The sequence below is a fragment of the Rattus norvegicus genome, chromosome 1 (assembly GCF_036323735.1).
Source record: "Rattus norvegicus strain BN/NHsdMcwi chromosome 1, GRCr8, whole genome shotgun sequence".
Lineage (NCBI taxonomy): Eukaryota > Metazoa > Chordata > Mammalia > Rodentia > Muridae > Rattus > Rattus norvegicus.
The window spans coordinates 147,488,426-147,560,164 of record NC_086019.1 but is presented as its reverse complement, the minus strand read 5'-3'; the positions used below and the strand labels follow the sequence as shown (position 1 = coordinate 147,560,164).

General features: G+C 44.4%; 1 protein-coding gene across 1 annotated transcript; it reads left to right on the top strand.

Moving 5' to 3' along the window:
• The first annotated feature begins 25,449 nt into the window (after positions 1–25,449).
• Abhd17c (abhydrolase domain containing 17C, depalmitoylase) lies at positions 25,450–66,410 on the top strand. Its single transcript, NM_001100736.2, has 3 exons — positions 25,450–26,027; positions 61,359–61,538; positions 64,994–66,410. Exons 1-3 carry the CDS (start codon positions 25,465–25,467, stop codon positions 65,211–65,213), a joined length of 963 nt encoding a protein of 320 aa, NP_001094206.1. The 5' UTR covers positions 25,450–25,464; the 3' UTR covers positions 65,214–66,410.
• Positions 66,411–71,739: the final 5,329 nt, after the last annotated feature.

Below are 71,739 nucleotides of genomic sequence, written 5' to 3'. Positions count from 1 at the left end.
TGCTCTATATTAATCAGAGTAGCCATAGGCAGACATGGAACTCAGTGGCAGAGTGCTTGCCTAACACACACACAAATCCCTGGATTCAATCCTCAGCACTGGAAAACAAGCAGACAGAAAAAGAATGAGAACACTCACAGTGCCCTTAATGATAATAGCTGGACGTGGTAACATGCCTGTAATCGCAGTAGTCAGGAAATGGAGGCAGGGAGATTTCAAGTCAGAAGTTAGTGAGCTCTACACCTGCCTGGGGCTACATAGGAAGGCAGCCACAGGCAAACCCAGTTTCAAGTGGGTCAAGGACTAGAATAAACTTCTCAGTGAGGAAACAAACTGAAGGAATAGAGGGAACCACGGGTTATCTGGCCACCTTCTGCAGCCCTGTGTCTTTTCTCTCTCCTCAGAATAGTCTTTGACAACTCATTCAGAGATATTCACTTTCAGCTGACAAATAGCCATTGAGAAAATCAGTAGAGTGTGGCAAGGGTGAATCTAGACTTTTTTATTTACTGGTGTTATAACCTTAGAAATTAGTTGATGTTGCTATGACGATTTATCCACAATTGAAGAAAATCATAGTACTTACTTCATAAAGATGGTTGGGCAAACAAACTAAGTCAGCACCCGTGAAGTACCTGTATTAATATATCATATACCAGCACAGTAATTACTCCAAAGTGTTCATTTCTGGAATCATTACTAGCCCACTGTAGTCATTATATAGGAGGAACTATGATTTGCAAACAGAGCAGAAAGCACGTGTGCAAAGAATTTTCTTGAAACAGATAAACCTGCTGTGGTCTGTGCCTGTCTGATGTCACCTCACAAGTTTAAAGAGAGGACAGTAGTGGACTCATGGCAATCCATCTCTCACCACCATGTTCTTGATCCCGTGCACATGTTTTTTGATTCTGATCCTTACTAACCTCAGTACCGCAGGCAGGGCAGCGCTATGGTCTGGTTCTCCCAACTTGTAACTACAGAGTTAGGATTTGAACCCAAGTTCTTAGTCACTAATTGGCTGACCAAAGGTTGAAAGGGAATATTTATTTTCTTTTGTTCCTGCCCCCACCATCCTTTTTTTTTTTCTTCCTGAGACAGGGTCTCATATAGTTCCAACTGTCCTCAAGCTTACTATGTGACCATGGGTTACCTTGACTCTCCTGCCTCTAACCCCTGAATGTTAGGTAACAAACGTATGACCAGTTTGCATGGTTCAGGGGATGGAACCCCAGGTTTTATGCATGGTAGGCATGCAGTGCTTCAACTCAGTTGCATCCTTAGCCTTAAAGGAATTCTCTGTGACCATTTTATTCTTTACTGGAAATCGGTCAAGTGGTGCTGGAGAGTTAGGTCATCATCCTTCGGTTCTTACCAGCCCAGAAGGCATTTTCTTCCAGGAGGTGTTGCTAGAGCTTATACAGACGGGAAGGCTGGCTTCAGAGTGGGTTTTCCTGCCCTACAAATGCGGATTCCGTTCCATGCCTATCCACTGTCTCCTGCCGAGTTACTTCACGGAAGTAAATCTGTATGAGGCTTATCCATGAGAATAGGGCTTGTATAGATAATGAAATGGGATCCCAGAAACTATAAGAACACACACTGCAGAAATACAAGAATGAGGGTGAAGCAGGTCATATATCCAGGGGCCAATGACAGCATCCATATCATTATTCACTGAAAACCAAGGTCAGGAAGAATGAACTAGACAAAGGCCTGTAGAAGCATGTCTGTGGAAGAATAAGATGCTGTGGCCAGGGGAAGGGATGCCCCTCCTGAAGACCACAGTATGTCATGTAGCTGCAAGACACAAGGAAGATGTCCACAGGTGAGTAGTTCAGGAAGGCAGAAGTAGAAACACCGGAGAAATGAGGCAGCAGAGAACTCTGAGGTCAGGCCTTTAATTAAGGATGTCATCATCAGAGAGGGAAGGAGAGGGAGGGAAAAGACCAGTTGCAAAGCTGTCCCTCCCAGAACACTAAAGTGCATGCTCAGGTTCTTCAGAGAATCAGACAACAGGTCATATGATGTGAGGTAGATGAGTGGAAATGGACTGTAGGGCTCAGCTGAGACATCCCATGACCTGCTGGCTGATAGCCAGTGATGTCATTCAGTCCAGAGGTCTGAACCCAGTCTGGGGCCAAAGTCTGGGGCTAGGAGAGGTTTATGGGGTGAGGTTTCCTGTGGGAGGGGCTTTGTCTTTCTATATTTTTGTTCTATTCAGATCCTCAGAGAATTGAATGATCCCACCCTGCTCACATTTTCTTTACTAATAGAATATATAATACTGGTAGAATACACAGATAACAGACACACACAAGAAAGAGATAGGCACAGAAATAGAGATAGAAAAACAAAGAGACAGAGGCCTTTGAGGGAGGGCCATGGGCTGTCTTGTTTAGTTTTTAAAGGATTTTTAACGATTGTATTTTATTTATTTCATGTGGGTGGGTGTGAGTGTTCATGTACCATGGTGCACACATGAAGGTCAGAGAACAACTCTGGAGAGTTGGTGTTCTCATCCCCCTTCACCACATGGAACCCAGAGATGGAAAGCAGGTTGTTGGACTTGGCCACAAGACAATTCCCTTTGCCCACTGTATCATCCTGACTGCCCTTCTTGGTCATTTGTAGTTTCTGCAGACATTACTACATAGGTCTTGGTAACCTATGTTTTGTTCTTGTGCTAATAGAAAAGTACTTTTTCTTTGGACCGTTGTTAGGTTTGCTTTTCCTTCTCTTTACAGAGAGAACATGAACACAGTCCCCCACTACCAGGAGTTACGCAGTTGAATTTCCTGTATGTGAGAAAATCGAAGAGTTAGAGTATCAGCCTGCAGGAGATAGACCTTACCCTGAGAAAGCTCTCTTCTTGGTCTTGCTGTTTCCCTGGCAGAAGAACATTACTGATTGGCTTGTAAGCCAGGGCCTTGCTCTGTAGCCCACACTGGCTTTGAACAAGGTTTCTCTGTGAAGCCCTGGTTGTCTTGGGACTTTTTCTGCAGACCAACATGACTTCACTATGGAGCCCAAGTGGGACTAAAATTTGCTATGGAGCCCAAGTTGGCCTCAAACTTAGGGCAACCCCTGAATCCTCTCCTTGGTCTCCTGAGTACCAGGCTATTTTGTACTTTTTAAAATAAAGTGCCTTCAATCAGCCTATTTTCTCCCCATTGAGTAAAGAGGGGTGTGTGTGTGTGTGTGTGTGTGTGTGTGTGTGTGTGTGTGTGTGTGGTATTTGTGGAGGTGCCAAAGATTGGTACGGATTATTTTCTTCTATCTCCTTCTACCTTCTCTTTGGAGACAAGGTCTCTTACTGAACCTGGAGCTCGCTATTCCATCTAGGCAGGCTAACTAGCAAGCCCCTACCCCCATCTGCCTGTCTCTGCCCACCCCATGCTGTGGTTACAGAACATACCGCCACTTCTGGCTCCTTTGATGGGTGCCAAGGATCCAAACTCAGATCTTCAAGCTTGCATGGCAAGCTATCTACTCACTGAGCAGTCTGCCTAGCCTCCTCACCCTGGCGTTTTAAGAAGTTCATAATAAGTGATGTGCCCAGTTTGTGAAAATACTGGACTTAAAAAACATACTTTTTATTATAAAAAATGCCTTCAAACACTTACAGAAATAGCATAGTGTAGATAAAATCCCCCGTACCCATCAGCTCATTACCCAGACTTGACAGTTACAGCTCACAGATGAGCAGTCTTTGTCACACCCATCATCTTCCTTCTGTGACTCCTTTTTGGCAGTTAATCTTCAACATCTTATCATTTCATCTGAAAATATTTCAGTATCAGACAATTGAAAAGGTATGCCACGAAGGCATCCACTTTTTCCTTTGTGGTTTCTGCTCTTAGTATTGTGCTCAAAAGAATGTCAAGTGCTGGAGACATGGTATAGCAGTTTAGACACCATACTGCCATTGTCGAGGAGGTAGGTTCCCAGCACCCATGTTAGCTGCTGCTCATGTCAGGCGGCTCTCAGTTGCTCGTAACCCCAACACCAGGAGATCTAACACTTCTGGCCTTTAAAGGTCTTTGGCTCCTGTGCATTTACAGCCCCCAGACATGTAGATTTTGTTTTTGTTTTTAATAGCATGTTGTTGGGTATGGCAGTACACGACTTTAATCCTAGCACTCAAAAGGCAGGGGCAAATGGAGTTCTGTGAGTTCAAGGCCAGTCTGATCTACATAGTGAGTTCTAGAACAACTAGGACAAGGTAGAAAAACCCAATCTCAAAAACAAACAAACAAACAAACAAACAAAGTAGTATATTACAAAAGAAATCCAACCAAAACAATGAATAATCAGATTATAACTAATACTTGCCTAGAATCCTTCTGTCTCTTGTTTTTTTCTGGTGGAGGAAGTTGTCTTCTGATTCTACAAGTTGCCTGAGGGAACCAGGAAATGAAAACCTACTGGATTCCAGACAAGGGCTGGTGCCTGGGCATAAGTAGGGCATTCTAACAATGTGGGCGATTACTGACTTACAGCAGAGGAGACTCAGGTAGGTGTATGTGACTTAGTGCATATCCTAGTCCAAAAGATTGGGCAAACAGAGTACGATCTTCACAGCTGCCAGAAGGGTTAGACAGATCCCCAGGACAAGGGGGTCCCTCATACCCTGCCCTTCAGGTAGAAGATAGAGGGGAGACAGAGCCTCAGGACAAAGAGGTCCCTCATTCCCTCACCTTTGGATGGAAAATATAGAGGACAGATTGTCCTCTGGTTCCATGAATTCACTGGTGCTAAGGAGGCTGCTAATTTTCCCTAGTACTGGTTGCAATGCATTCTGGGAGGACTCTGGCTGTAATATGGAGTAGGCCCAAGGGAGCCTCTCTCTTAGGAGGGCAAAGACCTGCTGGGAGATCGCAGACACCTGTGTATAGTTTGCTTAATCAACTCTTCTTCAGGGCCAAGGTCCCACCTGCATACATCTCCATAAATATACTTATTAAAAAAGTATCAATTATTTTTGTCTACATTTTTTCTAGTTGATTTTGGTTTCATAAATAAAAAATGCTTTAATCAAGGCTGATGATGCAATTGATAAAAGGCTTGATATTCAAGAATGAGAACCTGACATTGGATCTTCCTCCAGGACTTAAAAGAGCTGACCTCACCAAACAGTGTAGCCAATCAGTAAACTAGAGACTAAAAAAATTAAGGTGGAGACAAATAAAGACACTTAGACATTGACCTCTGGTCTCCCTATACACATATATCTAAACTTGCATCTGTACCAGACCCCACATGAATACACGCACGCACGCACGCACGCATGCACGCACGCACCCACGCACGCACGCACGCACGCACCCACGCACGCATGCACTGCTTTAAACTTTGGATCCATCTGTACTAAGAAATTTTAAAATATAATTAGCTGAGTAAGTTACTCTGTTCTCACAGGTTTGAAACACCAACTTCTCTCTGAGAAATGCTTTTTCCATTGCTGGAGTGGTATTTTTTTCTCTACCATTACTGTTCTCTCTCTCTCTCTCTCTCTCTCTCTCTCTCTCTCTCTCTCTCTCTCTCTCTCTCTCTCTCTCTCTCTCTCTTTCTCCCGTGCTGGGATAAGAGGCATGTGCTACCACAATCAGGCATAAGTATTTGTTTAATATTTATTAGTGTAAATTCCCTGAAACAACACTACTCATCAGGCATTATACAGTTGTTTTAATGTTCTACTATCGAAAATTCTGTGTGGAGGGAAGACCTTAAAATTGAGTATTCATTCTACTGTGAAGTTACATTTGCAAGCTCTGCAGACACAAATTATCCCTCTCTGTTACTACTAAGTACAAATTTACTCATTACTTAGTCAAGCACAATCCAACCATGACGGTATATTTTTACAAATTAGAAAACAAGGTGACTAGAAATTACCAGAAATTTAATTCCAATTAATTGACAGATGTGCTTTGAGTTCCCACATTGTGATTAGGACATGATACTTGGCCCTTCTGATGTCACAGGGGAAACAAGGGGGACAGAGGCCCCATCTTCAAGTAGATAAGCAACTCCAAATCCTGTGATCTATTTTCGAGGCACTGGGCCCCTTGTGAAGACTCCTTAGAAAGGGCAGTGGGAGGGTGTACTCATCTGTGAAATGACCTCACTTGTGGGAAGATTCGGGCCCCTATGCTTTGTTTCTTTCGATTCTTATCTCCAAGGTGCTTTCTCATCGTTCTGTAGCTCAGAGAGCTCCCCTCCACCACCCATACTACTTCCCCCTGTTCTGGGTTCCAGTGACCTCATTTACAAAACATTGAATAAAAGGCCTCAGAATTTTAAAAGGTCATAAAAAAGGTAAAGAGGAAAGGGGCTTTGCCTCCAAAAACTTTCCAATAAACGGAAGGTCCTCCCTTAAGTTACTGCCAACACAGAACCCTGGCAGTCTTCTCAAGGTATCCTATGCCCTGTTTGAGAAATGTCAATTGTCGCTTCCTGTTATTTTCATTGTTAGAGGTGGAATTATGTTTGTTTGTCTCTCTTTTGGTTTCATTGCAAGAAAATTATATTCTTGCTTTCTATAAGGTGTAGTTTCTCTCCTTGTGTTGGAGCTTTCCATCTATTATCCTTTGTAGGGCTGGATTTGTAGAAAGATATTGTGTTCTTCCCATTAGATGTATTAAACAGATTCATCCTTAAAAGTCTACTCCATTATTAATTATACTTACATTTTTTTCTATTCAGGAAAAAGTAGAATTTAGCCCTAATTATCCCACAACTGATCAATACAATGCTCGTTTTGTCTGTATTGAAAACCACTTAAGAGCAGTGTACAATCTGTTGTTACGAGTATGTTATGAGTTGTATGCGAGTTAATGCTGCTGTGAGGCACAGGTAACAAAGCAAACACAACATCAAGATACAATCCAAAGCCTTCCAATTTTGTTGTGTAAGGAAGGCCAAAGTTGGAAGTTAATTCAACAACACCATTAGAATGTGAACCTTGGGGCCAGTAAGACGTCTCAGCACGCAAGGGCCCTTGGACCAAGCCTGAGTTTCATCCTGGAAAAGACAAAACAGAAAGCCAACTCCTGACGTCCAGAGTGAACACACACACACACACACACACACACACACACACACACACACACACACACACACAGAGAGAGAGAGAGAGAGAGAGAGAGAGAGAGAGAGAGAGAGAGAGAGAAGGGGAGTTAAACTTTATCTCTCTCAGCTACTGTGTGACAAGGTAAGATCGTACAGAGGTTCCTCCACCTTGTATTCTTATTGAGATCATTTCAGGTTTAAGTAGACGTTGTTCTCCTTGATAGAGAATCCCACCTCTTTTCTATGAACCCAAAGTCAACATACCCTAGATATCTTAGCTTCTTTTAACCTGTCTGCTTGTGCAGATCCTCCCCTGTGCAGCTGCAGAGCAAGGTACCAGGATGTGGTTAGATGTTTGGTGCTACACTGGGCTCTTAAATACCTGAGTATAGTCCCAATCAGTTGGCATAAATACTTTCAATTGGCTATAAACTGTGCTGAGTGGTCATCTCTGGTGGATTCCTTGTAACATTTTGGAAGCCCCAGTGAGATCCCCAGACAGAGACTGGACTCTGACACAGGACTTGGGACTGCCAGGAATGGGGAAGAGAGTACAAGCTGGAGAGGACTCCTAGAGGGTGAGCACTCCGAGAGGTTCCAGGGAGCTGGAAAAATCCTGTGCAACTGTCACTGCTGAGAGTGCTCCAGAGGCGATGCAGTCCCCAAAAGAGAAATCAAAAGTCATCTGCTCTGAACATCTTGTAGGTAAGTTCAGTCCGCAAGAGGCGACATCTGGTTAGGTCTGTCTGACACAGCTACAGATTCTGTGTCCAGGATCAGAGTGAGATGTCACTGGACTTCCCTTATCTGTTCAGGTGTATGAAGTGCATGAATGTGTGCTGGTCACCCCAGTTGCCTTTATTACATGTCTCTCTGCATGACTATTTTCTCCGTGTGTGTGTGTGTGTGTGTGTGTGTGTGTGTGTGTGTGTGTGTCTGTCTGTCTGTCTGTCTGTCTGTCTGTCTTGTAATTCTGTTGTTTGGAAAAACAGATCTAAGCTGCAAGAGGCATAGATGGGCTATCCTAGACAGCAACCATCAATGCCTCTGAGGCAGTACATGGTTTCCTGATTTCCTACAGGCTCACAGGCCATACATACAGGGTTGCCTAGCCTTGCTGTGGTAGCCCTCCTTCCAGTAGCAACTAAAGATGCACCTTGGTTACTGGATACTCATGGCAATGCTGATGGCTGCCCAGCCACACACCCCTTCCTCCCTTGGCTTAAGACCTGTGCCATCTTGTTGGGGGCCTGAATCCTTTTAGCCTGCTCTTGTTACTCAAAGAAAAAATCAAAACCTCTGTCTATTCTCTCAGTTCTACAGGATGACATCGAACTCCTCCCTTCCCTTCTGACTCCCGCTCTGGGGCCCTGATCCTGCTCTCTGTGTGGAAATGGGGACACCTCAGAGTGCATGCAGGAGCTAGAAATAGGTCCCCTAGGCAGCACCTGCACCGATCCTTCTCCCTCTTTCTCTAAGCATCTGTGTTGGACCAGAGAAGGAGAAAGTGATTCCCCAGATAGTTCTGTGAGGGCAGGGGAGTGGAAGTTCAACATTTTAAAACGATTCTTTTGTACATTACATCCCAAGTGCAGTCTCTCTCTCTTCCATGTCTTCCAGTTCCCTGACCCACTTCCCCTCCACTCCCACTGTTAGGAGTCCCACAGGAATACCAAGCTACACAACCACAACAGAAGTTAAACTTCTTTCCTGGTCATAGTTTGTCTCCTTCTCTACCAATGCCTTGGATAATCGGAAGATCCAAACTCCTCCATTTTTGGATATCCTGCAGGCCCTTTCAACCTATGAGAAATTGTTTTAAGGTAAGAGGGCATTAGGAACCCCACCCCATTACTGGGTAGAGTAAAAGTGGTAGGTCAGGTTACTTGAGGACCTGATGAATCATTTGCTCAGTCTCTGGAAAAGCTCTGAGAGAAGTATCAGATACTCACTGCCATACACCCAGACGTCCCCCAAAACCCAGCAGGCTGCTAATTGCTGATCCAGAGATTTGAAGGGATGACTGTGTCTCCACTTTTGGAAATTTGTTCAGCAAGTTTACAACAGCCAAGATTCAGCCAAAGACAGAAAGGGAAAGAAACTTCTGTGGGGGTGATTGCTGCTGTTGGGGAAAACAAATATGAGAAGACATGGGGGAAACAAAGCAGGAGAAGGGGTTCAGGGACTCACCAGCAATTTTTCATAGAGCAGAGTGTAGATCTAATGGAATTTAGACAAAAAGATTCACAAAGTACCCTGTTCCAGTGTGTAGATGGCCTCCTCATAGCTCCAACCACTGAGGAAGAACATGGACAGGCAATAGAAGTCCTTTTAGAGGACCTTGAAGCCCTGGGATACTGAGTCTCAGCCAAGAAGGCTCAGATGTGTATCCCTCTGTTCATATACCTATGCTACAACCTAGAGGAAGGAAAACAGATGCATGGACATGTGGATACATAACAGCCATGTTTCAGTTACCGTGTAATCCCTTTCCCCCATTAAAAACCAAGCACATGAATTTCTAAAGGAGGTTGGATGCTGCCAGGTATAGATGGTGGATTTTGTTGATACAGCCAAGACCCTCTATGCCAGCCCTGGAGATACATACACTTTGAGATGGACTGAAACTGAGCAGAGGGCCTTCAGGCTTTGAAACGTGTCCTGGTGTCTACCCTAGCCCTGGCCCTCTCAGGGCTAAACCATTATTACTAAACCATTCCACTTGTATGTAGATGGGGCCAGAGGCATTGCCCAGAGGTTCTTTATGCAAATCCTGGGTCCCTGGAAAAGACCTATGGCAATCTGTTCAAGCGTCTTGATCTGCTTGCAGCTGGATGGCCAGCATGTATAAAGGCCACAGCTGCCACTGCCCTACTGGTGCAAGAAACTAATTAACTTTACAGCATGAAATGTTCCTGACAGCCCCACATTCTGTTGAAGTCCTCTTAAAGAGAGCACCTGAGAGAGGGATGACTAATTTTCAAGTGACCTGACACCAAGCCCTGCTTCAGGATTGACTTAGTTAGGGTTTTACTGCTGTGAACAGATACCATGACCAAGGCAACTCTTATAAGGACAACATTTAATTAGAGCTGGCCTACAGGTTCAGAGGATTAGTCCATTACTATCAAGGTGGGAGTATGGTAGCATCCAGGCAGGCATGGTGCAGGAGGAGCTGAGAATTCCACATCTTCATCTGGCCCAGAGAGTGGCACTATTAGAAGGTGTGGCCTTGTTGGAGTAGGTGTGTGACTGTGGGCATGGGCTTTAAGACCCTCGTTCTAGCTTCCTGGAACCCAGTATTCTGCTAGCAGCCTCCAGATGAAGATGTGGTGGGAGAAAGACTGGCTACCACCATATACAGATAGCTGATACACTTTCACAATGGTCCATGGGCTCAATATAGGGAAAGAAGATTGCTAACTTCAGCAGGAAAAGAAATAAAAAATAGACATCTTGATTCTATTGGAAGCTATCTGGTTACCCAAAAGGGTGGCCATTGTCCAATGCAGAGGACACCAAAGGGGTGATTCCCCAGAAGCCACGGCAAAAGAGAGGCTGACCTGGTAACCAGAGAAATGGCCCCAGAACCAATGGAGCCTCTCCAAGTCTTGGGAGTTCTGCTGGAGTTTAGTTTATTGGACCACCTGGAGTAGACTGAGGTGTGGTTGGGGATGGAGGGTGGTGCTTGACTGTGAGAAACAAGAACTGGCCAAACAAGATAAGCAAGGATGGTAAAGGTTGCCAGATGTAGACCAACCTTTCTGGGAGTCTAGGGAAGTCAACTGGTTACAGATCTCCACCAAAGCACAGGGACCACAGAACTGCCAAACTCCTCAGGTATTACACTCAAAATTTGGGAAGCCTGATTAATGACACCACTTTTAGAATGTGCTACCTGGGTTCAGGTGAACCCCAAAGGGGGAAGGAAGATCCCACAAGAGATCTGGGCTTTGGGAAATGAGCCTGGGGAACATCCAGAGTTGGACTTTACTGAAATATGACCTAATGGTCTTGGCTATAAATATTTTCTGGTATTTGTAGACATCTCCTCAGGATGAGTGGAGGCCTACCCCACCCAAAAAGGGACCACACCAATAGTTACTAAGAAACTTCTTTAGGAAATAATTTCTAGGTTTGAGCTGCCCCTAGCTCTGGGGTACAACAATGGCCTGGCCTTCACAGCCAAAGTGTTTCAAAATTTGCCAAAAGTATTAAATATTAATTAGAAATTACACTGTGCACATAGGTCACAGAGCTCAGGTCAGGTAGAAAGGATGAATAGATCTCTTTAAAGAAATTATGACCAACTTGATCCTGGAAACTTGAAAAAAATGGGTCAACCTCTTCCCTTTGCTCTTCTCAGGGCCCAATGCACTCCTTACCAGGAGGAGGTTCCTTCTTTTGAAATTGTGTTTGGGACAGCATCACTATCTTGGTCCGTGTTCTATCGGTGAGAAAAGACACCACAACTATAGCAACTCTTATAAAGGGAAGCATTTAATTGGAGCTTGCTTACATTTTCAGAGGTTTAGTCCAGTATCATCATGGTGGAGAACATGGTAGCATGCAAACAGATATGGTGCTGGAGAATTTGAGAGCTCTATGTCCGGATCCACAGGCAGCAGGAAGACAGTAAGCCACCGGGACTGGCTTGGGTTTCTGAAACCTCAAAGCCCACCCCCAGTGACATACTTCCTCCAACAAGGCCATCAATCTTCTAATCCTTCTGAGTAGTGCAACCCTCTGATGAGTAAACATTTAAGATATGACCCTGGGGGGCATTCTTATTCAAACCATCAGAACATCCTAGTCTTCCCCAAATTCTCAGAAAATTCACCAGGCAAAAATGTCTAACCACTCCTTTCTCAAGTCATTGCAGACTTTGCAGAAAGCTCAATAGGCCATTGAAGGGATTCCTGCCATCTCCCGCCTCTGAACCTACCCACCGGTTCCAGCCAGGAACTGGTTTAGATAAAGAGGATCCCTGTCTGGACCCTGAAACCTACCCAGACATCCTCAACACCCCAACTGCTGTCAAAGTAGCTGGTTTCATCCCTTGAAAAAAGGCCAATGAGGATGACAACTGAGGGGTGGTTGCTTGGATCTCAGACCCCTTAAAGATAAGAGTGACCGGAGTTTACCAACCCATGTTACACACATCAGCGTCACACCTGGACATGGAAGTTCAGAAAAAGCAAGGACGGGAAGCTCTGCCTTTCAGATGGATCTCTGCTGTCTTGTACCTCCTTCCAGGGGTAGAACAGTATGGGTCGAGGAGAGAGATGACAGTTGGGAAATCAGGTTTCAACATCCTTAATTTAACTTTTGCAGCCAGGTCCTCTCCTGGACTCTGAGAATTTTTGAATGATAAGGGAACAACAGAGTGGGGAAGTTGCATGTAGTCTATTAAGGCATAACAGGAAATTGGTTATATTTTATAGCTTACCCACCTTGGTTTAGATAACAGCACTTTCTATATTCTTTACCAGTTAATAGACAATTAAGAAAACATTTGGAGAAGTGGAATAGGTGTTTGTGCCCAGGAACATGAACTTGTTTGACCCTGTCAGCAAGATGAAGAATTTGTTCTTGAGATGGCTGGACTCAAACAACTGTTCCCTTACATGTTATCGCTGAGATGTCAGGACTCAGACAGCTGTTTACAACAGAAGCTGTTCAGCTGTAGGGAAGTCCCCAGCTTCTCTTAGAGCCTGGGACTTTGAATTCGGTTTCTCTCTATGATTCAATGGAGTCTGGAAATGAAGTGGTAGTACTTAGAACAAGTTTCTTTTGCTTATTCTCAACAGTATTAGTCTCTGTTTGCCTGGTCCTCATGGCTGACCATCATACTTTAAATATTAGTGGCACCATTGAGTCAAATTCTGATCAGGCTAAGAGTAGGACCCTGGATTCTCAACTGCATGGTCAACTACATCAAACAGAGTGTAAACTCATTATGCTACTGGTCCTCAGGACCAGCTGTGTCCTCCTAGAAAAAGACAAACAATTTGGCTCATGCCCATAGAACTTGAGACTGAGACTGGACGAGAGAGTGCAGAGGCTCTGTCATCTTATATTCTTGGTAAGGCCATTTCAGGTTTAACTTAATTTCCTTAATGGAGAATCCCATGGCAAATTACTCAACTCTATTCCAGGAACCCAAGGTTAAGATTTCTCAGCTAACTTAGCTTCTGTTAAACTGCTTGCTTGTGGAAAAACCTCCCCCTGCAGCTGTGAAGTAATGTGACTTTTAACTTTAAAAGCCTTTGCTCTAAATGGTCAAAGCTACACTTGGTTTCCCAAATACCCAAGCATAGTCCCAGCCAGTGGAATAAAGACATTCAATTGGCTATTAAAAACTGTATTTGAGCAGTCATTTCTGGTGGGTTTCCTTTTACACTACCATATTTCAGTGTGAAATTCCATCTCTTGGTGGCTGTAGTTCTAGAAACAAAGCCTGCCACTCAGGTGAACAAGAAAGGGATGCTCAGTCTGGCTGTGGGCTGGGGATGTGGCTTAGTGATTCTGCCACGGAGAGTAGTGTATAGAAGGTCCTGGGTTCAAACAGCAATGAGGCAGTCTAGGAGTCTTGATTGGGTTCATTTTCTCTGACAGATAAACGATTACAAGCTAAGAAAATATCTCTATTGAGACAGGTAGCAATGGAGAAATCTAGAACACAGCATACAGGAGCTGACAGAATCAACAGTTGAAGAAGGTGCTTGGTGGGGTTGAGTGGTGGGGTTGAGGAAGCAGACACAGAAAGAATCTCTACAAATCAGGGTGGGGGGTGGAGGGGACTTGGAAAGTTGAAACATCTACTCTCATCTAAAGAGCTGGGTTTTTAAAAGTCTCCAAGGAATTTTTCTCCCTGGATTTAGGGTTGGTCAGTTTGAAGAAAGATAGGATAGTTGATTAACCCGCAACTCTTGTAAAACAAATCCTGATCAAGTCTAAAACTTGTTGGGTCAGTCCAGCAGTAGTGGGCCTTCTAGCTGGAAGAAGGTTTATAAGACCTTTAAGCTACCAGGTGAGGAAGATGAGGAAGAAGACAGCTGCCTTAAAAGCTCACCATCTTTATTACCTAGTTTTGGCCCTTCTCTGTCTGTCTAGTAGGGAAATCTGTCTCCTCAGTCTCTCACCAGTTCTGAAAAGAAAGAACACATTTTTTTTTTCTGGAAGCTCCTCAGAATGTTTTCTACTACTGGGCAGAATCATGTCATGTGGTCTTGCTTGTATCAAGGGAGGCTGGGTGACTGTCTTCATTATAAGCCTTGTTACTGAGAACAAAATCTGGGCTTTTCCTTCAAGAAAGGTGGGGTGGCTGCACAGCTAAGCCACAGAGTGCATGGACACTGCCCATCAATTGTGTGGGCTGCTTTCATCTTCCTTAAGGTCACATTGCATTAACATTGCCCACACAGGGAGGGACAGATTTGCTCTATAGAGGGATTCACCAAATTATTCATTCATTAGCAACTTAACTCACATTTTCAAACCCTTTATGCTTGCCATAGGGAGATCAATGATGGACAAAACAGATATGTTTCCTAGTCCCTGACTTCACACAGTATCTGGTGTCAGTAAGAAGAAAAACTCGACAATGTATCTGATTCCATCCTGACAGAGGAGTAAGGTTTTCTTTTCTTTTTTAAAGATTTATTTGTTTGTTTTATTTTTTTTTATTATTATTAACTTGAGTATTTCTTATATACATTTCGAGTGTTATTCCCTTTCCCAGTTTCCGGGCAAACATCCCCCTCCCCCCTCCCCTTTCTTATCGGTGTTCCCCTCCCCACCCTCCCCCCATTGTCCCCCCCCCCAACAGTCTAGTTCACTGGGGGTTCAGTCTTAGCAGGACCCAGGGCTTCCCCTTCCACTGGTGCTCTTACTAGGATATTCATTGCTACCTATGAGGTCAGAGTCCAGGGTCAGTCCATGTATAGTCTTTAAGTAGTGGCTTAGTCCCTGGAAGCTCTGCTTGCTTGGCATTGTTGTACCTATGGGGTCTCGAGCCCCTTCAAGCTCTTCCAGTTCTTTCTCTGATTCCTTCAACGGGGGTCCTATTCTCAGTTCAGTGGTTTGCTGCTGGTATTCGCCTCTGTATTTGCTGTATTCTGGCTGTGTCTCTCAGGAGCGATCTACATCCGGCTCCTGTCGGTCTGCACTTCTTTGCTTCATCCATCTTGTCTAATTGGATGGCTGTATATGCCTGGGCCACATGTGGGGCAGACTCTGAATGGGTGTTCCTTCAGTCTCTGTTTTAATCTTTACCTCTCTCTTCCCTGCCAAGGGTATTCTTGTTCCCCTTTTAAAGAAGGAGTGAACCATTCACATTTTGATCATCTGTCTTGAGTTTCATTTGTTCTAGGCACTTAGGGTAATTCAAGCATTTGGGCTAATAGCCACTTATCAGTGAGTGCATACCATGTATGTCTTTCTGTGTTTGGGTTAGCTCACTCAGGATGATATTTTCCAGTTCCAGCCATTTGCCTACGAATTTCATAAAGTCGTTGTTTTTGATAGCTGAGTAATATTCCATTGTGTAGATGTACCACATTTTCTGTATCCATTCCTCTGTTGAAGGGCATCTGGGTTCTTTCCAGCTTCTGGCTATTATAAATAAGGCTGCAATGAACATAGTGGAGCATGTGTCTTTGTTATATGTTGGGGAATCTTTTGGGTATATGCCCAAGAGAGGTATAGCTGGATCCTCAGGCAGTTCAATGTCCAATTTTCTGAGGATCCTCCAGACTGATTTCCAGAATGGTTGTACCAGTTTGCAATCCCACCAACAATGGAGGAGGGTTCCTCTTTCTCCACATCCTCGCCAGCATCTGCTGTCACCTGAGTTTTTGATCTTAGCCATTCTCACTGGTGTGAGGTGAAATCTCAGGGTTGTTTTGATTTGCATTTCCCTTATGACTAAAGATGTTGAACATTTCTTTAGGTGTTTCTCCGCCATTCGGCATTCCTCAGCTATGAATTCTTTGTTTAGCTCTGAGCCCCATTTTTTAATAGGGTTATTTGTTTCCCTGTGGTCTAACTTCTTGAGTTCTTTGTATATTTTGGATATAAGGCCTCTATCTGTTGTAGGATTGGTAAAGATCTTTTCCCAATCTGTTGGTTGCCGTTTTGTCCTAACCACAGTGTCCTTTGCCTTACAGAAGCTTTGCAGTTTTATGAGATCCCATTTGTCAATTCTTGATCTTAGAGCGTAAGCCATTGGTGTTTTGTTCAGGAAATTTTTTCCAGTGCCCATGTGTTCCAGATGCTTCCCTAGTTTTTCTTCTATTAGTTTGAGTGTGTCTGCTTTGATGTGGAGGTCCTTGATCCACTTGGACCTAAGCTGTGTACAGGGTGATGAGCATGGATCGATCTGCATTCTTCTACATGTTGACCTCCAGTTGAACCAGCACCATTTGCTGAAAATGCTATCTTTTTTCCATTGGATGGTTTTGGCTCCTTTGTCAAAAATCAAGTGACCATAGGTGTGTGGGTTCATTTCTGGGTCTTCAATTCTATTCCATTGGTCTATCTGTCTGTCTCTGTACCAATACCATGCAGTTTTTATCACTATTGCTCTGTAATACTGCTTGAGTTCAGGGATAGTGATTCCCCCTGAAGTCCTTTCATTGTTGAGGATAGCTTTAGCTATCCTGGGTTTTTTGTTATTCCAGATGAATTTGCAAATTGTTCTGTCTAACTCTTTGAAGAATTGGATTGGTATTTTGATGGGGATTGCATTGAATCTGTAGATTGCTTTTGGTAAAATGGCCATTTTTACTATATTAATCCTGCCAATCCATGAGCATGGGAGATCTTTCCATCTTCTGAGGTCTTCTTCAATTTCCTTCTTCAGTGTCTTGAAGTTCTTATTGTACAGATCTTTTACTTGCTTGGTTAAAGTCACACCGAGGTACTTTATATTATTTGGGTCTATTATGAAGGGTGTCGTTTCCCTAATTTCTTTCTCGGCTTGTTTCTCTTTTGTATAGAGGAAGGCAACTGATTTATTTGAGTTAATTTTATACCCAGCCACTTTGCTGAAGTTGTTTATCAGCTTTAGTAGTTCTCTGGTGGAACTTTTGGGATCACTTAAATATACTATCATGTCCTCTGCAAATAGTGATATTTTGACTTCTTCTTTTCCGATCTGTATCCCCTTGACATCCTTTTGTTGTCTGATTGCTCTGACTAGAACTTCAAGAACTATATTGAATAAGTAGGGAGAGAGTGGGCAGCCTTGTCTAGTCCCTGATTTTAGTGGGATTGCTTCAAGTTTCTCTCCATTTAGTTTAATGTTAGCAACTGGTTTGCTGTATATGGCTTTTACCATGTTCAGGTATGGGCCTTGAATTCCTATTCTTTCCAGGACTTTTATCATGAAGGGGTGTTGACTTTTGTCAAATGCTTTCTCAGCATCTAATGAAATGATCATGTGGTTTTGTTCTTTCAGTTTGTTTATATAATGGATCACGTTGATGGTTTTCCGTATATTAAACCATCCCTGCATGCCTGGGATGAAGCCTACTTGATCATGGTGGATGATTGTTTTGATGTGCTCTTGGATTCGGTTTGCCAGAATTTTGAGTATTTTTGCGTCGATATTCATAAGGGAAATTGGTCTGAAGTTCTCTTTCTTTGTTGTGTCTTTGTGTGGTTTAGGTATAAGAGTAATTGTGGCTTCGTAGAAGGTATTCGGTAGTGATCCATCTGTTTCAATTTTGTGGAATAGTTTGGATAATATTGGTATGAGGTCTTCTATGAAGGTTTGATAGAATTCTGCACTAAACCCGTCTGGACCTGGGCTCTTTTTGGTTGGGAGACCTTTAATGACTGCTTCTATTTCCTTAGGAGTTATGGGGTTGTTTAACTGGTTTATCTGTTCCTGATTTAACTTCGATACCTGGTATCTGTCTAGGAAATTGTCCATTTCCTGAAGATTTTCAAGTTTTGTTGAATATAGGGTTTTGTAGTAAGATCTGATGATTTTTTGAATTTCCTCTGAATCTGTTGTTATGTCTCCCTTTTCATTTCTGATTTTGTTAATTTGGACGCACTCTCTGTGTCCTCTCGTTAGTCTGGCTAAGGGTTTATCTTGTTGATTTTCTCAAAGAACCAACTTTTGGTTCTGTTGAGTCTTTCTATGGTCCTTTTTGTTTCTACTTGGTTGATTTCAGCTCTGAGTTTGATTATTTCCTGCCTTCTACTCCTCCTGGGTGTATTTGCTTCTTTTTGTTCTAGAGCTTTTAGGTGTGCTGTCAAGCTGCTGACATATGCTCTTTCCTGTTTCTTTCTGCAGGCGCTCAGCGCTATGAGTTTTCCTCTTAGCACAGCTTTCATTGTGTCCCATAAGTTTGAGTATGTTGTACCTTCATTTTCATTAAATTCTAAAAAGTTTTTAATTTCTTTCTTTATTTCTTCCTTGACCAGGTTACCATTGAGTAGAGCATTGTTCAATTTCCAAGTATATGTGGACATTCTTCCTTGATTGTTATTGAAGACCAGTTTTAGGCCGTGGTGGTCCGATAGCACGCATGGGATTATTTCTATCTTTCTGTACCTGTTGAGGCCCGTTTTTTGACCAATTATATGGTCAATTTTGGAGAAAGTACCATGAGGAGCTGAGAAGAAGGTATATCCTTTTGCTTTAGGATAGAATGTTCTATAAATATCCATTAGGTCCATTTGGCTCATGACTTCTCTTAGTCTGTCTACATCTCTGTTTAATTTCTGTTTCCATGATCTGTCCATTGATGAGAGTGGGGTGTTGAAATCTCCCACTATTATTGTGTGAGGTGCAATGTGTGTTTTGAGCTTTAGTAAGGTTTCTTTTACATATGTAGGTGCCCTTGTATTTGGGGCATAGATATTTAGGATTGAGAGTTCATCTTGGTGGATTTTTCCTTTGATGAACATGTAGTGTCCTTCCTTATCTTTTTTGATGACTTTTAGTTGAAAATTTATTTTATTTGATATTAGAATGGCTACTCCAGCTTGCTTCTTCTGACCATTTGCTTGGAAAGTTGTTTTCCAGCCTTTCACTCTGAGGTAGTGTCTGTCTTTGTCTCTGAGGTATGTTTCCTGTAGGCAGCAGAATGCAGGTTCCTCGTTGCGTATCCAGTTTGTTAATCTATTTCTTTTTATTGGGGAGTTGAGGCCATTGATGTTGAGAGATATTAAGGAATAGTGGTTATTGCTTCCCGTTATAATCATATTTGGATGTGAGGTTATGTTTGTGTGCTTTCATTCTGTTTGTTTTGTTGCCAAGACGATTAGTTTCTTGCTTCTTCTAGGGTATAGCTTGCCTCCTTATGTTTGGGCTTTACCATTTATTATCCTTTGTAGTGCTGGATTTATAGAAAGATATTGTGTAAATTTGGTTTTGTCATGGAATATCTTGGTTTCTCCATCTATGTTAATTGAGAGTTTTGCAGGATACAGTAACCTGGGCTGGCATTTGTGTTCTCTTAGGGTCTGTATGACATCAGTCCAGGATCTTCTGGCCTTCATAGTTTCTGGCGAGAAGTCTGGTGTGATTCTGATAGGTCTGCCTTTATATGTTACTTGACCTTTTTCCCTTACTGCTTTTAATATTCTTTCTTTATTTTGTGCATTTGGTGTTTTGACTATTATGTGACGGGAGGTGTTTCTTTTCTAGTCCAATCTATTTGGAGTTCTGTAGGCATCTTGTATGCCTATGGGTATCTCTTTTTTTAGGTTAGGGAAGTTTTCTTCTATGATTTTGTTGAAGATATTTACTGGTCCTTTGAGCTGGGAGTCTTCACTCTCTTCTATACCTATTATCCTTAGGTTTGATCTTCTCATTGAGTCCTGGATTTCCTGTATGTTTTGGACCAGTAGCTTTTTCCGCTTTACATTATCTTTGACAGTTGAGTCGATGATTTCTATGGAATCTTCTGCTCCTGAGATTCTCTCTTCCATCTCTTGAATTCTGTTGGTGAGGCTTGTATCTACAGCTCCTTGTCTCTTCTTTTGGTTTTCTATATCCAGGGTTGTTTCCATGTGTTCTTTCTTGATTGCTTCTATTTCCATTTTTAATTCCTTCAACTGTTTGATTGTGTTTTCCTGGAATTCTTTCAGGGATTTTTGCGGTTCCTCTCTGTAGGCTTCTACTTGTTTATTAATGTTTTCCTGTGTTTCCCTGAGTGTGTTCATGTCTTTCTTGAAGTCCTCCAGCATCATGATCAAATATGATTTTGAAACTAGATCTTGCTTTTCTGGTGTGTTTGGATATTCCATGTTTGTTTTGGTGGGAGAATTGGGCTCCGATGATGGCATGTAGTCTTGGTTTCTGTTGCTTGGGTTCCTGCGCTTGCCTCTCGCCATCAGATTATCTCTAGTGTTACTTTGTTCTGCTATTTCTGACAGTGGCTAGACTGTCCTATAAGGCTGTGTGTCAGGAGTGCTGTAGACCTGTTTTCCTCTCTTTCAGTCAGTTATGGGGACAGAGTGTTCTGCTTTCGGGCGTGTAGTTTTTCCTCTCTACAGGTCTTCAGCTGTTCCTGTGGGCCTGTGTCTTGAGTTCACCAGGCAGCTTTCTTGCAGCAGACAAGTTGGTCTTACCTGTGGTCCCGAGGCTCAAGTTTGCTCGCGGGGTGCTGCCCAAGGGCTCTCTGCGGCGGCAAGCAACCAGGAAGACCTGTGCCGCCCCTTCCGGGAGCTTCAGTGCACCAGGGTTCCAGATGGCCTTTGGTGTTTTCCTCTGGCGTCCGAGATGTATGTACAGAGAGCAGTCTCTTCTGGTTTCCCAGGCTTGTCTGCCTCTCTGAAGGTTCAGCTCTCCCTCCCACGGGATTTGGGTGCAGAGAACTGTTTATCCGGTCTGTTTCCCTCAGGTTCCGGCGGTGTCTCTATTTGTTTGTTTTATGCCAGTACACTGTAACTGTCTTCAGACACACTAGAAGAGGGCATCAGATTCCATTACAGATGGTTTTGAGCCACCGTGTGGTTGCTGGGAATTGAACTCAGGACCCCTGGAAGAGCAGTCAGTGCTCTTAACTACTGAGCCATCTCTCCGGCCCAGATTTATTTTCTTTCTTTCTTTCTCTCTTTCTTTCCTTCCTTCTTTCTTTCTTCCTTCCTTCCTTCCTTTCTCACTTCCTTTCTTTCTTCTTCCTTCCTTCCTTTTTTCCTCCCTTCCTTCCTTTCTTTTTAGATTTATTTTATCTTCATTTTTAGTTGTATGTATATGTAGAGTAAACTGGACTCAGGTCCTCTGTAAGAGGTATATGTGTGCACTTAATGGCTGAACCATCTTTCTAGCCCCCGGAACTAATTTTTTAAGCATGTACATTCACCTTCTGTTGCAGGATATTTGATCACACTGTGAAACCTGAGATTGTGTTACTTATAAAACAAAACCACAACAAAAAAACTCAGGAAATCAAAACGAAACAAAAAACAAAACAAAACAAAACAAAAAACTGTTTCTAGTTATGGTGTGGTTCAGCCCTTAGTACACACCTTTAATTCTAAACAATGAAGGTAATGGTAGTTTGTAGAAGAAAGTACCCCATGTTTGAAAGTTTTGTCTAATTGAGTGACAAAGCAACAAATTAAAGAAAGATTGGATAGAAGAAGATATGCCCAGCTCTACTTAAAAGAGCAGCACAGAGAGAAAAAGGAAGGAGGCAGTTTTACTGGGACAGTTGTACAAAGACAGGTTGTAGAGGGAGAACATGCTAGACACGCATGAAAGACAGAAGTCAGAGAATGAGAAGGAAAATTGCATGGGCTGGAGAGATGGCTCAGAGGTTAAGAGCACTCAACTGCTCTTCCAGAGGTCCTGAGTTCAATTCCCAGCAACCACATGGTGGCTCACAGCCATCTGTAATGGAATCTGATGCCCTCTTCTGGTGTGTGTGAAGACAGTGACAGTGTATACATAAAATAAATAAATAAATCTTTAAAAAGACGAAAAGAACATATTGCCAAAGTTAGGATGAGGCCGAGCAAAGCGATTCAGGAGAAACTGAGAGAAGTGAGGGTAAATCACAACAGTTTGAGCCAAAACAGCTGTCTTGAACCAGCCTGCCAGAGATCAGAAAGAGCTCAGAAAAGGAGAGCATATTCAACATCAAGTCTCAGAGGCTGAAAGCACTCTAGGCCTAGATAAGATTGTATGGTGGCTAGAAGCTTCTAGTACTAGGCCTAGCAGACAAAGGCAGTCAGTCTCTAGACAACAAATTGTATCAGGTGAATACAAGTTACTTTTACACCCTTCTCTTTTGGTCCTAATACATGAGTCACCTATCCCATATTAATATGGCTTTGCCTTTACAAATCAAGTCAATCTTCAGTCAATCAACACTTACAAGATTAATATGTCAAATGTAAAATGTCAAACATGTAAATTCCAATATCAAAGAGTAGAAGCCAATGCCTTCAGCTACATGGTGTGTTGTTTAGCTCATTAGTCCTAGCTGGTGGGCGGGGAAAGAGTTACTTCAACAGCAGTGACAATCCTAACATTTGGCTGTGATGTGACCTTGTCCCTTCACATGTCCCAGGTCAATTCATTGACTAGACTCATGCTGAGGACCCAACAAACACATTTGCTAGTCTGAATTCAGGGTAAACCTTACTATGCTAGAATGGTAAGAATCACATAGGAGTTCTTTAAGGTCAAGTTGGACAGCTGTTAACTTGGTCCTTGTATCTAATAGGGCACAGCTATTCTCCAAGGTGGATGCTAAACTCTCCCAGCCAAAATGCCAAGGCATCCTGTCTCTCCTGTGGATGCTCCCTCCTGAAGATGGTTGTACAGAGAGGTTAGCATCTAAAAACTAGAAAGTATTTATTTGCTGAGGAGCTTTTACATGACGAATGTGCTGAGACACTGAGTTTGTTACACCCTAGCAGCACATCTCATCTTAGAGGGCCACACAAAGTCTAACCTCAGCTCTACGTAATATGGGTGAGCAAGGCTTGCCCTCTATGGCATTCAGCACATTAAGTTTAATAGTCACATAAACACAAATGAGTTTACTTTTACAGGAAGCTTCCCTCTGTATAGTCTCTCAAAATGATCCAAAAGGTTAGTCTTTCCATTTAGTTATTAGTCATGTACAGAGTCGTATTGCACACATCCTTTGCAGAGGATACAGAGACTAAACTAAAGAAGCCAACTTTGGGTTTCCCAACAGGACTGCCACCAGAACATCTGGAATATGACTGCTATCCTTCCTATAGTCAGCACAAAGATGCGGACTTAGGAATCATTAGCTGTCCTTTCACGAGCTGTGAGCTAGTCCATTCTGTCAGGTGGGAGGAACGGTGCTGGAGGAAGACTGACTAGGAGGAGAGTGGACAGTACTCATTTCAGTTCAGTTCTCAAAGTCCCTTGTTTTCACTCTGCATTAGACTAGAGTGAAGCGTACTGGCATCTGTTCCTCACAGAAATAGCAAGACAGGACCTGAGACCATTGTCTAAGGATACAAGATGGCTCAGTGGGTAAACAAGTCTGACGATCCAAGTTTGATCCCCCAAACTCGCATGATGGAAAGAGAGAAACAACTCCTATAAGTTGTCTTCTCAACTCCATACCTATGTCCACCCCCAAAATACATATAATAATAATAATACAATCACCTAAATGTTCACAAAGGACTGATTTATTTGCTTGCTTATTTATTTATTTTATTTATTTATTTATTTAAGTTATGGTCTCATTGCCCGGTCTGGCCACTATGAAGTTGGGAGTGACCACGAACTCCTGATCCCGCAAACTGTTTTCAGGCTTCTTAAGAGTGTCTTGACTGTGGCAGAGATAACTTTCTCTTTGCAATTCTGGCAACTGACCCAGTAGCTATGGCATGAAAAACGCCACACACATTGACTTAGTACAGGAATCAAGCAGGCAAAATAGCAACATGAAAAAACTCTCAAGTCTTTGGGGGAAAAAAAATGAAACTGAAAGCCAGAAGCTAAAGCCTAGCAATGGAAGAACAGTTTTGCCCATCTAACTTTAAAACAGACTTGAAGAGGCATTGTGTGCAGTTTTTTGGAAATTTATGAATTTAGTGAGTATATGGCCTTCTAAAATTCAGTCCACAATGTTACTACTGATGTTGGTATTGATAAATCAATTTAGATTAGGATGCTCAAAATTCTTTTTGTTTTCAAAAAGGTTGTAATCCTTCTTGGGACATCTTTGAGGTCTGGAGTGGTGACTGCCCACTGGGGCTCTGGTTGCATTAACCGCAGGTAGCCTGGGATGCCCTCCTCTCCCTGAAAGCGAAGCCTAATGCCAAAGTCCAGAGGAGAGGCTCTGCCAACTGAACACCAGGGTTCACATGGTTTCAAAGGCCCTGAGAGCTATATTTGGAAAATCACTTAAAGCCCATAGCCAAGACAACAGAGGATTAAAATCGTTTTAACATGTCTTTCATGATTAAAAGTCTGGCGCCAAAACAATTCTAGAGAAACTAACATCATAAAGGACAGATATGGAGTATGAGTATCCAGTTGGCACCATGTAGGGGGGGTTGACGTAAGGGGTGAGGGTGAGAAAGTACCATGTTCACACCAGTTGTAAAACCAACAGGCACGGGAACACGTACGAGGGGGATCAGAGGAGGGTGGTATTCAAAAAGTCTTGAATCTCAGCCACTGGTATAGAGGAAAGAGGAATCCGAGTTCTACGCCAGTGTAGGTTAAACTGTCTCAAACAACCAAAAGAGAAAAAAATAGCATTGATTAGCGGGAAGCAAGGCATTTTTTAATGTATTCAATTCTCTTTCTCAATAATTATCTTTTACATAAATTCCCAATAACCCTACCAGGACAAAGTTGGTTCTGGAGAACCGAATCCTAAAGTATCTGTGCACCTACCTTTTCAATCCAGGATTGTCCCAACCGCCCCATCTCTTCAGAGCCCCGCCCCAATCACGGTAAGCTCCGCCCCAGACACCAGAGCCTCGCTTCGGATCCCGGAGTTTGTTCTAACCAGCAGCCCTGCCCAGATGCACTAACTCCCCGCCCAAGAGGTGAGAGCCCCGCCCAGACAGGGGAGTCCTGCTTCAGACTAGGGCGTCCGTTCTGAGGGGTAGCCCCGCCCGCTTGTGGGGGCGCGCGGCGCGGTAACCCGGAAGTGGCGGCAGCGTGCGGGGGCGGGGCGGCGCGCTCGAGCGGGCCATGGCCGCCGCCGCCGCGGGCTTTGTGTGCAGCGCGCGAGCCCCGGTCGTCCGCACCTCGCCGGGGCTGCGGGGCTGCCGCTGACCCGCCCCGCTCGCCGCGCCGCGCCCGCCTGGCCCCGCCCCTAGCCTCTCCGCCTCCTCGGCCGGCCTCCAGTTCTCGGCGCTCTCCCTCTGCGCTCCCTGCGCTTCCCTCCCGCCCGCGGCGGGCGCCAGGCCGTCCCGATGCCCGAGCCCGGCCCCAGGATGAACGGCTTCTCGCTCGGCGAGCTGTGCTGGCTCTTCTGCTGCCCTCCTTGTCCGAGCCGCATCGCCGCCAAGCTGGCCTTCCTGCCGCCCGAACCCACCTACACGGTGCTGGCGCCCGAGCAGCGCGCGCCCGCGCCCGCTGCGACCCCGGCGCCAGCCCCGGCGGCGCAGCCCGCTCCGGCCGAGGAGGGTGCGGGCCCCGGCGCGTGCAGCCTGCACCTGAGCGAGCGCGCCGACTGGCAGTACTCGCAGCGCGAACTGGACGCCGTAGAGGTCTTCTTCTCGCGCACGGCCCGCGACAACCGGCTGGGCTGCATGTTCGTGCGCTGCGCGCCCTCCAGCCGCTACACGCTGCTCTTCTCTCACGGCAACGCTGTGGACTTGGGCCAGATGTGTAGCTTCTACATCGGCCTGGGCTCGCGCATCAACTGCAACATCTTTTCTTACGACTATTCGGGCTATGGTGTGAGCTCCGGCAAGCCCTCCGAAAAGAATCTCTACGCCGACATCGACGCCGCGTGGCAGGCGTTGCGCACCCGGTGAGCCCCGAGCCACGGGTTGGGTGCGGGCTTGTGCTCCCAGATTGTTGCATTCGCTCCGGATCACCAGCCCTTGTGGGGATGGATAGCTCAGACTTAAAGGGTCCTGCCTGCTTTTCACTGGCCAGCGAGGCCTGGAGTCTTTGTGGCTCCGGTTAAACGCACGTGGCCGCTGTGGGGGGTGCTAACGTACCGGCCAAACCAACTTGGTTGAGCTTGAGTTGTGTGATGAACTACGCGCAGACCCTGAAGGTCTGGAAGAAGTGACCTTGGGTTTTTCAGTGTCCTGTGAAAACAGGGGAGAGACTATGACCTTTAAAAGACTTTCTAAGTAGAAAGTCCCCCTGGGGCGATGCCTGAACAGCCCTTAAGGCTGGGTCGGGTCGGGTGTGGTGAGGACTTTGCCTCTTGGTCCGGCAGAGTTTGTGGTTCCTTGAGATCAGGAAGTTAGCTGATGTCGGAACCTTCCCTAAACCCCACTAGTAGCGCAGGGTGTCTTATAGGCTCGAGGGAATCGGTTGACCTTGAGTTAGGGTTCATAAAACTGGAATTATTCGGGGTCTTTTACATGCCAAGCACAAATTGTTATATCTGGGGACAGATCAGGTGGGAAAAAGAAAAACCTGCTTGAGTTTTACTCTGAACTTAGACTTTTGATTTGTGAGAAAGTTAAGTGACCTGTCCTGTTTGATGCTTGTGACCTTCCCATGTAATCCCCATAGCACAGGTGGCAACCTTTTGGGTAATGAGCTTGGATTTCTTTAGAGGAACAAGTCCTCAGAATAAGGACAGTAGGCACTGTTCTTTTTAGAGACCTTTGTATAGTTTTTATGAAAAGTCTATTTGCTGGGCTAAGTACATGATCAGTAATAATGACTTATTTCCATATGTGTTGCCCGTATGTTCATAAATTATCCCTTATGCTTCTTGAGAAACAGAGAAGTACTTAGTATTTACTCTGTGCTGTTTGCTTAAACTCTTCTGAGGTCTTGGAGGGGATCCTTAATTGGGGTGTAGTTTTCAGAGAACGATGTAGGCAGATGCGGCTGGATTCTGTCCTGATGGAGTGGCTGAGGATCCACAAGTAGTCACATGCCACCTGTTCCCAAGAACAGGTTTCAGAAGTATGTGTCAGGGAGGGCTGGTGTAGGATATGCCTCAGTACTCTGAGGCAGAGGCTGAAGGATTGCTGAACGTTTCAGGCTAGCCTTAGCTGCACGGTGAGTTCTACATTGGTCAGGGCCTGGAAAAAGTGTTCAGGTAGCTAGGTGGCTGAGTGAGTGGAGGCTGCTTTCTGGGCAGACATGGTGACCAGAGTTTGACTTGTGGAATACAGAGGTGGAGGGAGAGAGAACTGGCTCTCCTAGGCTGTCCTGTCATCCAGTAATTGTGCCCACACTCATCTACCATACCCAGTTCTTTTTAAAAAGCACGCGTCGCACATCTTGAACTACCTAATCTGCCATAGTGTAGGTGGTAAAAATAAATTTTAGTATTAGATATTTTTACAGTGAAACAGTAAAGTCCTACCTTGAGTTGATGTTCTATAAAAATTTCTACAAAACATTGCTCCGATGTGGACCTTTCTTTCTTTCACTCTTGAGTATGTATGTCTGTCTTACCACAAAGGTGAGGTGCAGTCCATAACACATAAAAGGCATTGTTTCGGGGTACGTCAAAATTTGAATTACCTGGTAATTTTGCTTGTGGTTTAATGTTTTACTAGAACTCATATCTAAAATAAGCATGAGTTCTTTGTTGTTGCTTTTAGTTTTTGTTGTTGTTGTTGTTTTTTAAACTGCTTTTGGAGACTCAGACTCACCTTGCAGCTGATTCTGACCATCACCACCTCCCTCTGCTTCACAAGTGCTGGTATTACAGGTGTGCGTTGTCACTCCTGGTTCCCAGAATCAGACTATGAAGATACAAATAAGCCTCTTATTCTGTGCTTTCCCAGCCGGTTAGACTGACTACAGTAAGATGCTCATTCCGCACCTTGATCATGCTTGCACATCTCGTACGCATCTGAGGCTGCGTATCTGAATGGAATGTTTCACAGAACATCCCAACCCCAGTGGGTACTTCGGGTAACAGAATGTGTTCTGTTTTATTTGACTTGAAAAAAAAAAAAGTGCTGGGTGTGAAGTGTTTCCCAGCGCCCATGTGGGTGCTGCCTTCATCCACCCTCCCCAGGATAATATCACAGCCAGCCAGCAGGTCTCCTAACTGGTAGTTTAGAGTTCTCTCACCCTGTATTTGATTTCTCAAAAGATGTGAGTCTGGCTTACCTGATTCTAAGGCTGATTCCTCAACCACCTTCCTTCAGCCTAGATTGCTGTGTTGTCTTACTGTATGTGATCTTTCAGTAGCATAGTCTGGAATACGCTCATCTCTACCCCTTCTCAGCTGTCTTAAGGTCCCTGCTGTTGAAGGACTTCTTCACTGTGACAGTTCCTCTGGACTGGCTCAGAAACCCTCTCCCAAACACCAGTTGTTCTGTGAGTGGTTTCCCCTCTGACTTCCTGGTTAGCTACACTGCAGAGGCACTGACTTGAGGCTTGCAGCCTCCTGAGTCGTCTCTGTCCTGGCCCATAGATTAGTCCCCGAGAAATAGGTTGTCTAAGTCAATGCTAGGCAGCCCCAAGTCCCAGGCATTTCCTGAGCTCCTAGGTGGTGTTTTGAGAATGTCCTTCATGTTAAGAGTATTGATCCTAACTAAATCCTGGTTATATTAGGAGATCCTAGTGTCCCCATCTTGTGGCTCATGGTTTAAGCCTGGTCCCCCAGTACAGTGTTCAGAAGTGGAGCTTTGGTAGAAGTGATGGGATGGAAAAGACCCAACCCCACCCACAGATTAATAACCCACTGATGATTCTTAGTCAAATGGACTTTGGAAAGTGAGGAACCTGGAAGTGGGGCCTGATTGGAGGAGTTGATTACCATTGTGCGTCTGGAGGTGATATCTTGCCCTGGCCTCTTCCCCTCTTCTGGCTGCCATGGGGTGGTAGTGGATGGGTAGGGGCAACTTTCCTCTATTATGTCTTTCTTCCTTAATAGCCTTGGCACGGGTCTAAAAGCAGCAGAGCCAGCTGAACTTGGGTAGACTAAAGACTTTGAAACTGTGAGCTAAAGTAACTCCACCCTGAAGTTGTGTACCCCATATCTGTCACAACCATGAAAAGTAACTAACACACTGTTGCACCTGTTACTCAGTCCCTTTACTTAAGCATTGCCATAGCTGCTGTTTAATTGACAGTTTCTTGTGGAAAGGACCTCTGTCCTCTCTATTCCCAGAAACTAGCACTGGGATTTAAAATATAGACTCTGATTAAATATTTGCTCAGGGTGTTTCATTTATAAAAGGGTGAGTGCTCTGTTGACGAGTGGCAGTCAGTCAGTGCTGCTAAGTTGCAAATAGTGACTACAACCATCCACCAAAAATGGTGTGTGCTCAAATGGCTTGTGGTCTCAGCCACTTCCTAGCTGTCATATTGGTGTTCTTATGACTTTGTGGTGTCTTTATCCATTATATGTCTGTGCAGCTCCTTCGTGCTATTATTGTGATTTTAACCGAGAGCTGAAATTCTCCCCAGCGTGCAGACCCCCACATGCAGGTATAAAGTCAGCCAATCCCTCCAAAAAAGGGTACAGAGTCAGAAAAGGTGATTTGCTATAGGTTATTGACTATAACCTATAAGGATTTAAGTATTTTCGGGGGGCATGGTGTTGGAGAGGAGGTAGAAACTGTGACCTCGTGTTGGCATGTGACCATAAGAAATGGCCACTAAGCCGGATGGTGGGTACCAGGGACAGAGACACATCCCTCTGCAGGCTCAGAAGCACTGGAGAGCACACTGTAAATCATGGGCTTGTTGGAGCCTGTGCTGCTGCTTGAGTTGGGAAGGTGAATTGCGTGATGTATGCAGTGCGGGGTGAGGATAGGTAGACCCAGGCTCTGTGCCTGCCCTGTAAGAAGACAGATCTCGTCAAGAATTGTAGACTGCAGATGTTTGACTGTAACTTAGTGGGATTAAACCCAAATAAGCAAATAATCCCTCAGAATGGGGTATAAAGTATAAAGAGAATTTTAGCTGAAGTGTTTCCATCTAGATTTCCAGAAGTGAACAGTGGGGCGTTCATTATTTGGTTTGTTTGTTAAGTGGTCATCTCTGAGCCTTCCGTTTGATATAGGTGGCAAGGACAGTAGAGGAGAAAAGGCATTTGGTAACAGAGAAAGCAGATGCAGAGAGGGGAAGATAAGAAAGAAGCTTTTTTTATGGCTTGGTTCAAAAAGCAATTTAAAGACCCAAAATCTTATTCCTCAGCAAACCATTTATTAGCCATTGTCTGCCTGTTTCTCTCTCTGACAAGTGATTTTAGAAGCAAGTGAACATATATCCACATGCTGTTTGGTAACTTTAATGTCTGCCGTTCATAGACTCTGTGGCTTAGGGAATCTGTGACAAACAATAAGGCTATGGTGACATAGGTGATGGGGGTTGAAAGGCACTGTCTGTGGATTGTGATCAGTATTTAAAATTGGCACTCGGTATAATTTCAAGAGTAACAAAGCTCTCCTTTTCGGAGTATGGTGAAGTTGTTAGTATACCTCTTTGTTCTCAGGAATACTGTGTACCTGTTAAGGAAAAAGCCTAGGATTTCTGTCTATCTTTGATCAGTAGTAAGAAAACAGAACCTGTTTTGAACACTGTTTGATACAAGGAGAAAGCACAGTGATATTTATGAAAAGGAATTGTACTTGTCTCCTGGTATCCATGGGTAGTTGTTTCCAGGACCCTGTGGATACAAAAATCCGCAGCTCAAGTCCTTAGTAGAAAACGGCACAGAATTTGCATATAACCCACATTCGTCCTTTAAATCAGGTCTAGATTGCTTGTAAGATCTAATGCAGTGTGAATGCTATGTAAATAGTTGTTGGATTGAACTATTTAGGGAATAATGACAAGGCAAAGGTCTTGTTCAGTAAAGCTGCAGTTTGTGTTTTTTGATACTTGGATGGTGAATCTGCAGGTGTACAACATGTTGACATGGAGGGTCAACTGTCAATGCTAGCTCACAGTTCCAGCAGTGGGAGACTCCTGTTAGGAAGAGCATGACTCCTCTTAGAGCAAATGTGTCCAGGCAAAGCAGCTTGAAAGTAGTCTGTCTGCCAGTCTGCATAGAGCTCTCCCTTTGGCTGCTCCCTTTCTCTCTCATGCTTGAAGCCTAGGCTTACTACTTCACCCCTGCAGGAAGCAGAGTCTGATTCTTGCCTCCTCCCTGGGGAACCTGCTGACTGGTTCTGTTCTGATGGACCTTGTACTTCTGCTGTTATCCAGTCGCAGGACATCTGTCGTTTTCTTTGGTAATGTTTAACTTCATAATGAGCCTGCTCTCCTCTCAGCATTTTGTTTAGGATATTCTTGGTGTCCTAAGTACTCATCATTTAACATTCAGTCCTAAGGCTGGAAGAAGTGTTGCCACAGCCCTTTAAGGCTGGCTGTTGTGAATCTACCTTACCCTTAAGGTCCCTTGCTCCTTTCTGCTTCCTCTCTCCACCCTCCATCACACTTTTAGAATCTTTGTTCAGCAGTCATAATCCCAGGTAAGACTCTGAAGTCTGACTTTAGAAATAGAGTTCATTTGGTCACACCTTTCTTATCTGCACTGGCTTCTGCTAACCTCATACTGAAGCTATAGGTCTGGTCCAGTCCCCACCCAAATACACATAGAAGATAGAAAACAATGGCACTTTTTTTTTTTTTTTGGACACATTGTTCTAAGTAACAGGTTCCTTGATTTTGATAAGAAGATAGAGACAGTAGATGAAAGCTAAAACTTTTGAGTTTGGCAGTCAGTTTAAATTGAGAATCACCACTCTCTCTTTGTCCCTTTGTGCTGATGTAGTGGCAATACACAGTTTATAAAGAAGCTTATTCTTCCTCATTAAACTCTGGAAAGTCTAAGATGAAGGCACTAGTAGGTTCTGTGGTGTGGTGAGGGCCCTGCCTTAGCTTCCAGGATGGCTCCTGGAATACCTTAGAGGGGCAGAAGGCTCCTCCTCACAGGGGTTAGAGCTGGGCAGGGCTTTTGGGGTTTGGTTTTACAGTCACAGTATCTTGTGCTTGCTTTACGGTGCCCTTTCCTGTAAGGTTTGTGTCTACACTTTACCTTCTTCCTATGGTTTCTCTGTCCTACTCAGCAAATGATGAGCCCACCCTGACCACCCTGACAGAAGGCACTATTCCTTTCAGGAGGTGGGGGGTTATCTTGGTCTGTCGCCTCCTAAAGGTTCCTCCTAACAGTGGTTCAGAGGGAATCAAGTGTCAACATTGGTCTTGGGGAAGGGCTGTGGCAGATGCATAGGTCAACTTTGTCTCTTTCTCATATGCAGTGCTCCACATTTACTGTGCCTTCTCAGTTGGCCCTGCTTTCCATTCAATCTGTGTGGGTTGTGCAGAATGTTGACCTCGAAAAAAGGTGCCTTAAATCAGGTCAGTGGGGCAGTAGATGTCACTGTTCTTTTGTGACCTCACGTGTGGTCGTCTGATAAAAGCCTGGGAGAGATGGTAGAGAGCAGCCAAGGAACATGGAGCTCTTCCCTTTGGATACTTCTCGTTTTCCTACACTTCCCTACAGGCAGCAGATGACACTGAGGGGTGGTGGAGGAGGCCTGTTGTGGAGATCCCATTCTGAACAATCCACAGAGCAGAGAGAGCAGGAAAGGGATGACGGCAGATGCTGCGTAGTGCAGGTAGGCTTGTGTGTGGTTTAAGCTAAAGATCTCCAGCATGAGATGGTCCAATGGTTTATTTCTTCATTTAGGAGATTTACAACTGGAACTGGTTTCATCTTATGTCAGAATCACATAGGCAAGGTTGTTAGAAGGATAACTCAGAGAATCACGTTTCTGCCAGCCTAAGCTTTCAGATAATGTGTTTAGTGATTAAGGGAACAGACTTTAGTCTAACAGACTTGGATTTAGGACTTGGCTGTGCCACTTACAAGTTACTTGGTGCCATTTGGATGCTGTGGCCTTCTCCAGCCTCCATTGACTAGTGTAACTGATAATGTGGTGTAAATGATAATACCTGTGCCAGGTCCTGACACAGCACCTCTACACAGTGAGGCACAAGCATGAGATGCCATTGCTGGGATTGTTCATAGGACTGTTGGGAGTTGCTGTACCAGATGCTCAGATGGGACTGGAGACCAGTCCATCGGTTGCTAACCCCTCCTTCCCCCACCCTCCGGCTGTCTGTAGGGAGATGTCCAAGTGGAGCCTCACTCTGGGGGGTATATTTAGAGCTGAGAAGAGAGAAGTTCTCAGAATTGGTTACTTTGGAGAGCAGTAGTGCTGTGTTCCTACTATGGTGTTTATATACTTCCCAAAGACATTCTTTGCAGGAGCAGAAGAGAAGCCTTACCTGTCTGTAATCCCAACACCTGCAGTCACTTTGCAGACTGTCCTTTCTTTGTACTGCTGCAGCCACAAGAGAGCCCTCTCAGATGCAGCAGCAGGCAGAGGCTCTGGGGGAAAATCAGGACAGGGGTGAAACCGGGCTTCTCTGGCCATTCAGAACCTTCTGGCTGTTCTTGCTAAGAGAACAACTATAAGCCGATATCCTGAAGTTGGCCATGGGACCTGAATCATGTTTCCTTTTAAAATATGAATGTTCCCATAATGCCTTGCACTTCCTATTCAGGGAGTGTTCTCAGGGCTGTGTAACAGAGCTCATTGATAAGTTCCATGATATTGATTCACTGTAGAGCTAAAGGGCCGTGGCACCGTGGTGAAACAGGAAGCCTGTTTCCAGGAAGTCTGGATTGCTCAAGTTCGGGGCTCTGGCGACAGTTAGCTGAGTATCAGTTACACACTGAGTAGCTGTGAGAGCCACTGCAGCTCAGCACAGGACTGCTCACATCTTCAAAGAAAAAGGAGTACAAAGAACCCCTGCGTGCTGCTTCACCTGACATTTTAAATGCTTATAGTGAAGTGTGGACAGTTGCTTTGTGGGAAGAGTGGAAAGCAGAGCTATTCTGAATGTGTTCACCATAGACTGTGTTTGCAGATGGGAAGGAAGCGTGCCTGCTGGCTGCTACTGTAGTGTTAGCGCTGGAACTCAGAAGGGAGTTCCAGCTTTGCCCAGGTGACTTCAGTGAATGTCCTGGATGCAGTGGTAACAGTACTGACAATACAGGTCCATGATGCCAGAACAAGATTCGTTTATGGTGGTGGTGGTGGTGGTGGTGGTGGTGGTGGTGGTGGTGACGGTGATGACGGTAATGGTGGTGGTGGTGGGTGGTGATGGTGGTGGTGGTGGTGACGGTGATGATGGTAATGGTGGTGGTGGTGGGTGGTGATGGTGGTGGTGGTGGGTGGTGGTGGTGATGGTGGTGGTAATGGTGGTGGTGGTGGTGGTAATGGTGGTGGTGGTGGTGGTGGGTGGTGGTGGTGGTGGTGATGGTGGTGGTGGTGGTGGTGGTGGTGGTGGTGGTGGGTGGTGATGGTGGTGGTGATGGGTGGTGGTGATGGTGATGTGGTGTACGATAGTATATATTAGTACTTGGTGTGTGGGTGGATGCCAGGGGAATTCTTGCTTCCACCTTTATGTGGGTTCTGGGAATTAAACTTGGGTAGTAGAGCTTGCAGCAAGCCCTCTGTGTACTGTGAGATCTTTCCCACCCTCTATTGTTTTAATTTTTATATAGCTGTTAGGAAAAGACTGTTCACATGCTAATTTGTTTCTGTGCATATTTTGTACTATAATTAGGCTAGATGAAAAGTTAAAAATGAACATGTCATCTTGGAGTTAATGGAAGAAATTAGTTTTTCTACTAGATTAGCTAAAAATAAGCATACAGAGGGGTAAGAGTTCAGGCTGTCATTGGTGTGTAGAGTAGATCATGAGTTCCTGCGATCTGAGGGTTCACCTTCTCAGGTGGCACTCACTGGCCTTTTCATGGTACACCTAGGCTCAGTGTTCTGTAAACATGGTCTGTCTCCTTCTTCTGAACCTGGAGAGCCCTTTGGCGCCTTCCCTCCTTCATCACATACCTGAGCAGTTGGTCATTTTCTTATCTACCACCTCTTCCCCGTGACAGCCCTGGTCCCTCTGTTCATCATCCTTCGCTGTTCTCTGCAGGTCTCTATCCGATCCTGGGTCTGACCTGAATCTACATGGCTCTCTTGGCTTGCTAGTGCTTTTCACTGGCAATGAAACATTCTATATGCTGTCTGTTGAGTTGTATACAGATGTGTTGCTGATTGCAGGGCTGATGTGAGGTTGTGTGATCTCAGTCTTAGGGATACTGGGCCTTGTAAGCTTGTGAGGTAAGTAGTGTGAGAAGCCTGCATGGTGACTGGTTTAGCTCTCACCGTTTCCCTGACATTTGCTGCAGTTCTTCACCTGGGGTGGAGAAGCATGTCACTGGTGTAACAGACTTTTGAAGCTTGTTTTGAAGTAAATGTATACTGTTTTGTTGTTTTAAGAGTCTCTATAGCCTAGGCTGACCTGGAACTCATAGCATTCCTCAGCTTCTGAGTGTAAGCTTCCATACTCAGCTGTTATATAATAAATGCATAGTTCTGGTTTTTAAGCTCTTTTTGACCTTGGTCTAGGCTGTAGTCCATACATTTTGATCCTACCTTTTGTCACCCCACGTTCTGTGTCAGCCTGCACAGTTTGAATATTGTATGATGTCTAGGCACTATTCAACAGCCTGCCTTGTGATCCCTTTCCCCATGCTTCTCTCTGACTGCACCATTGCACAGCTCATGTCTGTGGTCACATCTTGCCCTTTGAAGTCACCTAGACTGAACTGCTGCAAGGATTTTTCCTTCTCAAACATCTGTGTTGACGATGCTGGGAGAACTTGAGAGTGGAGTAGAGGTTACAGTTAATTATAAAGGGAGGCTAGGATTTGCTTCATCTCAAGATGAAGCAGTGCAGGAGAGTTGTATCCCGGGGTTGGAGTGTGCCTGGCAGATGCAGAGTATCAAGGAAGTGAAGATGTTTGGGGCAGGAGAGTCAAGGGTACCAAGGAGGACAGTAGATGGACCACTGTAGGGCATGGAAGATGTGGAAGGGGGTTTAGGTAGAGATGTGATGTGATCTGATTTAGGTGTTGGTCCTCGGTGCTCTTGATAAGGTTGGGGGGAGGCTGCCACGCCACTAGAAAAGAAAGACCAGTAAGAATTGGGAGTGTTTTAGATGACGGGAATGAAGTAGTGTACTTAAAGTTTGGGTGTATTTTAAAGATAAAACCAGCAATATTTGCTGATGCAGAGTAGAGACTGGGTATGTCAGAAATGAGCACAGGAGCCCAGTGGGATACACTCCTGTACCTAGCTCTTGCTGGCATTCTGGCAGTTCCAGCACATGATGGCAGAGGCCAGAGAATCACAAGTCCAAGGTCAGCCTAGGCTACATGGGAAGAGCCAATCTCACATAAATAGATGAGTAAATGTACACATAGCTGCAAGAATGCTTAAGGTGGAGAAAAGCTGGTCCTGTTTCTGTTGAGCTGGGTGGCTAGGGACAGGGTGGTAGGACACCTAAGGAGTGTGCTGTTAAGCTTCTGAGTTTGAGGTACTCAATTCACAAGTGTGGGGTTCAGGAGCAAGAGGGCTAGAGGTAAGAGAATTGAGAAAGGAATCCACAGAAATGGAAAATACCCGTGTTGGCTAGTCTTGTATGAACTTGACACAAACTAGAGTTATCTGAAAGAAGGAACCTCAATTGAGAAAATTTGTCCATAAGATCTAGCTCCAGGGCATTTTGTTAACTAGTGATTGATAAAGGAGGGTCTGGCCCATTGTGGGTGGTGCCAAACCTGGGCTGGTGGTTCTGGTTTCTATAAGAAAGCAGCCTGAGCAAGATGTTGGGGAGGAGCAAGCCAGTAAGTAGCACTTCTCTATACTTCTCCATGCCCTCCGCACCAGCTCCTGCTCCAGGATCCTTCCCTGTTTGAATTTCTGTCGTGACTTCTTTGAACAGAGATATGGAAGTGTAACCAAATAAACCCTTTCCTCCCCAAATTGCTGTCGTGTTTCATTTTAGCAATAGAAATTTTTAACTAAGACAGCACATGAAAGAGTTGTCACTTTTGGGTCAGCAAGACAGCTCAGTGGGTGAGAGTGCATGCCACCAAGGCTGAGAATTTAGGTCTGAGCACTGGAACCCATGTAGTGGATGGAAAGAACTGATTTCTACAAAAGGCCAAGATGCCTGCCCTTCCCCCCCAAACACACCGAATGAGAATGGATGATTGTAAATTTAAAAAGTTAAGAGTTCCCACTTCTGCTTGAGCTCAGTCTGCTGCTATCACCTTCCTTGTGAGGACCACCCTGCAAGAGCTCTCTTCAATCTGTTGTCTCCTTCCAGGGTCTCTGGTTGGTGTTGCCACAGGTCTACTAGAGGCCAGTGCTGAAGGACAGAGAACTTGTGGCTGGCCTCTTTTTTCTTTGGGAGAGATCATCTTGGGGTTAAATTGTGTGTTATATCAGCCTGGCTTGTCTGTCTGGGTAGCCATCCCTAGTTTTCCTTGTACCATTCGGCCCTCCCAAAGCCCATTGAAGTTTTGTGTCCTTACTCGTATTGTGCACTGCAGTTTTGACAGCTGTCTCCATGACTGTATGCTTCCTGGCTTCCACTGAACCAATTTTGAAAAGCCCTCCTAATGACCTGGTGCGCTCTGGATCTTTTTGATGTGTGAAATGCCAGAGACCTGTAATTACTTTCACAGGATTAAGGATGGCAAAGGATAACCATTTTAATTTGCTGGCTGCCTGTCTGTCTCCTCTGTCCCTTATGAACTAAAAGTGGGACAAGTGTTTCTTGGGGACGTTTGCAAACTTCTTAAGTCCATTCTTATTTTTGAGTTATCCTCTTAACTTTACATTTAACAAAGAACTGCAAAATTAACACCCCAAACAATTGAAATCTTAATCTTTTAGGAGTTGGAGTTTTCTCTTCTGTCTTAGCTTTTTTTTTTTTTTTTAACGTGAGAGACCTCTGCTACCTGTGTGTTTCTGAAAGGCACTCGCTCCATCTCAAAGGCATGGATAGCTCTTCTCTAGAATCCTCTGGCACTTGGCCCTATGCCACCTTACATGTGCCTTGCCAGAACAACAAACTTCCCTGTCTCCACTCTTAGCACTCTGACTTTGCCCCTGCTGGATCTCGTCCCCTCCCTAGTCCTCTGAGGAAAGACAGTCATAGCTACTTGTTCTTAGACTCAGTAGGCGCCCTGAGAGGTGCTCTTCCTGCAGAGCTGGCCCTACCTGTTCTGATGGCATGGTAGATGGGCTAGACAGAGTCTGAAGCACTCACCTGGTCTGTGTTTCGGGCACTTTGCCCTTTCAGATTAAAGATCATAGGTCTTGATCTTCTTAATTCTGGCCACAAAAGTGCCAATCAGGTTGCTGGTACAGTTTTAGCTTTCAGTGAAGTCGTTCTCCAGGGTTGAGTGTGGAAGTATAACCCATCCCTGGGAGATACAAGGATCTGGGAAAATTGAGGTCTTAAACCAGTCTTGATGAAAGATGAATCTTTCAAAAAAATCAATACCCTAACCCCCATATGTGCATTTCAAACAGGAGGGATGACTGAATTGCTCAGAGGGGACAGGGTGTGTGTGTGTGTGTGTGTGTGTGTGTGTGTGTGTTGCAAGTAGCCACTATTGGGGGAACTAACTAGCATCCTTAATATGTATATACACAGCCTTCTCATTCTGTTTTATAATACTTGTGACAATGGTTGTGGTTATTACAGATACTGTCAGCTGACTGTAGTGCAGTCTTACTGTCTGTCATTCCATTCCCTCTGGTCTATGAGATCCTGGTGCTCCATTTTCCTATACCATATTGTTTATGGAAAGCCACTTTATTTGGAAAAATCTCAAAATATAACCAAAGTAAGGAAATACAGGAATAAACCCAGCAATATTAGTGTTCCTCTTTGAGCAGTTATTAACATACAGCTTCCATCTCCACTCACTGCACCAGGCTGTTCTCAGTATTTTGTGTAGGCCGTTCTTTCTCAACGGAAGAATGTAAAAGCATTGAAGTACAGCCATGCTGGCTGTCTGATTGCTGACAGGATCTCATTATCTGGTCTGGTGGTGAGCAGGAGTGGGACCCCTCCTTCCTCACCGTACAGGAGACACTGTACTAGATGGCAGCTGGGGAGTGGGCTGCACATGTGATGGACTGAAGGGCTCGCAAGTGCATGCAGTACCAGACAGATAGTTAGAAGGAAGGCTGTAGTCTATTCACTGACCCCCTGCTGTAGTAATGTCAAGGTGCTGGGTAGATCAGTGACAGAGTTGGTCAGCAACCTAGGGAGTAGTGGCTTCTGGGTGACTACCAAAAGATGCAGCTGTCAGCTCCTGTCTTTGCGCCTCAGTGCCTCTGTTTATGGTAGTAAGAGTTTTGTGCCCATCCTGCTGAGTCAGCATTTGTCAGGGGACTGTTTTGTGCTGAAAGTAACTATTTCACCTATTATGTATTTTCAGCACACCACATCTATGAAGCAGGGGTTTTGGCTGACCCATTTCACAGGTATAGAAACTGAAGACTACAGAAAAATGAATGACTTGATTTGGATCACACTGAATTAAGCAGCAAGCCAGGGTTTGATCCCAGGTGGGCTGAACCTGGAGCCTGTGTTCTCAGATCAGACACCGTTCTACATAGGTGTGTGTGTGTGTGTGTGTGTGTGTGTGTGTGTGTGTGTGTGTGAGAGAGAGAGAGAGAGAGAGAGAGAGAGAATATTGTTATTGTGAGGGACACTCAAGCCCAAGTGTAAAGAGAGAGAGAGAGAGAGAGAGAGAGAGAGAGAGAATATTGTTATTGTGAGGGACACTCAAGCCCAAGTGTAAAAAGCAAGATCAGAATTTAGAGTCCTCATCCTCACTGCCTGCTTCGTTTTGCTTTGCCTTGGGTGTGCGTCAGTTGTGCAGCTTATTAAAGTCATGCACAGCCTTAGTCTCCTGCTCTTATTTAAAGTTCAAAGGCCAAAACCCTTGGATTTCTTTTCCTGAGTTTTAAGATTTGAGCACAACAATAAAATGTTTAGAAATTTTAGTCTTTGAACAAATTGAGTACCTGGTGTGTCCCTGTAGGATGTAGGGCTAAATGCCAGGTAGGGCTTATGTTGCTCACACACAATGTTTAATTTGCATCTGAAAAGCTGACTTTGAACACCTTCCTACAGACTCCCAGTGCCCTGAGGAACTCAGAGCTGTTGGTTGGGTAACAGATAGTATTGTGGAGACAGAGTACTTACTTTCTGACTTTGAGAATCAGCTGGAAGAAGGAAGCAGCTTCTCTAGTGAGTGGTTGCTTGGGTTCCCGAATAGTTTTTGAGCCTCGTGCTTCCTGTTATATGGTGGTTGTTGTTGTTGTGGTTGTTGTGGTTGTGATTGTTGTAGTTTAAGAGTTGTTTTTTTTTCCAGTGTTGGCAACATTTGGTAAGTTTGTTGTTGTTGTTGTTGTTGTTGTTGTTGTTGTTGTCTCTTTTAAACTGAAGAGAAATGAGTCAGTTCAGTGTATGTGAAAGATAGCGGCCTGGTGTTTCTAAGGGAGTTGCAGCCTTCAAAGTGCTCTACTTTGACCCTGAGAACAGCTCTGTGGGAACAGCAGGAGGGGAGCTGCACACTTGGGGGCTGAGCAGGAGGAAGCCAGCTGGCAGTGGGCTGGCTGAGCCAGGGGCTGGGGAGCGAGTATCAGCTGTTAGTATTTCTCCTGACTTCAACATTCCTGTGACCTGCCTCAGTGACATAGTGTCTTCTGTGTTGGACCTTCTTTCACTTGAGTGTGCTGCTCACTTACTGATATCCCTGTTCTTGGTCATGATTAATGATTAACTCAGTTAACTTGTTTGCTTTCTGAAATGCTCTGATGCAGCTCAGGCTTTGAAACTGTAGCAAAGCCACTGCTGGAACAATACCATTTAAATAGGGACCAGCTTTTCTTATTAAATTGCCATCTCTTTGGAGAGGGGGTTTGAAATATTTAAAACTTCAGTTTGATTTCCTTATGAAGCTTAAATTAGCGTTGCAAGTCCCTTCCTTCCTGGAGTTTTGTAAACTCATGGTGTAGAATGTTTGCCTTCAGCAGCAGTTGCTTGGAAGACTGGCACTGGGCAGTTCTGGAATGGCTTACTGACCTGAGGACTTGGCTCCCAATGGGCTTATTTGGAGACCACAGGAACAAGTAAGACAAGTCCTGTGACCCAGTTGGAGGTGTGATTCATAGCTTGTTAACAGTTGGTACATTAGTCTCAAAGTTTAGACAGTGATGGCCTCATTTGCTCCTAAAGCAAGAGGGGGCTCTGGAGACCTGTCCAGACAGAGCCTGCAGATAACTGGGCAGGATGGAGCCCCCCTCTTGTCCCACACAAGTTGAGTCTTAAATCAGCCAGAGAGATTCAGAGGCATGGCAACTTGTGTTAAAACAGAGTGTACCCTGTAAAGTTCTGTTCTTGTCAACTGGTTTTAAGATTTTGGCCCTTCCATTATTAAGAATGCCATTGTGACAGTCACATGATCCTTGGTAGGTAATGAGGATGGGAATGATCTAGTAAACTCCTGATGCCAAGTGGTCCAAGAAGACATTGTGACTCCACAGCAAAGTAGGAAAGCAGGAAGCAAAGACAGTGCCAGTTCCTGGAAAGCCAGATGCAGAAATTACCACCTTTTTTTATTACAATAATTGATTGCTGTTTAAAATTTGCAAACTTATTAACTCCTTTATTGGGGGGAAGAAAGGGGCAGTTTGGCAAGTATAAAATCTAGACATCTAGGATATACTCATACTGACCTAGGACTTAATTCCTCTCAAAAAGTTCTGATGCCAAATCCAGAGTTAATTTTCATTTCATGTGTGGCCTTGCTCATGTTAGCAGGTGCACCAGGGTTGAGTCACACCCCCAACACAAAATTTGGTTGATTGAATTACCAATTGTTGACACTTTGAATGACCCCATCGCTATCAGTTTATGTTTGGGTTTGTTTTAAGATGCACTAGATTTGCTATGGGCAAAAGGTAGAGAAGGTCATCCCTCTCCTTCTGTGTGGTTCCCATCCTGCCCTTCTCTCCTGCCTCCCAGCGCAGTGTGCATCTCTACACATAGTGGGTCAAGCAGGACTGTGGACAGCATCAGGGAGGTTTCATTCATTGAGTGCTGAAGACAGAGGTAATCTTAGTTTTGTCTTGACTTTTAAGGGTGGTTTTTAGTTTCTTGTAAGTGTTCCTTAAGTGTCTCCCTTTTCTCTTTATGATTGGATGTGCACTCTCATCCAGAGGCTAGTGATCATGTACCATATGGGCTGCGTGTGTTGGGATTCAAAGTTGTATGTGCGAGTCTTTTTATCTTCACTGTAGTCATTTTAAGCACGTGTCTTATACGTACTAATTTTAGCACTTTTTTTTACTTATGATAACTTTCTTTTTTAATTTTTTTATTATATATTTCTTTACTTACATTTCAAAGGTTATTCCCCTTCCCAGTTTTCTGTAAGCTCCCATTCTCTCCCCCTATACATTCCCCTGATTGCCCTCCCCCATATTCCCCTGCACTGGAGGTCCAACCTTGGCAAGACCAAGGGCTTCCCCTTCCACTGGTGCCCCAGCAAGGCTATTCTCTGATTTTAGCACTTTTATCTTCCATTTGGAGCTAAGGAAATAGCTCAGTTGATGGAGTACTTGCCTACTGTGCACAAAACAAAGCCCTGGGTTCAGTTTGCAGTACACACGTAGCACACACCTGATTTCTAGCACTTGGGAGAAAGGCTAGTCAAGAAATTCAAGGCCAGCCTTAGCTATATAGTGAGTCCCAAACCACCCTGGGCCACATGGGACCCTGAAAGCCTTATTTGGCACCTGGCGTATTTCTTTCCAGGTAGTGGACATTGTACCTAGCAAGATTTCCTAGAGTTCCTAGAAGCGCAGATGTTCCAGTTCCAGGACAGCTGAGGCAGACTAGTTCTGCTGGTTCTACAGGTCAGGTGTGGGAGAAGCAGCTTGCTCTGCTCTGGGGATTTGGGAACTGTGTGTTTAGCAGTGTCATTGCACTTGACGCCTGTGGTAAGACCATCTCCAACTGTTTACCCCTATATGAACTCTGGCTAGAACAGGTTCCTAGCTTAGTGTTTAACTTTCTAAGATCAGCTTTGAATATTTTTGAAACATTGATACCTTCTTGAAGACCAGAAATGCTAGCACATCTTTAATCCCAGCACTGGGGAGGCAGAGTAGGAGGAATTATAAGCTCAAAACCAGCCTTGTCTACATAGGCCAGGCCAGCAAGGGGGGAGGGGTATACAGTACGATCCTGTTTGCAAAGGAAAAAGATAAATAAACATGTTCTTATAATTTTGAGCGACAAGCTTCCTCCATATCCCCTTGCTCTGATCTTGTTAATCCTCTGTCTTGATTTTTGATGAGAAATTGAAATGTAATTATTGTGCGTCAGCATCTGGTGACCTGGGGGCTGAGTGACAGCATTGCAGTGAATAGTTTGCATCTTTGTCACAGCTTAAGAGACAACTGATTAGTGAAGGACAAGGTATAAAGTGAGAGAGAGAAATAGTCGTTTCTGGAATCTCCGAATGAAGCCTCTTCAGCATCCCCCTAAAGTAGTGACCAGTGAACCCAGGTAGTAACTCCATCCTCAGAATTTTTAACTGGGGATGTTGACTAGGTTATGGCTCAGTAACTACAGAGTATCTCTAGGTGCCCACATTGACAGTTAGTGCACATGTAGTAAGTGCCAGGAGAGCTGAGTGACTTCTCGATGACCAAGTCTCATGAGGAGACTGTGTACATGTGATATCAGCAACAGAACATGGTGCAGTGGACAGCACAGGTCCCCTTAGTTCCCTGACTGCTCCCCGCAGCAGCTTCAGATGGTTATCAGCCTTCTGTAGAGGATTTTTAGTATCAGCTCCTGCCAAGTGCCCCAGCTTTTGACAGTTGCCTTTGGGTCTGTGCTTTCTGTGCCAACAATTTTAACTAGTGGATTTAAACTTAATTCTTACCGTGTGTGTGTGTGTGTGTGTGTGTGTGTGTGTGTGTGTGTGTGTGTGTGTGTGTGTTTGAGAGGGTCACCCTCCTGCACCCTTACCTCTTGCTTGGCTTCAGTTCAGCTTTTACTTTCACCATATCTAGTTAATAAACATTCACATCCTTTGTAGTATTACCCAGTGACTTATCTTGGGCTTCCTTTAAAAATCTGATCTGTAAAGGGGGACCGTCTTTCTCTTCCTTACATTTTTACAGTCATTTTTTAATCATGTGTGTGAATGTGTGTGCACCTGAAGTTAAAGGACAGCTTGTGGGGCTTGGTTTTCTCCTTCCACCATGGGGGTTCTGGACACTGAACTCTGGTCATCAGGTTGGGCTCAAGTCCTATGAGCCATTGAGCCACGTCATCAGTTCCAAGACGAAGACACTTTCCTACCACATCTTTATGCCATGTATACCCCTAATAGGAACTTAACAGCACGGCTATGTGGTTTTTGAGTTTCAGTCTTCAAATAACTTTCTCTGTGATATTTTTTTCCCTTTCCCCGTTCTTCATGATTGCTTTTTTCTCTTCTCACCTAGCCCTCAAATCACAGCTTTCTGAGATTGGACAAGCTCCCTTGTACACAGTGTGCACAAATAATTCAGCCATTGTAGCCCCTAGCACCAGTGAGGTGCCTACACTGGTCCTCCCCTGGGTGGCATGAGCCTTTGTATTCCCCACCACAGCAGTGTATGTTTGAAATGTGAAGTAGATACTTTTGGAGAATGTAAGCATCAGATGCGGGTTCTTGTGTATACTGTTAGGAGCTAAGCCAGCACCAGCCAGACATCCTGTATATGCCACCTGCTCTGCCACAGGCTCCTAAAACCAAGGCAGCCTGGTTGACCAAGGAGGAAGGTAGACAACAGGAAAGCTGGCCTCTGTGGCCTGGATTCCAATGCATGTTCAAAGACAGGGGAGGGTGAAAAGCCTTTCCTACAGTCAGACAGAGCTCCCAAGTCAACTGTGGCCAGCTGTAGCCAGCTGTTAAAGAGGATGGTTTGCCTAGCCAGATAAACATTTGAATAATTTGGGCTTTCGGTGGAGCTGAAGAGTAGAGTCCCAAAGTCTAGTAGCACTGTGCTGGGGGCAGACACTTATGGATAAGAGGTGGCTGGATCCTTCTGAGGGAGCTGCAGTCTGACTGTAGCTCTCAGGTCTTTTGAGCTGGTGTGTGTCCTTTTAAACTTCAAAATTTAACAGCAATTTGTGATAACATTGGCCTAAAATGCCTTTATGTGCTTCCTTTTCATTCTAAGGAGAAAATGGATGGCATAATCATTCATCAGTGACTGTGGATCATCATTAGGAAACTTGGTTAGTTTTTTATTGATTGCTAACTTAATATCTTGTCTTGGGTGAGGTCTGTTATACATGAAATAAATGACAGTAAGGGGAAAAGCAGAATAAAATGGAGCCAAAGTGCTTCTGTGATGACCTGAAGTTTGTTGGGTTGATGGCTGTTTCTACATGACAGTGCCTTGGTGGTTTCTCTTGTCTTCGCCATCCTTTCCCCGTCCTCCTCAGCTTTCTTATGCCTCTTTTCATGAAGGCAGAGCTTTCACTTCTCAGTTCTTCCTGGGATCCTTATGGTGAGTTCCACTGGGTGGGAGAAAGTAACATCTCTTCAGCTTGCCAGCTTTGATTATGAGTCCACCATCAGCTGTACCAGTTATGTAATCTCCATTTTTATGCTCTTTTGCTCTAGAACCTTGCAGAAGAACTAGTCAACTTATCCAAGACTGTCAGGGAAAGGCCTGGTGGCATGTTTTCATTCAGAGATGCTAGTGTCTCTAAGTGTCCTAGGTTGAATTAACTGACATCTTGACACAGCCTAGAATCACAGGGTAGGGGGCCGGGGGAGGACTCATTTGAATGGTTATCTTTGTCAGCTTGGTCTGTGAATCTGTCTTTGGTGGGGTTCTTGGTGGTTACTGATGAAGGAAGGCCCACCTTGGATGGGTAATACTGGGCTGTATATAGACACTAGATGAGTGAGATAGAAAGTGAACCAGCACGTTACTTTCCTCCATGCTTTCTGCCTTGAGATCCTTCCTTGACTCCCCTCAGTGGTGAACCTGCAAGTATAAGCCAAACAAACCTCCTCCCCAGGCTGTTTTTGCTTAGAGTGCCTTACCACAGCAGCAGAGAGAAAACCAGAATGACTGATACTGGGCTCCAGAATGGCAGCCATATACCATTAGCTTATCAAGACTTGACCCAAATAGTTTATAATTCAGGATATTTTAAATTTCTTAGCTATTGTAGACCTTTGTAGTAGAGATGACCTAATGTGCTGTTGTCCTGAGGATGCTGGGCTGCTGCAGGCAGGCTTTGCTGGGAATCCTGCTCCAGGCACTTGGCACATGTTGCCTTCCCCCACAGTCTTGTGCACCAAGTTTCATGTTACCGTTTGCTGTGGCTGTGACTTTGATTATGTGGGTGGTCAGGGGGTCTTAGTGAGCTACACTGCCTCAGTAGTTGCTGCTCTCATTGTTTTGCATGTTGGCTGTCATTGTGATTTCTTTTGATTCAGGATTGTTCAGAGAAGTTTTTTCCCCCTGCGTTTCCCTAAAATATCAAGGATTTCCCCTGCTTTTGGTTAACTACTTCTTTGTTCCTGTGCAGTGCGCTCACATTGCAGTGAGAAAGGGTGCCGTGTTGTTTACTGTGATTCTTGACCTCAGTGCCCTTCAGCATTTTATTGACTCTTGCACATGTCTGAGTGGTTGATTTCTTATAGTCTGCTCTGCTGTCCCCACTGTTGTCTGGTGCTAGGAGTTGAAGTAAGTTCAGCGTAAGGTCGCAGGTAACCCTGTTCCCGTCTTGCAGAGGAAGACAGAAAGGTTAAGCTAGACATGTAGAAAAAAATCTATTAGCTCACTGTATTGGGCATGATGAGTTCTTAAGAGCCTTGGCCTTATTGCCTCTATGAAGTCCTTCCTTCCACAACAGAACTCAATCGCTGAGTGTAGTCTGGTGTATAAGGCATTTACAAAGAGACTGGGGCAGCCAGCTGCAGGAGAGTGCGAAATTATCTGGCTATTTGAGGACTTGACTGTGGGAAATTCAAACTGTGTCTGCTGGGCAGGCGGCCCTTTCGAGCCCCACTGCACATGTGATAAAGTGCATTCTCTGTGCCCTGCCAGCCTTCTGTGCTGTGAATAGTCCACATTTCTAGAGCCACTCTTGGTCCTTCAGCCAGCCATCGCTGTCATAACATTGCATTCTTTTAAAATTAGAGCATGGCCAGGTTCCGAAAATAGTTTCCTTGCAGTAACTGGGAATGCTGGGTGAGAGAGGGAGAGTGTTGTCACTTAGTGATCCTGTGGCCCACGGAGCTCAATGACCATGCTGCTCACACAGGACATGCTTTGACTAAATTGCTCTGTGTCTGGGGCTGCCTCCTAAGATTCCCACTTAGCATCATGAGTGTGTTATTATGGCAGAGGCCCAGGTGACTTCCTTATGTTCTTGGCTATAATCCAATCCTGACTTCATATCACTTTGCACTGTGTAGCAAGGCTGCCCACCACAGCCTTTGTGGGTCTTTTGTGGAGATCTGTCACTCTGAACAGAGGCTTGGAGCTTTGGAGGCAGGCACCAGACTTGGACAGTTGACCTGACTGGTGGGAGTTGAGTGTCTTGTTCTGTATACTGGAGCTGACCATGCCAGATTGTTGCTAAGACCAGGGACTAGATATATAGAATGGATTCTGCTGGACGTTTGCTGATGACAGCAAGATCAAGCCACTGCTGTTAACACCGTGTGAGCACCTAGCTTCCTTTCATACAGGTACTGGTGGCCCACAGAGTGCAGAGGTTCTTGCAGAATCAGACATGTTATTCACATGAGGCCTGAGCGGAAGGTAGTAGTGGTCCCTGGGCATTGGCCTGCTCCTTTTTGTCCGACCTGGTACAGGTTGAGCTCGTAGGGGAGCAGTGCCAAGCTATTGTAGCTGAGAGGAGCAGGCATGGGCAGGATCCAGACCTGATCCAGCCTAGGCCATTATTTAGGATTAGTGACTTGTGAGCACAGGGTACTGGACATCACTTGGTTGGCACATTTAAGTCAATGAAGCCACTTAAGCAAGTGCAAGGGCCTTCCAAGGTCTGAAGAAAACTGAGACTGTCTTTAGAAGATAGAACCTTATCTCCTAGGTGATCAAAGGAATTATCTAACAGAAGCACAGCTTTCCCAAGGTACATCCATCCTGGCCTGAGGTCCCGGAGTGGCAGCCCTGGGAGACAAATTGGCCAGACTTAAGAAGTCTTGTGCTCTGGTACTGAGTGCAGGTAACACTCATGATCAGCTCGCTGGTCCAATGATCTCTAGGGGCAATCTCCCTCACCCATGGCACAGTTCTCATAGAGGGTCGGAACTGCCTTACTCTCAGGCTTCTGAGAGGTCTGGAGCAGGGCCAAGGTGCTGAACTCAGGTGCTTGATATCCATTCATATATTACCATGCTTATGAATTTTGTTTTGTGCTGGAGCATAGCAGATTTTCTTGAATACTTTAGCCATATGTTTCCTCTTTTTTTTCAACCTGAGGAATTCTAATACAATATAGAAAATATGCTTATTTAAGATAAACATGCAAATAAGTAGATATTATCAAAAGCATTTGATCTTGCTTTGCAGATTTTATTTTGATTTCTATGACACTCCCACCTCTATCTTTAAGACTATACCATAAACACTTTTCCTAATGCATTGCATTATGGGAGTTCAAACAAGCTGGTAAGTTAGCAAAGGGGAGCAGTGTGTCAGAAATAACGATGGGAGGACATTCCTAGGCTGAGGATAGATTTAGAAATTTAATGTGTTTAGGTGCCCAGAGCCATCTTGGCCAGGATTTCACCAGGATTTGAAGTCAGGTAGATTTAGAAGGAAGAACCTGGCAGGGGAAGCTGCTGAGTTCCTGAGAGCAGACACGTGGTAGTCACAGATAAGCCTTGCTCTGAGACAGTAAATTCTGTGCTCAAAGCAGAGGGAATGACCAGGAGCACTTGTCTCTCTGTCTTGAATCTACTATGCTGTCTACCTTCATCCCCTGCTTTTGCTTAACATCTTAGTTAGGGGACTGGCCTGAGTCTCCGCTGTCCTCATAATCCATGAAACCCACTTATGCTGGCCTGCGCTGTCCTCTTCTATTCCTGCTGGCTGTCAGAATAAGGAGCCACCTCCCGCCCACCTCCCAGGCACGTGAATGTGGATGATAAATACATCCATATGTTACAGTCTGAAGGGTTTACAGTGACAGACCAGTTTGATTTCAGAGTAGGAAGTGGGTTTTCATGTGGAGCTGTCTGAGAGCATTGTTAGCATGTAGCCTGTACAGGCATCACTGTTTCTGTAACAACTGTAAACAGGAGGTAGATAATGTTTTATGTATGTCTTGCCAAAGAAGAGCCATCATTATTACAACAGAACAATGTAAGACCGGTGTGGGTCTGCTGCCAAGAAGTTTGTGAATATAGTCAGCATGTGATACACACCTTCACTTCCAGCACTAGGGAGGTAGAGAGTCTCTGAGCTTCAGGCCAGCCTGGTCTACCAGCTTAGTAAATTTCAGGACAGCCAGAGCTATATACATAGTGAGACCTTGTCTTGAAAACAAATAAACAACAGGTAATGAATGTCTTATCCTTGAGCATGCAATGCTGCATGCTTGTCTTGCTTGCCACAACAACCCAGAGCTTGTTACGCCTCTGGGTGGTTTGCATTTACTCCCAAAGAGTGCATTATAAGATATTGTAAGTGGTTATGGTGAAGTGTGTGGAATGGAATGTGGTTAGCTGGAAATTTTGAATTATTGATCATGGTACTCAGTGTTCTGAGTGGCCAGGAAAGCCTCCTGTTTATGATAACTAAGAATGTAGAATTTGCTTCATTAATTTTATACACGGCATAGTATTTTAAAATAGAACATTGAAGTTACTTCAAGACTGAGGCTGACTGAGAAGAGGGAATGGAGGGTTCTATGAGTTAAGCCTCAGAGTCAGTCTCATCTGCTGTTTGCAGGGTATAGAGATTGGATCTGGCACACAAAATCCTAGAGTCCTTGACAGGCGGTAGAGATGGCACATTAAGATGCAGCCAGCCCTGTAACAGCTGCCCTTGAGTGTTCAAATATAGAAGTTGGAGTTCTGTTACTGTTTTATTCAAATGAAATACACCATTGAAAGAAATGCTTCTGTCCTCAGTGCATTCCTACTTAGCACATAGGGAATCCTTTCATCTCCCAAGACTAGTTAGTCACGGTAGACACGTACCTTCTTGAGGAGGAGAGGTGATGGATGCCTTCCTGTCAAGGAGGGTAAAGTGCTGTTCACACAGCAGTAGTTAGGATCGCCACCCAGCTTCCCTGAGCCTTCTATGCCTCCTCCCCTAAATATCCCAGGAGAGGAAGAGTCTTCCAGATTGGTAAATTTTATAATAGTCTTCTCTTTCTCTCGGCTTTGAAACAGTCACTGGCTGTTTTGCCCAGACTGGGCGGCGGTGACCTTCCTGCCTCATCTTCCCTATCAGAAGAGCACAAGAACCACAACACCTGGCTGTACAGTCTTTTTTTTTTTTTTTTTTTTTTAAATAGTAACAATAAACTTTAATGCCCTTGGATTTACAATAAAAAAGATAGCTTTTATTGTGTTTCTATTTAGACACCTTTGCCATCTTTCTTCTATAGTAAAATCTCATTTAGAATTTGGGAGAACTGGTCTTCCATTGTAGAATCTAGGATAATAAGGAAATAAGATGTGTTAGTTAGATTTGAGAGGAATGGCCACACTATTTTCTTCTTAAAAGTTGTGGTATATATACTGTAATCTGATTTTGTTTTTTAACACAGTCTTAACATGTAAACCAAGCTGGCCTTGAATTCGAGCAATCCTCCTGACTCTACATTCTGAATGCTAGGATTACAAGTATGCGTCAGCATCCCCGACTCTTTCTTGCAATTTTTTATTTATCACTTTTAAAAACACTTTTTGGGGAGAGGTGCAGGGGTACGCACCTTTAATTCCACCTTTGGGAGGTAGAGGCAGGTGGATTTCTTGAGTTCAAGGTTAGCCTGGTCTACAGAGTGAGTTCTAGGACAAATAGGACTGCACAGAGAAACCTTGTTTCGGAAAAACAAAGCAACAACAAAAATTGTTTGTGACATAGGGTATATCCTTGGTTTATCCTAGTTAACGTGAATCTTGCTAGGCTGGCCTTAGATTTAAGATGATCCTCTTGTCTCTGTGTCTCTATTGCTGACTTTCTAGGTGTTTACCACCATCCCTGGCACCATGTCTGACATTGTGTAGCATTACCCTGTATACACTGGGACCCTTCCTACCTCTTCTCCCCATTAAAGCTGATACTCTGCTAATGGATGGGCTCGTTCTACTGTTGGATCTAGCAGCATCACCTGGGTGTAGACTGCTGCATCTTTTGAGTTGTGGGTGTGCTTATGCTAATGAACAGTGTTGACCGATCACCCACCACCTCTGGTAGGGAGGATTCTGGCACACAGTGGGAACTAGAATCCAGTGCAGGGTTGAAAAGCATGCCCCCAACATGTCAGTGGTGGAGGTGGAATAAAACAGTTGTTGGCCTGTCAAAGCTGTGTTGATACCGGCTCAGTTATTACACCTTCCAGGGAGGTTGCAATGCACAGGATCTGTGGTTCTTCCCCTGCTTAGTTCCGGCTCTGATCCCCTCAGACGGCTATCTTGGTAATCACAGTCTCAGTTAACGCAGCACCCTTGCTTAGAGCTTGTGTTCTTATCTGTAAAATGTAGTCTTCCATCTGCAGTCTCTAAGGACCTTGCTAAGCTGTCCTGTGGTTTGATTTATTTCTATAATGGATGATGTCGATATTGTATGCTTTTAAGAAAGAGGGGGATGGGAGATTCTGGAAGCAGAGGGAAGAGTGGAGAACACAAGGAGACACAAGGAGTGGAAGAACAAGGGACACACTTGCAAATTCGACTCTGGAGGAATCGAGCTGAAAATATCACTGAGGAGAGGCCAGTTGGTCAGATCTGCAAAGGTGCAATTGCAGATGTCTGGAACATAGTCAGGCTGAGTCCAGTGTAGGGCAGGATAGCAGGGCAAGTGAGCCAGTGTGCTAACCTCAACCTGGGTGGTAATGTTCTGTGGTAACTGGGGCCACAGGCAAGGCCTGAGATTGGAAACAGGACACCAGTATAGAAGGCACATGGGAGGGAGACAGGACTGTGAAAAAGAGAGCTTAGAGCTTGGTTTATCTACTTCTAGGTGTATAGAAGTTAGTCTAAGAATCTGGGTTGCCTGCCCTATCTATCTGTTCTCTCACCTCATTTGTCCCTTACTGCAGTTCAGGAAGCCAGACTCACACCTCTTTGTAGCCAGAGAAGTGGGGTAGGGGAGTCCTCCTGTTGTGGTATATTGGAGACCTAGGATACATTTCCTAGGACTATAGTTCCCCAATGTGTATTTCCTCCTGCTCTGTTCTGCACATCCCACTATAGTCATCACCACATACCTCACTGTTTACCAGAGTATGTTGTTCACTTGGCTTCGTCAGGAGCCATCATGGTCAAAATGCAAGATTGGGTGTGGGCCCTCAAGCTGTGACATTAAGAACCAGTTTCCCTTGGACCTTTACTTGGCTTTCCTCTTAGTAATTGCCGTGGAGGCTGTGTGGTAAAAAAGGTGTCTTGCCTTAGTCCAAGACATGATTGAGACTACACTATGTCTACATAGTGTAGACATCTGAGAGAGACCGGGATAAACCATGCTTGAGTCTTGTGGTTTACCCTGAAAAGTCACCCTGTTAACGTAGACGGGTCCAGACCTCATTGACCATCCCAGCTGTCATACTGTCCAAAAAAGAGTAAGTCATAGGTAGGCTCTGTCTTCTTTTTCTGACCATTCAAGAACTTCCTAGTGGAAACCTTTTTGTTGCAGGACCTGATGGAACATGTAGTGTCCCATCTTGCTAAGGCAGTGCCATGTAGGAAAGCTTCTAAACATTGAAGGTCTGCCCTGAGACTGTGCATAGAGTGAGATCAAGTACTTAGATGTTCTAATTCTGAGAAGTGACTTTCTGCCTTGCCAATCAAGTGGGCCATGAAGTTGTTGTTTGTTTGTTTGTTTGTTTTTAATCTTTGTCTTCCCAAGGGAGAGCTTTCATGAAATCTGTAACTTAACATTCATTGGGGATTCTAAGAGGTGGGATTTGTGTTTAACTGTATTTACTGTGGACAAAGGTAACACTTAACCCCAGTCTCTTGTCTAGTGCCCATGCTAGGATTTTGCATAAGCCAGTTTCATAGGCCTCTAAGGACCTAAAGACAGCTGTGCTCTCACCTGCTTGAAGGTATTTGTACAGCTGTGGGGGAAGTGGCATTTTCTGGCTTTTCCCGCATGTCAGATAATTACAGAATGCCAAGAGTCTGATTATCATTGGGATAATTTCATGCTCAATTATATTTAGATGAATTCAAGTAAGTGATTCTATTTTAATTGTAACAGATCCAAAGACAGTTAATTCTATATTCTTTAGAACTGTAGTTTTCCTCTGAAAGATGGTTTTTAAAATATTAAAATTAAGTCATGTCAGGCTTTATTTATTTTTGCTTTGACAGAGAGTTGGAGTAGGGAACAGTTTTGAATGTCAGAAAAATTGAGTTGTCAGAGTCTCTATTTAGAAAGAAATTGCTAGCATCTAAGCTAGAAGGCCTCTTTGTAACTGGGGGAGTGCATTATGAAAGGAAGGTGCACGGCCTAATGGTGTTTAGATAAGCCCTGACAACAGCTGAATTGATAAGTGTTGTATACCAGTGCAAGCCTTCCTGTAAGTTATATTTTTCTAGAGGCTTCTGTGTCCTGTGCATTTCATTTTATCATTGCAGGTGGGGTCTGGGCCACCTGATTCCTCCCAGAGTCTCTGCCATTAGCAATACTATGAACAGAACATTCCTTACCAATGGATTCTGTATCCATGGACACCACCAACTACATGGGAACATCTGGGAAAGAGGTGGAGAATTAAGAGTCTAGAAAGTTCCCAAAAGCAAAGCTTGAATTTGATATTTGTTGAGTAACATATTAAATCCATATGAGCAGAGTAATATGTGTGCATGTATGTCCTGCCTCTCAGGACTGTTTCCTGTAGCCCCCATTGAGCACTGTGGACTGTAGTTAGTCCTGCTGTGGCTATACTTGTACTGAACATATAGGCTTTTCTTTTTTTTGTCATTATGCCATAAACAATATAGTTAGGTATTGTAAACAGTACAGTTATGATTTAAAGTATGGTGGTATGCATAGGTTATATACAAGCATTACACTGTTTTTACGAGAGGCTTGAACATCCCACAAGGGTTGTGTGTGTGCACATCTTCTGATACACAGGATGAGCTGAGTTTGTGTTCACATACACAGACATGCACTGGGCTGCCTTTCCAGCCAGCCATCTTCTACATTGTTGCAGAAGATAGGATAAGGAGAACTTTGCACTCAAGATTGATCTTTCTGGCATAAACATCAGACCGTGTATAAGGAGAAGATTGTTCCTTATAGCTAATCCTGAGAAGTTGTGTCACCAAAGTTCCTTGTGTGGACTGGTGCTAAGCATTATCTACCCTTCCATCTGATTCCCAGTGACAAACCAGGTTAGGATCCTACCAGAGTTCACTCTGAGTAACCAATGAGTTTATTAGATTTAGTTACAGAGGAGTGGAGGAGGGGCTATAGGCAGGGGCATAGATGGCTTTGAAGCAGCCACACTGGAAAGTTTGTGCCCCATAGGCACAGTTGAACTCATGGAGATTGTAATAATTTCTCACTTGGAAGATAATGTCATGCAGCAGGTTGACTTGTGTGTACCCGTATTGTGTTGTATTGTGCCGTATTGTATTCCATAGTTTCCTGAAATTCAGTATATTCCCAAATGGAACTTCCTACTGAAGCAAACACAATTCTAACAAGATATAGCCGATCTCTTTTACAACTCCTCAATTTAGCCAGTTTTCTCAGGAGCCCTTCCCTCTAGTGTAATTTGACACCCCCCCCCCTTTTTTAAACCCTTCCTTGTTCCTTCCTGTGTTCTACACACCAGTGTAAGCGGCTGTCTTCTACCCATGGCCTTCTCCAGACCACAGCTTACAACCAAGCTCCATGTTCCGGGTATCTTGTGCCTGACCCCCAAGTCCTCCCATGCTTCATCTTCTATAATTTCCAGTAGCATCCTTCTACATCCCTAGGTCCCTGTGTGAGCTGCCTTCCCTCCCCATCTGAGGCCCTGTCCTGGGGGAGGGGGGAGCTCATTCTAACCCTGCCTCATCTGACTGCTTCTACCTGCCTACCTGCCTCCTTTATTCCTGGAGCTTTCCCCAACCACCAGTACCCATCCTTTCTACCCTGTTTTTAGACTAAACCTGCCAGCTCTATTGCTCATTTTGCCTTCATTTGTACCTGGGTTTCCATCTGTCCTCAGTTTGAATCTGTTTACTTTTTATTTCCCCAAAGACATGTGACTCAAGCACATAGTTCATCCCCCACCCCTTGTAACCTGGATCCAGTAAGGCTACTTTTCGCAGTTTTATGTGGCCTGTTCGATTTCATAACCAGTATGGAGGGAACATGGTTGTGCTCACTTCTTTCTTGTTTGTTTGTTTTGTTTTGTTTTTCTAGACAGGTTTTTTTTTTTGTGTAACTCTGGCTGTCAGATCTGCCTGCCTCTGCCTCCCAAGTGCTGGGATCAGAGATGTGCCCCACCATGCCTGACTGTGCTCACGTTCTTAAAGCTTTACAGTTTGCAAAAAGTAAATGTCCCTTTCAACTAAATTAACTAAAGCTAGAGGGAAAAGAAACATAGCTCATGGCAGTAACCTGTACATCTTTTACTTTCTAAAGTGGTACCATGTGTCAGATTCTCGAGTGTTTCTGTTTATCACTACAGTAAACACCTGGGGCAGCCAGCGCATGGGGCTTGGGCTGGTCTATTGCTGAAAACCCTCTCCAGACATACAAGGGTGCACCGTGAGAGAGAAAGGGGAAGGAAATCACTGTGCTTTATGTGGTAGGTGTTTTTTCTCCTCTTCCTCATACATAAAATATAAAGCTTGTGTTGGTTACGTTTTCTGTGCTGAGAAAGACCTCTGCCCTGTGCAGAGGACCTACCCTGGCTGCGTCTGGCCTGTTTGTGCACCTGCCTCCCTCAGCTGTTCTGCTCGGCACTTTTGACCCACAGTAGACAAGGCTTCTCCTTACTCTCCGACCTCGTCCTTCAGTTACATCCCTGCTACCTTGTCTATTTATCTTCATCCTATGACTTAAGAAATTTCCCATAGGAATTCTAGCCCTGAAATATTTAAAGTGTTGACTTCAAAGTCAGCGGAACTGTGCCAAGCACACTTCTGAAGATAAACGAGGAAGCTTTTGACAAAGGACAAAGTCAAGGTCCATTAACTCACACAGGATGGGGGTGTCTCAGGGAGGCTGGGCTTGTGTTCTGTTGTACACAGAGAAGAAAGCCTTATGCTGAAACAAAAATAAATGACTTTACCTCATAGGAAATGATTCCCATGGGACAGGGACTTGACACTCTCAGCCTCTGGAGTAGGTCTTCTGACCAGCCCAACATCTGTTGATTCAGAGAGGGTCCTGGTGCCTGCCTCTGGCTCCAGAGCACTCCTGAACTTCATAGAGCTTAGGTTACAAAACTACAGTGGGAGAGGCTGATGTGCAAGGGCGTGACTGCACATAGGCTGTTGATTAGAGAGTAGTACCCGGGGCCATGGTTCCCTCATACATCGACTCTGAGACTGAGCGTTGTTTCAAGAAAACCATAGGACTTACCTGTAAGACCAAAATTCATATACTTACTGGATATTAATGTGACTTCCTTTTCCCTGTCCCCCTTGCAAATCAGAGATTCTGCTCCTGTCCAACATGTCCAAGGAAATGTCAGACTTTTCAGTGACTCTTACATCATAGGAATATTAAGTATGCATGGAATTTAGCTTTAAGAAAATAGCCTTTGGTCTAGAGAAATGACTCTTTGTTAGACCTGAATTTGATCTTTAGAACCCATGTGAAAAGAAAACAGGCGTGTTGGTGCACACATGTAATCCCAGAGGCAGAGAGATAGTGATGGGTGGGCCACTTGGCAAGTCCCAGGCCAAAGATAATCTTATCTAAAACAGACAAACAAAAGAGGTAGGTAGTGTCTCATCCCACCCACTCCCTGTGTGTGTGTGTGTGTGTGTGTGTGTGTAGAGGTGGGGGAGTTAGTTAGATAGTTAGTTAAATAGTGCAGGCTTACAGCAGAATGGCTTATCACGTGCCCCTCACCCCACTTCACAAATGAACACAAATAAATAACTTAGGTAAAATGATACTGCAGGTGGACTAGAGGCATTAGGAAGCATGGTAAGTAGGCGGAACTGGGAGGAATTTGAAGAGGTCTGCAGGGCCCAGTGGTTTGCAGTGATGAAGAACAGTGAGGGCTTTCAGGAAGAGGGTGTTATAATCAACAAGAAAGTCAGCAGTCCATGGCAGAAGGACCAGTTGGAGAGAAAATGTTGGAATAGTTATCTGGGTCAGGTGTGGGTTCCTCTTTGGGATGATGACTTGAATGTACTGATTAGCTGAAGGGTTTGATTAGAAAGTAACATGATTAAAGGTGTTTTGTCATGTTTTGTTTCCACAAGGTATGTTACGTACTGAGAACATGAGACATGGACCGGAATGAGCAGTGTGAAAGTCCATGTAGATAGGACTGGGAGTAAGTCAACTGGGAGAAGCATAGAGGTCTGACACAGTCACTTGTCAGGTGCAGGTGATATCTGAGTTCTGCCCTGGGCAGAGGGCAAGGCCAGGGTGGAAGCTGGCAGGCTGGTAGAGCTGTTTATCATTAGCATGAGTCAGTGAAGCAGGGGACTTGAAACTAGGACACCTGCTTCCCCATACTCATGAAATGATTCACAGAAAGAGTGGGACAGATTAGAAGTCAGCAATTTGAATGCCCTGGGGAATTAGGCAGTGCCAGTAAGGTCACCAGAATAAGCTCTGGGAACAGACCCCAGATTCTTACAGCAGAAACGCTCATTACCGTGAAAGCACACCTAGGCTTGGAAGTACATTTGTCTTGTCAGGATACCTCTGGTTAGTTGCCCACAGGATGCTACTATGTGTACCCACCAGCACCTCTGCTGCTCGTATAGGCAGTCAGTCTGCAAACATCTCAGACACGGGAATGGGTTGGACTTAGTGACTAAGAGGGTGTGCAGTAGAAAGGGGAGGTAAATTAAGAAATTCCTTCTGGATCCCAGCCCATGGGTGAGAGGGATGGGAGAGAAATGTTAAGATGAGGAAATCGGTATGAAGAGTCACCCTGGGGAGGTGCTGTGTGAGGTGCTGAAAGCTCAGAAGAAAATAGCAGCACAAAGAGGGGTGAAAAGTCAGGCTTATCTACTCATCTCTCCAGCAAATAGATGTTGCACAGCTGTGATACATCTCCTACTGTTGGAAGCTGACACTGGAGAGTTCTACATGAAAATAATTATGAAGAGATTGTAGAAAAGGCTGAGAATAGAGGCTGTAGGATTCCTGAGATGAAAGAGGCATGAGCAAAGAAGCAGAAGGAAGACCCAGAGGGAAAAAGAAATGTAGCTACTGTGAAACCCTGTCCCAGGGGAACGTTTTTACAGAGATGTGGAACCAACAGTGAGTGCTGACTCAGCACCTTCCTCACTGACCGCGAGCACACAGCTGCAGTGAGCCCCCAGGTCTCCGTAGAGTGGCTTTCTGAGACGTTGGCTCCTTTGAGTCCTGAGAACTTGTCCAGCCTATTACCAGTTTGTTTGTTTTTCACAGCTTTCATCTTGGTTTGCTAGACATGTTCTTCTTTCTCATTCTCAAGCTGATGGTGCCAGATCACGACTCAGCAGATGCCAAGTGGCCTAACCTTTGGATACACTCTTCCTGGTGTCTCTTCCTGGTGCCTAGGTTCGCTTCTTATGTTTGTTTTTTTGGACCTCTCCTCTCCATTCATGCCCACTTCCCAGGTCCTCTGCTGACTGGCTCTGTGGTACTAGGTACAGCAGCTGCCCCAGTTTGCCCTGAGCTCTTCCATGTTCTTCTGTGAGTCTGTAGCCGACTGTTGCCCCTTGATATTTAAAAACAAAACAAAACAAGCTCTTTTTCCTGCCTGCATCTTGATTTCCATGTCCTCAGATAGAATGGACTCTGAGTCTTTGTTTCCCAAAGAAGCACCATAGATTTCATTCTGTAGGCTGAATAAGGTATGAAAAAAGGGGGGGAAAAATCATTGAATTTTCCCAGAATTTGAAAGTACACCATAATTACCATTTCACATTCTGCTCACAAGGTCCCTTTCCTTATATTTAAGGTTTAAAGGAACACTGCTTTATTTTTGTAGGCTACTTTTGTTGAACATTCTGATACTAGCTTTTCTACAGTTACTATTTATGGGCTTCATGTTTTGTTTAAAGGTGACCTTTTTAGAGACTGGAGAGATGCCTCAGTGTTTCAGAATAATGGGTGTAGTTCCCAGCACCCACATGACTACTAACAACTGTCTAAACTCCAGTTTCAGAGGATCATAAAGCTGGCAGATGTCCAGCTTAATGACCAACAAGATGGATGCTATAATTAGACACATGCTGTTGCTGCTCTGCACCCTGTGCAGGTGACACTTCTTCCCAGATGAGAACCTTCCCTGTCCCATCCTCACTGTCCTGACTGGAGGGATTCAAGTGTTTCTTTTTCAGTATCTCCTCAAGCTAACAGAAACAGTGTTGCTGTCAGAGAGCAGCATGCAGTGACAGTTCATTTCCGAGAGCTTAGTACTTTACACGTGGTATCTAAGTGTGACCAGATAAGGTCAGATTGCCAGATTGTTCCCCCAAGTTTCTATAGCAGAGTGTACTCCTTCAACATGGTAACACACTCTACTATTCAGTCTTGTCATCTGAATTCCACTTCTCATTGCTGTGACAAAAGTAGCAAAACAACTTGAGGAGGGGTAGGTTTTATGCTGGCTTGCAGTCTGAGCACAGTGCGGTCAGGGCATGACAGCAAGAGCAGGAGGTGCAGGCTCTGCAGTCAGCAGGGAGCAGAGAGATGGATTCTTTCACCTAGAATTCTGTTCTTCCAAGACCCCAGCCCATGGAATGACGCCCTCTTAGGTTAGAGCTTCTGCAGAACGTGCACCCATTCAGAGATACTAGGCTTTCCTAGAGGATTTTAGACTCAGCCAAGATGACCGGAAGGATTAAATGGCACACTGTACCTTGAAGTTGTCAATCTAATTTTCCTCAGTCTTTTGGATATAAAATAACTATTCACTGCTTTAATGTGTATCTTCATGTGCTATTGCATGTCTGTGTCTGTGCCATGTTGCACATGTGTAAGTCAGAGGCAAACTCAGAAATAGGTTCTCTCCTCCCATTGTGAGTCCTAGGGATAGGTTACCAGTGAGCATTTTTATTCGTTGAGCTCTCTCTCTGTCCGTTAATGTTTCTTGTAGGCTAATAGGGGATGTAGTTTCTGTCTGTCTCCTGATGTGTTCTACCTTGTAGGAGAGTGTAGCATTCTTTCACACCTTCACCTGTCATCGCTTTTCACTTCAAAGCTACACCTAGTGCTTGTTGGCTAATATCTGCCCTTGGCTGGAGCTGCCAGGAGGCTGGGAAGTCCTGTTCTACATATGATATTTACCCAACCAGAACCTTTACAGAGGCAGATCAGACCACTGCTGGATTGAAAATCTTGGAAACATTTAGCCCCAAGAAGAGGCTAAAAAAGATGTGGTTGCTTTCAAATTAGTTATATTTTAGTGAACTGTTCTATAAATGTCTTTCATATCATTAAAACTTGACTTGAAGAGTTGTTTGCCACATCTTGTTTTTACTTTTTGACTTCGCAAGCATGACTATGAGAAGGAATAGCAGGAAGTGTAAGTCCTAGTGAAACCTTAATTAAAGGAAACAATGCACTTGTTAGGTGAGTAGCCAGGAACAAGATCATAGTCATGTTTTTATAAATGTTGTAAAGTCAGATCTGTAGTCATTTAATCCTGAAATAGGCCTCTGTTTGATTTTATAAAATTAATGTTCATTTTAAGCTAAACCATACAAGATAGATGATAGCAGTTTTAAGCGAATACATGTGGGAGTTTTGTGGGCTTAAAGTACTGTTGTGCTTTCCCTACGCACACTTGTTAGCCAATGTTGTATAACCTCTGTTTTCTCCAGGTATGGTGTGAGTCCTGAGAACATTATCCTCTACGGACAGAGCATTGGCACTGTCCCCACTGTGGACCTGGCCTCGCGGTATGAGTGTGCAGCCGTCATCCTCCATTCCCCTCTGATGTCTGGATTGCGTGTTGCTTTTCCAGATACCAGGAAAACTTACTGCTTTGATGCTTTCCCCAGGTGAGCTTATGGACACGTGAGAAGTTGACCAGTGTTCAGAGTCTACATCAATGTCTAAATGTTGGTTGCACACCCCTCTGTGCCAGGCCCCTGGCATCACTGTGGATATAAGGCAAATGTAAGATTTCAGCCTTCAGGGCTGGCTACACATTAGGAAGTCTCCAGATGATGGATAAGGCCCTTGAGTGTGCCAGTACCCAGGACTAATTGATTCACCTGTAACATACAGCATGTCCTGAAGGAACTTCCAGTTCAGTATTCATTTATTCAGAGGGACCTGTATTGCTCAATTACTAAGAGGTATCAGGAAGCAATTAGCTCTGGTATAGACTCTGAACTAAAAACAAGCACACGTAAGAAACTTCTTTTTCAGTCAGAGAATATGGGTAAGGAGAAAGTGACACTGTAATTCTTGTGAAAAGAAGAGAAAGGTAGCCCTGGGAATGGTTGAAACAGCCACCCTTCTTCCTGATCTTAGACTTTTAGATTGTCACTGCAGAGATACCCTGCCCTGGGAGAAGCATAAGACTCAGTGTTGGTTATCCTAAGGCCCTCCTGCTAGCTGACCCCTGCTGTTCTCTAGCTCCTCCTAATGGAAGGGAGAACTAAGAAATACAATACTGTGAACAAAGTGTTTGCTTTGCAAGTTCCTTCTTGACTAATTGTTTTGTTTTTGATTTTTAAGTGATAATGTGAGAAGGATTTTTAAAGTATTGGCCCCCTAGGTTTTTCCTGCAGTGCCTTGCAGAAGCCAGCCAGCTTGTATTGTGCTTTCCAGGAAAAGCGTCAGCAGGAGTAATGCATGCTCTGAAGATTTGGGTTGACCTATTAATTGCCACTGTTCTGCTCTCATTGGAGAAGAACATACAGCATTTGGCTGCATGGTGCTGTGTTCCAGTGTCTCATTTCACAGGAAGAGACCTTCGTTAGCATCTTGGCTGATTCTCAACTTGTGTAGCTTGTACCGGGCTTCACTGAAACTCTGCCTGGGAACGGGACACTGCATTTCTGTGGCATGGCTGCGAATGCTAAGTAGGCTTGACATGCCTGGCAAATGTGGCCTTATTTGTGCTGAATTGGTAATGAGAGTCAGTTTGTTTAAAGACATGCTTTGCATGTTTGTGGGAAGCAGTTCCAGGCGTTACCCTGGCAACAGAACAATGAGATTAGCTTATATCTTAAAATGCAGCCATTGAAACTAATTCCCTTGTAACTAATTGTACTTTATTAATTAATAACAAACCAACAACAAATGCCGTTTGTCTGATTTACCAGGCATTGAAGGCTGACCCTCCAGTTAGCCTTCCCAGCAGCTTTGAAAAGTTGATCCAGTTACTGTACTCTTTACAGATCAGGCCAAAAGCAGTGACATCACTGGCTTCGTAAGGTTGGAGACAAAGAGGCCACTGCTCCCTAAATTATTGATGGACTAGATTTCAAGCCATTAATGGCTCCACTGGCTTTCATCATTAATTGGATTTGGCAACATTTTCTATATGGTGTCCTTGCTGTCAAATGGCAGAGTGCTGTCTTTCTCAAAGAGAAGTCAGCTTTCATGGTTCCTTCTATGTTAAAAAGAGAGAGACTGAGTCCTGGTCATGCTTCAGTGTTGGTTCTTCTCCGCCTGCACAAATAGGGATGGACAGAGGCTTTCAACTTCAGATGCCCTTTGCAGACAGTAAGAGATTTCCATAAATAGCAGCATGAGATATAGTCTCAGGCCTGTCCTAACTGTTGAGTAAACACAGTTTTTAATTGAGTGTAATTGACGGCTTATAAAGGGAGACACTTGAAAATTAAATCCAGGGGAAGAGTAAGGTTCTGGTACAATTCCTGGTCTGCAAAACTGCACATGGCCACAGAGGCTCTGATCTTCACAGGTCCTGTGGCTGCTGGGGTTTTGCAGTCTTTCTGGGGTGCCTTTAAGCAGTTGGCAGCTTTGTGAGTTGTTCATAAAGACTGACAGTCACTTGTAGACCTTTGGAATGTGTAACGGATGTTAGCTCTCTTTATTATCTCCCTGGCCTGGTGCCTGTTATTTTATAATCTCTCTGAGCTTCAGTTCCCTCCCTAATGAAACAGAAGACAGTTCCTCATGGGTTCTTTTTCATGTGAATTAGATGAGATTTCATGTGGACTGTGCAGAGTGTTCTGCTATAATGGATGTGAGCTGTTAACTTTATCAGAAAAACTCCCACAAATAGCACCCATTTGTGTCCTGCTACAATCCTGATGAGGATCAACTAGAAAAGAGTCAGCAGCAAGCTGGTCTTCTCAGGCAGAAGGACAGATGGAAAGAGACATTTATTCATGGCTTAAAGGACCATCACCCCATCAGAGCAGTCACCCATTCACCCAGCCCGACACATGCTAGTGGCCCTTTCAGCTCCTCCCTGGGACGTGTTTTCAGAACCTAAAGCACAGATCCATGAGAAGTCATCCTGTGAGAATGGACTTCATTTTTATAAACAGTTGGAGTAAAATCTAAGCATCACATGAAGCTTTTGATGGTGCTTTTTTTTTTAAATCAAAGAGTTCTCTGCTTTTATGAAATGAGACTTATTTAAAAAGTTTTTAAAAATATTTTATATTTGCGAGTGTGTTTTGCCTGCATGTATGTGTACCACATGTGTGGTTGGTACCCAAAAATACCAAAAGAGGGCATCAGATCCCTTGGTACTGGAGTTACTGATGGTGGTTAGTCTCATGTGATGCTGGAAGTTGAACCTGGGTCCCCTACAAGAGCAACCAGTGCTATCAACCACCGAGCCACCTGTCCAGCCTGGGCTTGCTTCTTCAGGAAGAGTATCCAGTCCCACTTTACAGAGCTATTCATTCAGATATATCAAGTGCTTGCTTGTTTATATTTTAAAGTTTTCTCAAAATACAAATTAAAAAATACTAGTTATTGGTTTTGCTAGTCATATGGTTTTAGTTGTTTTTAATAAAACTACTTTTAAAAAAATCGCTAAATGCAATATAGTATTCTTGATGGGATGTTGGAATAGGAAAGAGACATTTGTGGAAAAACAAGTGAAACCTAATTAGAAGTGGGAGGTTTTAGCTAATAGGTATATACTAAAGTTGGTTTCTTGGTTTTGATAAATATTATGGTAATGGCTGCTATTAGCTCAATAGGAAATGAATTAGGAGTTAGGAGATAGGAAATGAGTTGGGAATTGGTATAGCTCTCTTTGCCATAAATCCTAAATGATTCTAATTTTTTTTTAAAAATGTTAAGGAAAAACGTATTAGAAAAACAATGGGAAAGAAAGCTAAGCCGTTACGGTATGTCAGCGTGAGCTTATCACCTGTACGTGGGCATCACTTTTAGCTATGAGGGCATGGCAGAGCTCTGAGATGTCCAACTGTGGTGTTAATGAGCTTGTCAGGGCAGCTCTTCTGTGAGTGTGACTAAAAGAGTCCTTTTCTCCCCTCCCACTTCTGTCTTGCAGCATTGACAAGATATCTAAAGTCACCTCTCCTGTGTTGGTCATTCACGGTACCGAGGATGAGGTCATCGATTTCTCGCATGGCTTGGCGATGTATGAGCGCTGTCCCCGTGCTGTAGAGCCCCTGTGGGTTGAGGGGGCTGGGCACAATGATATAGAGCTCTATGCACAGTACCTAGAACGACTAAAACAGTTCATATCTCACGAGCTTCCCAACTCCTGAAGACGGCGGCCAACCTTACCTCATTACTGTGAAGCGAGGATCCTTGTTTGCACACGCTTTGACTGGATTTAACAGTGATACCTAATAACCACAGAGAAGGGCCCAGCCTTTGGGTGTTCTCCTTAAAGAGCTAACACAGTCTGTCTTTTGTACCTAATCTCCACCTTCCATTAGGCTGAGCAGCTGGATTCTCAGCTGCAAGACCTTGCAGGAGTGGGAACGAGAGTTGACCATGAGGGCTGTTTCCCAGGGCTGTAGACTAAAGTGTGATCAAGTCTGTCTCCTTCGCTGTCACCTCTGATTCCCCCCACCCACCGGTGCAGGATCACCGTCTCACCCATGTGCCGGTGTTTGACCTGAGGCGCTTTCAGCCCTGGTGCCAAGGGTGCGATTCCTTTGTGAAGCTGTGGTAGTGTAACTGGAAAACTGTGAGAAATCCTCCATTAACTCGTGTTAACACACAAGTCTTTCCCACACATGAAGAATGATTTCCTGGAACTATCACTAACAGCTTCATCAACTGTTACCATTTAAATACAACTGGAATATTCTTAAACAACAGGAAACTGGGGTTTTTTAAGTGTAAATTTATTACTAGCCAAGAGTTTTAATATTTTGATTGTCTGGTCTAATAGAGCCTGGCCAACTGTCCCTCTGTAAAGTCCTCCTTGTCGGCTTTCTTAAAGCCCTGTACATATTTGCAATTACATTGTGCACAAATTCTTAATGGATACATTTCTTTTGTCAGGCTACAACAACAGACTGCAGATTCCTTGTTTGTATTGTAAATGATTGAATACATTTTGTTAATATGTTTTTATTCCTATGTTTTGCTATTAAAATTTTTATAACATTTCCAAGACAAAAAATTCCAAGTTTCTGCTTTGAAGAATTTAGGTAATTAAATTACCCTAAGCTGATCTCTTAGTTTAGGAGTTCTTTGGGTTTTGACACTGGAGTTGTGCCAGGTGAACATCAGAAACGAGATGTTTAAATCACTACACTACTTGTATTGGTTGCGGGATTGGGTTTGGGGTTGTTTGGTCTTATTTTAGTTTTCTTTTTTCAAATTTAAAAGCCTTAAATGTACTGTAAGCCTCAGATCGTTGTACAACTGGATTGCGTTGGTTGCCAGTTTGTGTGCTGTTGCCTGGATGCGGCACGGTGGGTGGTAATGGAATAAAGGACGCATGGATCAGAACGCGTGGGCTTATGTGCTCCTTCCTTCATCCGCCATCAAAAGAAACCGTGAGAACGTACCATTCCTCCCGACTCGGGGGGACCCTTGGGGTGTCACTGTTGGAAGCTGAGACACGGAGCAGCAGGAGACATAGATGGTCCCTAAGTGGGCCGTGCAGTAGGACTGTTTCAGATTCACAGAGCTGACAGTTCTCTTGAGGTGCTCAGCCGGGACTGAAGGGTGAGTCATGACAGTGACCTAGGGTCTTTTCAGCCTTTGATCACCTTTCCAGAGAAAGGATACCAGCTTTCAGCTCTTAGCATAGCCTTTCCTAATCGCACTTTAAGAGGATGTGGTGATTGCCCCACATGGCACACTAGAAGGGAGAAACGCCCCAGAGGCCTGTTGAAGAGACGCTAACCGAGGGGTCTAAGCATCTGACTTCTCATCCTGTTTGTTGACGGTGCTTGGATCTTTAATACTCTCGCCTCTCTTGTTTCACCTACTACACAACTGAGCGAGTCACCAAGTCCAGCATCTAAATTTCAGCAGTTGTTGTGAACAAATAGGAAACTGCACCATGGCAGATAGAAACTGAGAGGCCTGTTTCTTTACTACTGCTTAATATTCATTCAGTGCAACTCACACTTTTCTCAGAGCCAGGGGATGTGTGGCACGCGAGTAGCACCCTTCTGAGCATGGCTCGAAAGAATGGAATTCTGGTGGGGGTGGGGTGGGGGTCTTGAAACTCTGAGACTTGGTCACACTGACTGTAGGCTCCCTCCTGAGTGACACCACCACTACTTTGACGGATGCCCACCAGATTTGCTGTAGTTGCAGAAGTTTCTGGGAGATTTAAATTGTCTTTCTCTATGGTTAACAAAAGAAATCATGAGGCAATGAAAAAAATCTCTTTATAGACTAGATATTGGGTGGGTTATTTCTAATATATGATTTGTGCTTTCCAACACAAACCCAGGCTTAGAAATCACATTCAGAGTCAGGCACTGTGACCAAGGTCTCTCTCGTTCTGATGATTAGTATCCCTAATAGAGAAGTAAGTTACTTTTCTGTTGCTGTAATGACACAGAATAACCAAGGGAAACTTTTAAAAGCATTTAATTAGGGACTTACAGGTTCAGAGAGTTCGTCCATGACCATCATAGTGGGGAGCAGGACAGCAAGCAGGCACAGTACTGTAGCCGAGGGCTTATATCTAATCAACAACCAAAAAGTAGAAGGGTAGTTAACTGGGCCTGGGGTGGGCTTTTAAAACCTCAAATCCCACTGTTTGTGGCATTCATTCCTCCAGGACCTTCTGCTAATCCTTCCCAAACAGTTCCACCAACTGAGGAACTGTATTCAGTCACACAAACAGCTGAGCCTGTAGGCACTGTTCTCATCTAAACCCCCAGTCAGTGGTACAGATCAGGCCAAAGTTGTTTTCATCATAGAAAAACCCCTCACATCCTAATGTAAAGCACTGTTTTGTCATATTCTTTGCAAATTGGAGAGTAAGGTGGTTGTGGTCTCAAAAAAGGTATTTTCTGTCCAAATAAAATCATTCTTAAAACAGTATAGGCTGTGAGAACCATTTGAAGCTTGGAAGGGCTGATGAATTGTCAAGACACCCTTTGAGGTACAGTTCCCTAACTCTTGGAGTTTAGCAGGGGAGTGTGGAGTTCACAGACTTCTGAGCCTAGAGAGAAGGAACCACAGATGTGTGCTGTGTCAGAGAACAAAGCCAGAAGCATTAAGTTCAACTTGAAAGCCTCTAGCCTAGTGGCTAGTCTGCTCCTGAAGACAGTTTCAGAGACCTGGGGACAGCTTTTCTAGCCTGCAACAGACTGGGATGCAAAGGCTGTCTCACAGCAGAGATACTCAATTGAGATGTAGCTTCCTGAAGAACGTGCTGATAACAGTGGAAGAACTGGTAAAAACGGAAAACTCTCTCCAAGGCCCCAGCAGTTCACACAGATAGTCTTTCTCATTGTTAAGGGGAACAATGAATTCAAGCAGAGACATACTTAACAGAGACCAGAATAGCGCTCCCATGCAGAAGCAAATGTGTGGAGTGAAACATTAGGCATTCTATCAAGGTAACCTAGCATGATCAAGCTGCTCTTATTCTGATTACATAAACAAAATGCAAATACTTGTTAATAAGTAAAGCAAAATCTCAAAAGCAAACAGTGGTTTGGGGATCAGGCCCAGGATTTTGAACATACTAGACAAATGCTCTACTACTGACCTATATATTTGTCCAGCAATAATAACTTAAACTTCTCTTCTTGCTTGGAATCTTAATAAAGTTGGTATGGAAGGATGATTTCTTATTTTGGCAGCGTCTTATCCAGTAGACCAGGCTGGGCTTAAAATGCCAACAAATTCATCCTACCTGAGTTGGGACTCACGTATGCACCACCATTGTTTTTTAATTAATTAAAAAGAACCAAAAACTTAGGTCTGTGGTTGGCATATATTGGTTTTGTTCAAGTTGTCTGCTCTGTTGTCAAGGATTAATGTTGCCATCAACACTACAGTGTAAGGCCTGGAATTCTAACCATGGGTTAAGCCTGATAATGGAAAAAGACTTCAACAAACTTAAAGGCAATTACACAAAGTTGTAAGATTCATAAGAATGATGGTTTAGGATTTCTATCACTGTGATAAAACTCTTTGGACAAAAGCAACTTGGAGAAGAAGTGATTTATTCAGTTTGTATATCTTGAGTCACAGTCTACTGAAGAGAACCAAGGCAGGAGCTGATGCAGAGGCCATGAAGGAGTGCTGCTCACTGGCTTGCTCTCCATGGCTTGCTCAACCTGCCTTCTTACAGACTGCAGGACCACCAGGCCAAGGATGGTACAAGTGTCATGAGTTCTCCCATATCAGTCACTAATCAAGGCAATAACTATAGCTTGCTTACAAGCCAATCTTTTGGAAGCTATTTTTTTTTTAAATTAGAACTCTGTCTTCCCATTTATGTCTGGATTTGTGTCCAGTTGACAAAAACAACCAGCAAAGCTGACAAATAAAAATGGACCAAAAAAAAAAAAATCAGTTATCACCAGATTTATTAGTAATGAGTTATAAAAAGTACTCGTGACATCCTGCTTCAAGAAACCAAACCATTTCTCCACCAAATACACACACACACACACACACACACACACACACACACACACACACACACACGCTGATACTTGTAGAAAGGCTGTGTCGGGGTTGAAGAGCCTGGATCTACTTTGCAGGCTCCATGAGCCCCAGGAGGCTTATCAGGGCTGTGCATAAGGAATGAGTGTCTGGAGGTAAGAGGGCTGAGTGAAGAATGCCCAGAGCGAAGAATGCATTACACAGCTGGTAGTTCTGTGTGCAGCCAGCCTGGCTTGGAGTTCCTACTGCGTAGTGAGCTTGTGACCTAAAAAGGAATCCCTAGGCATCTCTGAAGTGATCTGCCACAGTTAAAGAATTGAGTGAAGTTCTTCAGTAGAAATGCCTGGCGGGCGAGAAGAAACGGAAACATGCCCACGTTAAACAGAAGTGTAGAGTCTGGGTTTAGAACCAAAATGAAAGAAGAGACTTTGAAAACTACACACTGAGTTAATTTGTCTGCCTCTGTCCTGCACTGCTGCATAATCATTGCTCACCTCCCTAAGAACTTCCCGTCTCACTGCTTCCAGTTTGATTACACCCAGCCCTGTTCACTGTTGTCTGAAAGTACGTCGAGGTGGCTCCCAGCTTGCAGACCTACGTGGACAGTTAGCTGCTTGAATCCCTAACCTACCCTAGCACTTCCAAGATGGGCTGCTGTAGGACCTCGCTGTATGTAGCCCAGGCTTAGCCCATGCTGATTCTGAGCCTTCGATTCTCCTATTCATCCATCCATCCATCCATCCATCCATCCATCCATCCATCCATCCATCCATGCATCCATCCATCCATCCATCCATCCATCCATTCAATCATTCATTCATTCATTTATTAGACTGTAGAGACGTTTCAGGGGTTAAAAGCACTTGCTGCTCTTCCAGAAGATCATGGTTTGATTTCTAGCACCCATGTGTCAGCTTACTATTGTCTGGAACTCCAATTCTAGGAGTTCTGAAGCTCTCTTCTGGCCTCTGAGGGCATCAGGCATGCACTTAGTGCACAGACATGTGCAGGCAAAACACCCTTACACAGAAAAATAATGTTAAAAAATAATAAAAATTAGCCCATCCCCCAAATTTTACAACCAAATTTCTACTATCGGATTAAGTGTCTTCAAGACCTTAGAAAAACATTTTGTTCACTTTCTCCCAAGCACACTCTCTTTCCTCCCATATTCCAGAGGGAACACCATCCCAAGTACCCTCCTTTTCATCTGCTCACATTTCTGTGTAGCCAGAACATCGGTGACATGTTGGAAATAATGTAAGAAATTCAAGAGATTAGTGAAAAGGAAGTCGCTTTTAACATGCCATTCTGCATGTTAAATAGGGCAACAGCGTAGAGAATTTGGCACAAGGTGGTGGTTTTTCAAGTCTCCTGGTTGAAAAAAATATTCTGTCCTCCTCTGCCAGAGTCTGGGACTTGACCTTTCCTCAAATTCCCAATTTCATCGGTTTAAGACACAGAGCCTTATTTAACGAGTAATTTGGGACTTGAGCCTGCTCCCGTTTTTATTATGGGCCTAGTCACATTACAGACAACCGGTAATTCTCAGAGCTCTAGCCACCACCTGGAGAAGAGAAGGCACAGGGCCTCCTGCTCATCTGTAACCCCGATGACACTAAGCACACCTCATGGAAACTAGACTAGTACAATCTTTTTCTTACAGCTATGTGCATGCTGGGATATGCCTGGCCTCACATGTCTGCATGTGTGTATAGGAAATGTCCCTCACAGGCTCATGTTTGACTACTATATTTCCAGTTGGTGACACTAATTTGGGATCTTACAAAACCTTCAGAAGGTGGGGCCTCAATGAAGGACATAGATTCCTAGGGAACAATCCTTGGGGTGTATTATCCCCAGTCACTTCCTGTCTCACTTTCTGCTTCTTAGTCAGCCATGAAGTGAACAGTTCTCCTCCATCATTGGCTCCCTGCACCATGATGTCTTCCTCTAAGCACACAGATCCAGATGGCCAAAGATTGATCTCTTTGAAACCTCTAAACAATGTCTTGCCTCCTTGTTATGATCTGTAGGCAAGATGCTTCACAGGCTGCGGTTGAGCACGTGCTTTGCAGCTGGTGGTGATATTTTTGGGAGCTGTGGAACCTTCTGAGACTCTGCTTCCAGCCCAGGCTCCCTGCTTCCTGGCTGATGCCATTTCCAAGCAGCTGCTCCAGCACCGGCTGT

Coding starts and splice junctions, on each gene's coding strand:
- Abhd17c (NM_001100736.2), top strand. CDS start 25,465: ATGCCCGAGCCCGGCCCCAGGATGAACGGCTTCTCGCTCGGCGAGCTG. Junction 26,028..61,358: donor TGGCAGGCGTTGCGCACCCG/GTGAGCCCCGAG, acceptor TGTTTTCTCCAG/GTATGGTGTGAGTCCTGAGA. Junction 61,539..64,993: donor TGCTTTGATGCTTTCCCCAG/GTGAGCTTATGG, acceptor TCTGTCTTGCAG/CATTGACAAGATATCTAAAG.